The sequence below is a fragment of the Dysidea avara genome, chromosome 3, assembly GCF_963678975.1.
Source record: "Dysidea avara chromosome 3, odDysAvar1.4, whole genome shotgun sequence".
In the NCBI taxonomy this organism is placed as follows: Eukaryota; Metazoa; Porifera; class Demospongiae; order Dictyoceratida; family Dysideidae; genus Dysidea; species Dysidea avara.
In genome coordinates, this window is record NC_089274.1 from 23,811,363 (window position 1) to 23,871,146 (window position 59,784).

Sequence of the window (59,784 nt, forward strand, 5' to 3'; positions counted from 1 at the left end):
ATACTCTAATAGAGCAGTCACAAAACAGCTGTAACACAGCAATCAATATTACAGCATATTTACAACTTCTGCCTAACACTGGATTGCATAGTTTAAATCACTAGCTACTTACAGACTTTACAATATAAAAATACAGTACTTGTAGAAATGTGACTGTTCTGTTAGAGTCATTGACTGCTCTATTAGAGTATCTCGATCTACTTCACGCATTGACTAATTCAAGCGGAGAAACCACGCCTTTGCAATAGGAACTCTTGTGAAATGAAATAAGAATAGCAGAGAAATAGCAAGTATGTACAGAGACAATAGAGGGGCACGTAATTATGTCCTGTTGTAAATAAACGCTGTTAAAATTTATATTACTACTAAATAAGCGCACCAGAATAGGCTGTGATCTTTGAGAGGCTGTTGTCTCATTGCTTGCCTTTTCGTGTAGAAGGGATTTAGTGCTACTGAGACACAATTGGTGAGTCTAACTATACATGTATTTGTGTTGTAAAACTTAATTGTAAAAAGGTGATTAGCGCATACCGGCATGATAAAACATGTGTTTGTATTGTCGATGGATCGGTCCGGACTACGACCACAATCTGTCTAACGTACGAGCGATCAGCTAGGATTCAATGGATTAGTACCTCGATTGATATCTGCCAGTACGCCATTTTGTCTCTTACTTGTCACATGGTACAATCAATACATTACGTAATACTAAATTGGCCTAGGAAATGACGTATACTACAATATTACTCTACAAAGAGTTCTAAGTTCTTCACTAGTCCGTGACATCCTCCGGGGGGGCATTGAGTTCCTCACACCACACCTTAGTCTGAACTCTTGCTCGCCTAGCAGAATCTCTCTGTGGTCTGTCCACGCTATGTCCGGAGTCACCAATGTCAGCAGAATCTTCATCAAGATTGTCAGATTTGGTGGAGTCCTTCTTATCATGGTTGGAGACTGCAGCATTCGCTCTAACTTCTAACGGATATAGCCTTGTTATGGCCCGATTAGTTCTCCCATTTGCTGTACGTGTATTAGCAGCTCTCACCAAATTATCGTTTCCATAAATCAAACTCTCAATAATAGCCAGTTTCCAATAAATCCTCTTGCAGTCATCATGAACTAAAACTATGTCTCCCACTGCTATCTTCTGTTGGTTATTTCCAGAAGTCTTGTGGAACTCACGAAGAGAGGTGAGGTACTCATGCTTCCACCTTGAACGAAAGTGTTGCAGTAATGATGCCTGCTGTTTCACTCTTCTCTCAATACTTCTATCCTCTCCGAACGTTGGGTCTACAACTTCATCCTCCTCCACCCGCCTATAAGGAAGGGAAGTGATTCTTCGGCCGTAGAGGAGGTGAGCTGGGGTTATAGGTTCAGTGTCTGCAATGTCACTGGAAACATAGGTTAGAGGCCTATCATTCAGTGTTGCCTCAATCTCAGTAATTAGTGTCTGAAGCATGAGTAAGGATATGTGAGTTCGGCCTAACACTTTCTTCAATGACATCTTAGTAAGACCAACCAACCTCTCCCAAAAGCCTCCATACCATGGAGCACGTTTTGGAATAAATTTCCACATTACTCCTTGTCTACCCAGGGATTCCTTCAGCTCTTGAGATGCTAGCAATGATGTCAACTCTTCAGCAGCTGAGAGGTAAGTAGAACCATTATCCGAGATGATTATCTGTGGTAGAGACTTACGGCTCACAAATCTTCGAAATGCCAGAAGAAAGGTGTAGGTGGAGAGATCTGTGACGATTTCTAAATGAAGTGCCCTGGTTGTGGCACAAGTAAACAGACAGATATATACCTTTTGCTCACTGTGATTCTGTTGAATATATAGGGCTCCTGTAAAATCAACACCAGTCACAGTAAATGGTGTCACATCACAAGTGCGAACTGCTGGTAGCGGTGCCGGATCAGGTGCTGGGTAGGGTTTACCAATGTGTCGTTGACAGGTTGTGCAATGCCGCAAAAGTGTTCTAATGTATTGCCTGGCTGTTGGTATCCAGTATTCCTGTCTTATAGCAGTCAGAGTGCTGTCCACTCCAGCATGAAACTGTTTCTCATGAATGCTGTACACAAGCAGGGAAGTGAAAGGATGCTTGGGGGCAAGTAAATATGGGAACTTGGCTAATTGGTCCAGAGGAGCATTATGAATTCTACCTCCACAGCGGATGAGGCCATCATGATCTAGGTAGAGTCTGAGTTGCCTTACCAGTGGCAATCAGTTAATGGGTGGCTGTGAAGTAAGGTTAGCCAGTTCCTTCCAATAGACTTCTGATTGACAGGCTTTGATCCAGCACATCTTGGCATTATGTAGTTCATCGCTAGAGAGTGGTCCATGTTGTGTTTTGGACGATCGACATTTCAAGTTGGTAATGAACCTAGTGACATATGCGGTGACAGCAATAAGCTTACCAAGTCTGCTGTAGTTAGCTGGATTGATGATTTGATGAACCCCAGTCTGACATGGTGTTGAGGCTGTAGGGATAAAGTCCTCTGCTGTGGCTGCAGCTGCAAGTAGTGGAGTAATGGGTGATAAGGCCCACTTAGGCCATTCTGTTTCATTGCAAAGCCATGGTGGTCCATTCTTCCAGAGGGTGGATGATTGTAGTGAGTTAGCATTGATTCCTCTGGTTAGGAGGTCAGCAGGGTTTTCCTCAGTGGGACAATAATGCCATGTAGCATCTGACGTGAGCTGGTGAATCTCATTCACACAGTTGGATACGAAGGTATTCAGTTTTTTCCTTTGTTGTATCCAGTACAACATGATTTGGCTGTCCGACCAGAGGTAGAGTGGTGTTTTCTTAAGAGACAAGGAGGTGATAACAAATGCACTTAGTCTAGTAGCAACCACTGCAGCCATTAGCTCTAGTCTTGGTAAAGTCAGCTCCTTTAAAGGTGCAACTCTGGTCTTGGCCATGACAAAGGTTGTGTGACTTCCGGATCGGAGGTACGCAACTGCACCATAGGCTCTTTTACTTGCATCTGCAAAGATATGTAATTGATCTATGGTGATTGTGTCCTCAGCTACGATGTATCGTCTGAGAATTGGTAAATTGGTAGCTTGTCGTATCTCTGTTGCTATGAGGACCCATTGTTCTTGCAGAGCTTGTGGTAGTGGCTCATCCCAATTCACATTCTTCTGCCACAGTTGCTGTAATAAGAGCTTGGCCTGAATTGTCACTGGAGTTAGATAACCAAGAGGATCAAATATCTTTGAAAACTGCTGTAAGATTTGTCTTTTTGTGATAAGGGTATGGTGTTCAGGAAGGGCTGATTTTACAGCAAAGTGTAGGGTGTCGCATTTGGTATCCCATTGCAGGCCAAGAACATTGACGGTAGTATGGCTATCAGCAGTATTGTCTGTTGCTGCTAGTGAATTTAGTTGGTGGCAGTTTGACGCCCATGATCTAAGGTTGAAGTTGGCTTGTCCCATGATGTGCCTTGCTTCCTTGTAGTAGCGAATGGCTTCTTGTGAGCTGTGACAACCACTAAGGATGTTGTCCACATAGATGTTAGAAAGTATGTCAGTGGTTACAGGGGAGTCTATGTTTTGCAGGTGGCAACATAGTATGGCATGGAGCATAAAAGGTGAGCTGGTAGCACCGAAAAGGACAACCTTGAAACGAAATGTTTGAAGATCACTCTCAGGGTTGTTGATGTCTGATGGCCATAAGAAACGTGTATAATCTCTGTCCTCTTGGTGTAATTTGACATGTAGAAAGGCTTTCTCTATGTCAGTTGAAATGGCAACCTTGTGAAGTCTAAAACGCAAAAGAATTGAGCACAAGTCTTTCATGAATGGTGGACCAACTTCTAGGCAGTCATTGAGACTTGGTACATTCTGTGAGCTATGGCTACTGCAGTCATACACGATTCTAATGGGGGTTGTTGAGGAATCCTTTTTCACAGCATGGTGTGGAATGTAGTGACAGTTGGTTGTTGGAAATGGAGAGTTTACCTTCTCAATGAAACCTCTTGTTACTTGTTCACTGAGGATGTTGTTGTAAGTAGTAAGAAGTTGAGGAGTTCGTGATAGTTTGTTAACTAGAGAGCGTGTTCTCCTTTCACAGAGGGTATAATTTGTTGGTAAAGGTGGATGGTTGGGTTTCCATGGAAACTTAGCGGTGTAGGAACCATCTGGTAGACGTGAAACATTCAAGTTGATATATGACTGTATGACAGAGTCAGCATTGGAGTTGTCTGTCTTCGGTGATATACCAGTAGATTCAAGTGTCCAAAACTTCTGAAGGTCAAACTCTGTGGAATCTACATGTAGTATGTTAGTATGAAGAATAGCAGCTGGGGAATCAGACATGTGTGGCATGGGACCAGAGAGAAGGTATCCTATCTTTGATTTCACAGCTGTTGGTCCATTGCCTCTGATGATGTGGTTTTCAACGATGCTCCAGTAGTAGTCTGCACCTATCAAGAGTGAAATGTGGAATTGTCGATCAGTGGTTACTGGATGAGCAAGAGGAAGATTTCTTAGATAGGGCAGCTGAGATATATCACTTTCTACTATGTTTAGTATAGGAGAAGCGATGGTGGGTACAATCAGAACTGATAGTGGTAGTTGTTCTCCCGAGTTAGTGACAAGGTTAATCTGAGCAACATTTAGTGTGTTGATGGAAGGACTATGGGTTCCAAAGGTAGACAGAAAGATCTTGTCAGTTTTGTAGGGTTGGAGACCCATCTCATCCGCTAGTGACTGAAGTATAAATGAACGCTGTGAACCTTCATCAAATAACACATGGGCGGTTGCTTGGTGATTTGAGGTTGCGATAGTGGCCGTTGTAGTTTTGAGCAGGCACTTGCCATTTCCTGTAGGGAGGGAGTCAGTGTTCTCCTTGCTTCTGGAAATGGTTGTAAATGAGCTTGTTGGAGTCACCTGAGTGGGCATGTCTGAAGTAGTTGATGTAGTTGTGTTGCCCTGTGATACCGTTGCCTGGCTCTGAGGTGGTGGTGCAGTGGTAGTAGGTTTCTCCGTGCAGAGGCTGGTATGGTGCTTACGCCTACAGGTCTGGCAGCGGTGTTTAGATGTACATTGTGATATCTTATGACGAGCAAGACAGTTGAAGCATAGTTTCTGTTGTTTTACAAATTCTAAACGTTTTGCAGGGTCTAAAATGATATGGCAGGCAGAAGGATTATGACTTCCTGAGCAATACACACAACCTTTCTTCTTAAAGCCAGCACCTTGATGAGGTGAATGAGAATATTTAATGGTAGTGCTGAAGGAAGCAGTAGGAAACTGATGAGTAAGGTGACTACTAGTAGGGCCAGATTCAAAGATCCGAATTTCTGCTTGGATGGCAGCTTGTAAATCTTGTAGTGTCCATTCGGATGTTGGGTGGGCTCTTGCTAGGTTCTTCTTGGTTTCAGCTGGTAACTTATTGAGAATGATTGGTACGAGTAACGTTCCATAGGAATTTGTGTTTGTGCCCAGTGAAGATAAACTGCGTATATGGCTTTCTATGGTGTCGTGGAATTGTTGAAGGTTCCCAAAGAATTAGTGGGGCGTGGCATATCCAGCAAGGCTTGCATATGTGCATTTACAAGTTTGTCAGGCTGGCCAAATCGGGTTTGTAATAGTGTCACTGAGTGTTGGTAGTTAGAATTCGTGAGTGGAAAGCCAGCAATTGCTGTTGACGCGTCACCTTGTAGTTGAGCTCTTAAGTAGCTTAGTTTCTGCACGCCAGTTAGAGTGGGATTAGAGTGGACTGCTGCATCAAAACAATCCCAAAATGACTGCCATGCCAAAGGGTCACCATTAAACGTTGGTATGGTGAGTTTGGGAAGGCGGCTGACTGTATAACTGGGAGAAACTGCATGAGTAGGTGTGACATGCGTTGTAACAGCTGGTCGAGTGAAAGTAGGTGGGGACACTAGTGGTGCAGGTGAGTGTGTTGACTGTGTTGTATCACTGACTACTGGTAATGCACCACTCACCTCTGAACTAGTAGTTGAACTAGTAGCTGAGCTTGTAGCTGGAGGTATTCCACTAGTACTCACAACTGAATTTGTAACTGGGGGTGTGTCACTTGCAACTGAAGTCAAATCTCCTGGAGGGTGTGCAGGACTTTGTTCTGATGTAGTAAGAACATCTGTTGTTGTGACAACTGGTTGTACTGGTGGAGTAGCAGCTGGGATATTACTCAGTAAAAAGTTCAATTGTGCAATATGCTCGTGAAGGGTAGTCTGTAACTCTGCTGACTCAATAACATCTGATTCGAGCTCTGACTCTTCTTGAATAAGAGGTAGGATCTTAGTGTCTAATTCGGCAATAGTGTCCTGCTTTCTTTGCAACTGTTCCATGTAACTGGTGAGCGAGACAATTTCTTTAGCAGTAAGGGATGTCTCCGCTGCTTTCTCAAGTAGGTTACTCGTGGTAGCTATCACCTTCGTGAGGTGTGATCGATGACCGCCTCGGGAGAGACGAAGACGCTTGAGTTCATCCATCGAAGAGTACTCGTGCAACTAGATTGTGGAGAGATTGTACGACAATAATTGTTCTATACAGGTAACTTGCTTGCCTTATTGGGTACCGTTATCTTAAGAGTTTGCCACGGTACCACGACTTCTTAATGGCGGGTTACAATTGAGCAATAAGGCTAAGCAGATGATCACAGCACCAAAATGTCGATGGATCGGTCCGGACTACGACCACAATCTGTCTAACGTACGAGCGATCAGCTAGGATTCAATGGATTAGTACCTCGATTGATATCTGCCAGTACGCCATTTTGTCTCTTACTTGTCACATGGTACAATCAATACATTACGTAATACTAAATTGGCCTAGGAAATGACGTATACTACAATATTACTCTACAAAGAGTTCTAAGTTCTTCACTAGTCCGTGACATGTATCTCGGTTTGTACAGTAGAGTCTCTCACGATTATTAGAGATAGGGTGGTAACACCTGACGTCACAGTCGTTACATAATCACTTCCCTGGGGCAGAAAATGTACGCATACCATTGGGGCACGAGTTTACTTTGCCTGAGGTTTGTTGAGACTGTCTTTCTAAATGAAACCACGTTGTCAGGAACAAAGAAGAGAGTAGTATAACAAATATTTAAGTAGTGCAGGTTAGTTTGATCCGTGCTGGGCGAGTTATGGCTGATAATTGTGTGGGAAGCCGTTTTATCCTTTTAACCTGGGTAAAACCAACCTGACAACAAAATTGGGCAGAGTTTGTCTCTGTGCCCACTGTGAGCATTTATTATTGATTTATCAAGACACACGGTAGTGTGTCGTGCGGCCCAAGAAGCCGGCGCGCAACCCCGTGAGTATATTGACAGGAAGAAAGAAAACGCAATTTTCGCACCTCCATAGCTCTGTGCTGCCTTGATGAAACAAGACAAATTTTGCTGTGTACATTCCCTCCAACTTCAGTACTCCACATTCCAAATTTGAGCAAAATCGCTTCAGGCATTCCTGAGATATGCGACTTCAAAAATTGGCTTAGTTTCTTCGTTTTTTTTTCTTCTTCTTATTTTTCTTCCTCTTTTCGCACACTTACAAAAACTGCTATAAAACGCGAACGCGTTATCCGATTGCCTTGAAATTTGGCACACAGAAGGGGGGTATAAAGGCGCATCTCTGTACCAACTTTGGCTGGAATACCATAAACAGGCAAAGAGTTATGAGCGATTATGCACAAAAAATAACACCAATATGTTGTCACGCCTACAGGGTAAACCGCGTATGAGAAGAAGCTGAAAATCGGTGGGTGAATAGGTTAACTATTGAACCTCAAACCTTTTGTGGTTTGAAAGAAATCGAGCTAAAAACCAGGAAGATACAGCAAAAAAATCAACAGTGTGTAGTAATTATGCAATCGAGATTAGCTAATTTTTATTATTATTATTATTATTATTATACTTGCCACGCCTACCAGATAAACCACTTGGGGTAATGCTTTGAAAATCGCTGTACAGATGGAGTTATCATCTTAGAAAGGCTCTTCAATGGTGTAGAAAAATCAGACTTAAAGCCACGGAGTTATAACACGAAATCCAACTTGGTGTAGCAAGTGCGAGATCGAGATACTCTAATAGAGCAGTCATCCTAATAGAGCAGTCACCCTGAGCAGAATTCAAGAGATCAATTAGAAATAAGTAACCTGTATAGAGATCAGCTACAAACAAATCACCCTGTAGAGAGTTCAGCTACAAACAATTCACCCTGTTCAGACATCAGTTAGAAGAAGTTTTCTTGTAGAGAGTTCAGTTACAAACAAATCACCCTGTTGAAAGATCAGCTAGAAGATGTCACCTTATAGATAGTTCAGTTACAAAGAAACCACCATGTAGAGAATTCAGCTACAAACTAGTGACCCTGTAGATACATCAGCTAGAAGAAGTTACCTTGTAGAGAGTTCAGCTACAAAGAAACCATTCTGTAAAGAGTTAAGCTGCAAACAAATCACCTATACAGAATTCAGCTATAAACAAATCACCCAGTAGAGAGATCAGCTAGAAGAAGTTACCTTGTAGATAGCTCAGCTACAAACAAATCATCCTGTAGAGAGATCAGCTAGAAGAAGTTACCTTGTAGATAGTTCAGCTACAAACAATTCACCCTGTACAGAGCTCAGTTAAAAGAGGTTCCTTGTAGAGAGTTCAGCTACAGACAAATCACCATGTAGAGAAATCAGTTAGAAGAAGTTACCTTGTAGATCGTTCAGCTACAAACAATTCACCCTGTAAAGAGATCAGCTAGAAGAAGTTACCTTGTAGAGAGTTCAGCTACAAAGAAACCATCATGTAGAGAATTCAGCCGCAAACAAATCATGTATAGAGAGTTCAGCTACAAACAAATCTCCCTGTAGAGAGATCAGCTAGAAGAAGTTTCCTTGTAGAGAGTTCTGCTACAAACAAATCACCCTGTAGAAAGACCAGCTAGAAGAAATCACCTTGTAGAGAGTTCAGCTTCAAAGAAGCAATCATGTGAGAGTTCAGGTACAAACAAATTGTCCTGTAGAGAGATCAGCTAGAAGAAGTTACCTTGTAGAGAGTTCAGCTACAAAGAAACCATCATGTAGATAGTTCAGGTACAAACAAATCACCCTGTAGAAAGATCAGCTATAGAAGAAATCACCTTGTAGAGAGTTCAGCTACAAAGAAACTATCATGTAGAGAGTTCAACTACAAACAAATCACCCTGTAGAAAGATCAGCTATAGAAGAAATCACCTTGTAGAGAGTTCAGCTACAAAGAAACCATCATGTAGAGAGTTCAGCTACAAACAAATCAGCCTGTAGAGAGATCAGCTAGGAAAATACCTTGTAGAGAGTTCAGCTACAAAGAAACCATCATGTAGAGAGTTCAGCTGCAAACAAATCACCTGTAGAGAGTTAAGCTACAAACAAATCTCCCTGTAGAGAGATCAGCTAGAAGAAGTCACCGTGCAGGGAGTTCAGTTACAAAGAAATAAACCATGTAGAGAGTTCAGCTGCAAACAAATCACCTGTAGAGAGTTCAGCTAGAAACAAGTCACCCTGTAGAGAGATCAGCTAGAAACAAGTCACCTTGTAGAGAGTTCAGCTAGAAGAAGTCACATTGTAGAGCTACAAAGAAACTACCATGTAGAGTTCAGCTGCAAACAAATCACCCTGTAGAGAACTCAGTTCCAAACAAATTGCCCTGTAGAAAGATTAGCTAGAAGAAGTTACCTTATAGGGAGTTCAGCTATGAACAGATCACCCTGTAGAGAGTTCAGCTACAAACAAATCACCCTGTAGAGAGTTCAGCTACAAACAAATCACCCTGTAGAGAGTTCAGTTACAAAGACACCACCATGTTGAGAGTTCAGCTGCAAAAAAAATCAATCACTCTGTTGAGAGTTCAGCTAGAAGAAGTCACCTTGTAGAGAGTTAAGCTGCAAATAAATCACCATGTAGAGAATTCAGCTACAAACAAATCACCCTGTAGAAAGATCAGCTAGAAGAAGTTACCTTGTAGAGAGTTCAGCTGCAAACAAATCACCTGTACAGAATTCAACTACGAACAAATCACCCTGTAGAGAGATCAGCTAGAAGAAGTTACCTTGTAGATAGTTCAGCTACAAACAAATCTCCCTGTAGAGAGATCAGCCAGAAGAAATTACCTTGTAGAGAGTTCAGCTACAAAGAAACCACTATGTAGAGAGTTCAGCTGCAAAGAAATCACCCTGTAGAAAATTCTGCCAGAAACAAATTGCCCTGTAGAAAGATCAGTTAGAAGAAGTTACCTTTTAGAGAGTTCAGCTACAAAGAAACCATTCTGTAAAGAGCTCAGCTGCAAATAAATCACCTATACAAAATTCAGCTACAAACACATCACCCTTTAGAGAGATCAGCTAGAAGAAGTTACCTTGTAGATCGTTCAGCTACAAACAATTCACCCTGTAGAGAGAGCAATTAGAAGAAGTCACCTTGTAGAGTGTTCAGTTACAAAGAAACCACCATGGAGATTTCTGTAATCAATATGATATTATGTGACCGGATTTGCGAAAAGTGGTCTTCAAAACACACATCCAATTCCGTAACCGTTGGAGACCATAACTCAGTGTTCAAGTAACATATTAACCTGAAAATTTCACCATGTATTCAGCTATAGTGGTGCTCATCACTGTCCAAAATTCAAGGCAATAGCTCTTTCCAATCTGAAGTTATCAATTGTCAAAGTTGGCAAATTGGATGTGTGTGGAAGACCCCTTTTCGCAAATCCGGTCACATATGTATTATACAGTATATATAATTTGTACATTTACTGATAAAATATTTAAAGTACATCTACTTCATCTTTTCTTCTTCCTGTAGTAAAGAAAAAAACATAGGTTAAAAAAGTCCCAAAGCTGGCCATAGGCCAGCTTTGGGGTATACAAATACAAAAAGAAATGAAATCTAATCCAAAACAGCCAAGCTGTAAAAAAAGTGTGCGGCCCTCAGAAAGGCTATGGTGAAAAAAGATGTGAAATCCAAGGTGGCGGCCAAGAAATGGCTGTGATGGTAGGTTAATGGTAAAAATTTTAATAATGACAATTTAGGTAAATTTTGTGAAGCGGCACAAAAATTCACCTGAATTGTCGTTATTAAAATTTTTACCATTAACCTACCATCACAGCCATTTCTTGGCCGCCACCTTGGATTTCACATCTTTTTTCACCATAGCCTTTCTGAGGGCCGCACACTTTTTTTACAGCTTGGCTGTTTTGGATTAGATATTATTATCAAAGCTACTAGCTACCTTTTAAACCAACCTGATGCCCAAGTGATGTTTTTCATCATGTTTCTCATCTATGTCCTGAGTAAGTTTCATGCCGAATGGAGCACCAGAAGCCAAGTTGCAGCCTCTTGAAGGTGCTCCGCCATTGAATTTGCCCCACTTTTTGCCCCGCGGAAGTTGCGGTTACACATTTTAACATAATTTTGTGACGTAAAAGTTATCGCTCTATTGGACCACGGTAAACATTTTACTGCTATATTTAGAGGTTGTAGTATTTGTATATCTTGGTATCTTAATTAATAATCCTCCATGATCACTAATCACTAATAGTACAGTGAAAACTGGTCATTATTCAGGTACAGACAAAATTTTCTGACCTAGCTTATTAAGGAGGTGGCTGCATTTTGCGGCCTTAAAATGGTAAGAAGCATGCTGTTCTAACTGGCTATAGAGATGGATTTAGTGTGAACAATGTATGAGACAGTGAGTACCGGCAGCAAAGGGGTAGCCAATCTGTTAGAGCACCAAAGGCACTGCTTCAGACATAGGCAGTTGGCTGTCAGCCCAACGTGTAAAAATTTTCACTTTTGGTCCTTATAAGTGAAAGTGATGAAGTCATTATCCATAGGATATTATATTATATTTTTCAGAGTATCCCTTCAGTTCTACTATATAGTAGCCAAGCATAAGATGAACATAACACCGCATTCCAGTGGTTTAGTGGTGACCACAACACTACCTGAGTTAAACTGGTGAGATTTGAGACTACCAGAAGCCCTGGAATGCCTTGAACACATGAAATACCAAATATCTAATGCCTGGCTTTCATCCACAGTGGACCTGTCTTGGTGGCCACTTGTACAGAAGGGGAACAACTGCCACACAGTCTTGCGAGCGAAACAGTTGCCATACCCCTTAATTATCAGTTTTTAAAAATTTGAGCAAAATTTTGCATGTAAGCGAGTGCGATGTTGTGCTTTGGCAGTGCCATGTATATGATAGCCATATCAGATACTGCCTAGCAGTGACACATCATGAGTATTTAAGTCATAATGCGTTACTTTATCATCCATCTAAATACTATCCCTGAATGTGTCATTTTGTGTACGGAGCAATCTGCCACAAGAAGTGACCTGAGTAAGGTTTCAGCGTATTATTGTTAACCATTAATATTGTTCACCATTGTTAACCATATGTATAGTGAAACCTCACTTAGTGTCCACCTCTTCAATAAGACCACCTCATTATATTGGCCACCTATAGAAGGTTCAAAATATAGATGAACAGTAGTTTATGACCTCATTAATAAGGCCACCTTGTTATTCAGGCCAAATTTTTTTTGGTCCCAGAGCTGGCCCTATAAATGAGGTTTCACTGTATTTACGTGCATTTTTATTTTTTGTAACTTTTCTTCAGGTTTACTGATGGGCACTATGAAGCATTGTTGACTGGTCCGTACATAATGTGGTAACTTGAAATGCTAAAACGGTATGTAGCATGTCTTGTATGCACATGTTGTAATGTGTTGTAATGTGTTGTAATGTGTTGTAATGTGTCCACACATCTTAGAAATAATTATAACTGTATTCTCTATAAATACTCAGTTCCATTGTGCCACTGGGTCATAAGTGGGTTGAGTATGGATCATCCAGGACATTTGGGTCACATTTTGTCCTGGCCAAGTGGATCTCATCCACTGACAGAATATACAAGATCAGATCACTGCATAAATTACGGTGGAACTTGTTTATTGCCACCTTCACTCAATAAACAGGTAGAAGTGTATAAATTCTCAATTTGGAATTGGCTTTTCAAGAGAGGTTGTATTTCTATACTGGTGGCCCATTAAGACAGGTTGTACTGATGGAGTGTACATACTAGAGATGCAACAATATCCTCCACTTAGTGTCGTTTGATAGTGATACAATGGAGACCATGTATTGTTGTAAACTATACTATTATATTGCAACTCTAGCACATATTTATAATAGGAATGTTTGTTACTGTTTAGACATACTGGAGCCACACCCACTCATCTGGATTCTACAAATGGAGTCATACCAATTTGTGACTGCACTTATTACTCGTTACTCCCACTGTGTTTGGATGAATATACATGCCATCGTGTGAGACTTGCTACCATGGCGGGCCACTGGAGAAGATTTTCATAGCAGTTATATCACAGTCATTGTTGTACAATTCTTACATTATTGTTGTGAAAACTATTTGGTATTCATGTCAGTGGCGGATCTAGAGGGGTTTCTGGGGTTTCGACAGAAACCCCCTTCTAAATTTAGCTCAGTGGCAGTTTAAATATATAAACATTGTTGCACTGACAATTTGTCATAGCAAACAACTATATACCATTGTATTTCAGTAGCATGCATGCAGTTGCACTTAACTGACACCATTTATAGCTATTAAACCCTCGGCAACACTTCACTTTTCATCTCTCACTGCATTAAAAACGATCAAGATACTCTAATAGAGCAGTCAAGTAACTACTCTAATAGAGCAATCAAAGCTACAGCTTGTAGTCACCATCTTTGCCCTATAGTTAGCTATATAACATTTATTTAAAGCATTGAATTTATTGCAATTGGTAACTAAAAATAGCCTAAAATCCAATCTCAGAACTTCTAAAGTCTCAAAATGTTCCGGAGAAATGCCTTATTCAGCTACACCAACTTTCAGAAACCCCCTTTTAAAAATCCTAGATCCGCCACTGCATGTGTCCTCTGTATGTTGTAATTTCATGTGTAGCTAATTTTGTGTGGGGGTGCTATAAAATGCATGGTGACAATTGTAAATTTTTCAGGTGGTTTTGCACACTTCCTTCAGCTACACTGATGTACGGTCATACATACATAGGCATATAATGACAAATATTGTCTTTATGCTTAAAGACAAGATTTTATGCCAATCATTTCTTTAACCCTAAAGAAAAGATTTTACGCCAAGCTTGCCATTAAGTACTTAATGACAAGCTTTTACGCCACTGTCACTGGCATAAAATGCATTGTGAAAGTACCTTTACAGGGAAGTGCACTATAAAGGGAAGATTTTACGCCAAGCAATTAAAAACAAAGAATTTATGTGACTATCCTTACTAATCACGTGATGCCTACCTAATATTACATAACTGTACCTGTAAGTATCCGTATTCTACCGTTTCATCATGCTTTCACTGTTCGCTACAAATGTGCTGCCGAGAGGCGGGCGCCGCCATACATCAATGAATAATGATTTGTATTAGTAGCCTTTCTTTAACTGCTTCCTCCAGATAGCACTTTCGTTCTATTGTAATAAAAAGAGTTTAGTAGCTGAGGCGATCTTTAAATAGAACAAACAATTGTGCGCATGCGTCATTTTTGGCGCAATGCTTCACGCTGTGTGCGAAGAAGCTGGAGTAAAAAAAAAACCCGATATACCAATGGCGGATCCAGGATGGGGCATTTGGGGCAAATGCCCCCCTCCCTTCAAGAAATTGCATACAAGATCGAGATACTCTAATAGAGCAGTCAATTGCTCTAATAAAGCAGTCACAATGTTCATGAGGCAGTGCAGCTTACTTATGAAGCTATAAATAGGATTTTATTTTACATAACATACGTGATATAATATATTTGGTAAAGGATAACTAGCTATCATTTCTGTGACCTTTTTTTTTTTTTTTTTTTTTGCTCTTCAACTTTTTTCAGCAAGGTTCCCCCCCTCTTTCCAGACTCTGGATCCGCCCCTGTATACAAGGTGCTTTTTAGTGATTACACAGTTGTCTAAAAGCTAATTTGTATTATAAACTTCGTAAACCTGGGTAAAGAAACAATAGCTGTAGCAGAGACAGTGAATTGGTGTACTCCAGTGACTGCTGTGAGACCAGATGCAACCAGTGTAATTTTCTGTGGCATAAACACCCAAAGCGAGTCTCACACAGTTTCAATTTCCAGTTAAGTATTTAGCTCCTTGCTGGTGTGGTGCATCCTTTGGTAATGAACTCCAATAGAAGACTAGTCTTTGCAACGATGAAACATTAGACACCTTTGCAGATTCTAGTGTTTTAATGGTAAGCTACTAATATTACTGTAGCAACTGTTCTTTGCTAGGTCTACGGTTGTAATGATACCACATTTTATGGTCAATTTGATGTGTGATATTTATTGCCGATACTACTGAGCTGTAACTGAAATTTTAACAGCTTGTAAACAATTAATTACACAGCCACCTTTAGCAGCTGTTGTTTACAAAATATTGTTGGTCTAGACTTCGTGATATTGGTACCGATACAGGTGTAGTATGGGTATAGCTCAATTTTTTGGCAAAATATATAAATATATTGCTATTAAAAAGCTATCACTATTTACCTACTTGTAACAGGATTGATTTGAGTTATTAGACAAAGGCATGCATAGAATGCTTTGATAATTGCAAAGTATGCTGGGCTTTCATTTAGTTTCTTACTGAATGAACACCTATAGCCACAAACATGACAAACAAATTGCATTCTTTCAGCTATAAACACAGGCTATTGTCTAGATTACTAAGACATGCATTGTTAGGATTCTTCAGTGGATAGACACCCCTCAGGAATGATGTAATAATCACCTCAGCTCCGCCTTGGTGATTATTACATTATTCCTTCAGGGTTGTTTATCCACTGAAGAATCCTACAACACATGGCAGGTACAAGTACAAATTAATTTCATTGTCAGTTAGTTATAATCTCATGTAGAAAACTATAGGTTGTTTGTAGATTGTGGTATGTTAAGTATCTACATGGATCAGTCCCATTGTGGTAATGATATACTGCTAATATGAACTGGAGTTGTTTACTGTTACCATTCATAGTGTGGACCATAGAACAGCATTCAAAAAAACAATATGATGCTTAGTGATGCACTGATAAGAGATTTTGTCAATTAGCCGATATTGAAATTCACATATATAGTGGCCGATACTGATGACCGATCCGATATTTATGTTTACTAAAATTCCATTTATATTAGGTAAAATTGTGATTTTAAAACACATATTGTTAAGAAAACAGTATTATCCGGGTCTGTAAAATTAATTGGCTAAGTAATCAGCTAAAAGTATAATGTAGAAATGTGGCCGATACATGGATGTCTGAGTATTCACCAATTAATCAGTGCATCACTAATGATGCTTCATTCTTTTGCCTGATGCAAAACTCTGCACATGTACCAGCATGTGATAGGACAGGTATGAGACTACATACAGTTTGCACCTGTGTGGTAAATTGTAATAGGGATATGTACATTACATGGCTTAGCTATATAGCTACATAGAGTTCTACTGTTCAGTTTACTTAAGTACAGTGAAATCTTGTTAATAGGGCCAGCTTTGGGACCCACAATAAGTGGCCCTATTCGTGAGGTGGACTTATTAATGAAAACCTCATTAATCCAGCCATAAACAAGTGGCCTTTATTATCAAGGTTTTCAACGAATCAACACCTGGCTATAGTTGCTGTAACAGCTATATACATATACTACAAGTTTCATCATTAGGATTATTCATTACTTGAGGCACAATGGTGGCTAAAAGCATGAAGCACATTTCTAAACTATTGTCATAGATTTGGCAGATACTCAGGAGCAGCAACTTTTGTAGTGATATGTTGATTGTCTGTTCAGCTGGCCCCTTTATTAAGGGAATATTGTGTTAGCTTTATCAGTTTGATCCTGCAGTATGTGGCCACTGGCCTTATTGATGAGGTGGCCCTCTTAACAAAAATTAAATCAATGGATTTTCTGGACCTGGCCACTATAACAAGTTGGCCTTATAGAGGACAATCCATACTTGACTTCTTGCCAGTTACAATGTGGTCAAGGATTAGGTTATCGTCCTGGTTCAGTTGATATTTCTGGCAGTAGTTATGATCACATTGATCACCACAGGAAGAAAATTTTATGAGACACATGTGTCTTATCAACTGTTGTTGGTGAAATGGGAAAGATTGCTGACAAAGTGGATCATAAAGATGCTGCTAGTGAAGGGTCAAGTACATTGTCAGAGGCATATAAGAAGCTTGGAAGGCCTTATATGAGGGGTTGTGCAATTTCTTCATCAATCACCTACCAGTTTATAATGAGCCCATTGATGTGCAAACTATTGGCAGAAGCTGACTTCCTTGAAACTGACACAACGTATAATGAAAACACAGAGCTTACTTACCTTTTCAATGCCACTGTGTTTGACTATACAACAATAAAATGGGCAGTTGTGGCCTGCAAGAGAGGTAACAAGGAATCATCTGAATTTTATTGTTTAGCTTTCAAGTTAATGTTTGATACATGTCATCAGGAGCATTCCCATTTTAAGGTTGGTGGAACTCTTAAAGGTATCATAATTGACTGGAGTGATACTGAATCCAAAGGATTGCGGGAAGTGATTGGTGCAGAAACTGCTGAACTGGTACTGAAAGGCTGTAGTGTTCATTGGACAAGATATTACCAGAAAGTAGCAGAAAGGGTGTACTGCAGTGTTTCAAAGGGAAACAGAAGAGCAGCGGTTGAAGCCTTCTGCTTAATTGCAAAGAATATAATGATTGTAGCAGAAAAGCAGCATGTACTACAATTGTTTGATGTGTTGCATGACACAGGAATCATCAATTGAACAGCTTCGCATACCACTCTCTGAAGAGCAAATCACAATGTTTCTGGCTGTGATTGGTCAGGTGCCAAGCATTGGGTGGAATGGTGGACAAGAGAAAGCCATTTACAAATGTTGAGCAAACCATTTACGAAGATGACTCCAGGTGTATGGAATAAAGCACCAAGAAGCACCAATGGTGTAGAAAGAGCCAATTCCTTAGCTAAGGATGGTGACAGCAGAAAAAAACCTTTGTTTTGTGCAATGCAGTCTTTGTATGAAGAAGATAAGATTTTTGCTCAGTAGTATATTGCAGTTGACAGTGGATCGAAAATAACCTATCGATCAGAAGCATCTGAGGAACAGCGAATGAAGGCTGCAGTCAAAGAAAGGCACGACAATGTGGCAGTACGGATAGTGCAGCAAGTTTGGGACCACCAGATAAGAAACAGCATTTTGACAACAGCCAGCAGCAGAAAAGAACTAAGAAGGGTCAAAGTAAACCAGGTAGAAAATTTGGTAATTGATAATGGAGGGAGGCATGAAGAGAAAGTTCGATACCATGATGGTGTATGGTACAGAGGATGGCTGTCAACTGTTAACCTTATCACAGGAAAATGGGTAGTCCGATTTTATGATGATGACGAGACGACAGAAGTTAATTTCCCTGACAAAGATGTGTGACTTGTCAATCAGAAGTAACTTGTGATTTTTGAACAGGATGGTTTACTTCCATCACTTTGTTAATGATTGATTAGTAGTTTATCACCAAAGCAGTATGCTAACATTTGTATGCATTGTTAACCAAAAGTTGCCTCTTTTACTCGAGATACTCTAATAGAGCAGTCAAATCGAGATACTCTAGTAGAGCAGTCACAGTAGTCTTTTGAGGAGTGGTATAGCAAGCTATGTATCTAGTTATAAATATAGTTGGTGAGGGCATCTATTGTCAGTAGGTGATGACTTTTTTTTTTTTTTTGGTATTCAACATACAGCTAGGCTGAAGTTGCAATTCCAAAATGGAACCCCCCTTTTTAAAAGTCTGGATCCGCCCCTGGTGCATAAACAATTGTTAGGAAATAGCATTCATTGACTCTTTATTATTGTATATGTTTCAGCAGATATACATAAATCCATTGTTTCAGCTTGATGTGTCATATATGTTTTCTACACTATTTATACATCTTTGGCATCATTTTGAAATTACGTAAAAGCAGTTATTATGTTTACTTGTTTTTTTTGCTGTTTTGTTTGTGTACTATTTCCCTGTTAAGCAATTAGCTATGTTTCTGACTTCCTTTTATTTACAGGCCTGCATAATAGCCTTATCACATGTCCCTAGTAGGATAGTACCTACTATGTAATTTACTTTATTTATATGGCTTTTCAAAATGACAGGATGGAACCAAAAGGCATAGCCTGTACAAGGATGCTTTCCTACATGCAAGTAAAAAACAAGGTAGTGTAAGCAATCAATTTTCAACACTCTTATTTCTGCAAACACTACCTTTGCTTAAAACATTCCTCAGACACAAATTTGGCAAACATATTCCACTTGATATTGTACAGGTTTTGCTGTACCCTAAGTTTGATGTCAATGGCCCCTCCCTTGACCAGTACCAGCTGAAAAAGTGAGGAGGCAAAATAATCAGTTACCATCACCATGACTCAATTGTGACTGGGCCTGCAAAAACAGGGCATGTGGGTACAAACTACATCTGATCACTGTACCAGTTGTATCTCACTACTGGAAAGGAATATTCGTATTCTGTAACTTGCATCATAAAACTTATTAAATGCTTACTAAGCGCTAAAAATTGCATTGTCATAGCACAATGGTACAGATACAAAGTTATGAGTGATCAAAGGTTGAAAAAGTAGGCAAAAATCATGTGCTCACATGCCCTATTTTCGCAGGCCCAGTAACAATTATTGGAGCTCACATATATTTGTGTTTCACAAATCAGAAGATTATCTGACCACTGGCTAAAATTCTGAAGCCATCAAAAATTTGATAAAATTCCCATGTAACTATGAGTTCCTTTAATTTTCTGCATGTAAACTTGTGTAACACAAGAGTTATGAATTATTTTTGTATAAATGCACACAAATTGTTTGATAGTTCAATACACAATGGTCATTTAATAGTTTTACAGCAACTAACAGTGAAACCAGTTCCCTGCCAATGCTAAATCCTCTGCTTTATTCTTGATATCCTGGATGCTTTTATAGATAGTGCTACATAGTGTGATGAAAGGCTTGCTCGAAGTCCAATGTAGCACACTATTCATCTTATCAATTTACTAGATGGTAGTACATTATTCTGGTCTATATTCTCACTAACCTCTGCTTTCAGTACAACTGCTATATCCACTTAAATCACAAGTTAGTCTCAACGTTCAACCATCAAGTTTGACAGTAGCTGTGCTGTGTTTTATTTTCAGTGAATGCTGGAGTTAATGTTTGCCTTGGCTTGTTTCCTTTATTGTTTGGTGATCAACATTGAAGCAGAAACAGATATTAGACTGCCACAGACTTTAAAGTGAAGTACCATTGAAAGTGCAAGGTTCCAAATCCATAATAACGAAAATACATTAACTGTCAATTTTCTTTATCATGAAACGTAATTAGTAGAAATAGTATAATAGCCTTTAACACACCCTAATTTCTAATTGGGTCAGTCATAGCAAAGATATTCATTTAGAAATGTAAACATGAATCAAAACTCTGTGTGGTAACCATCACTTTTGGAGGGGGGGGGGGGGGGGGGGGGGGTTGATACAAATTGCTAAAATGTGATGGATTTGTGAAAGGGAGTCTTCCATACACATCCAATTTACGAACTTTGGCAATTCATAACTACAGATTGGCACTTGGACAGCAGTGAGCACCAACATAGGTTGATGCATGGATGAAAAAAATTCAGGTTTGTATTTGTCTTGAACACTAAGCTAAGATCATATAATCAGATGTGTGTGAAAGACCCCTTTTTGCAATCTGGTCATAAATATTGTCAATCATGCCATTTTATACCATGGAATTTTGCCGTTTCCCATTCAATGATTGAAATGTGCATTCCAGTAATTGAGTCAATCCAATAATTGACTACTTATGCTACAAGGATGAAAGATACAGAAAAGAATCCTAGACCCAGTGGTGACTTGCTAAGCAACATGCAATTCTAGGCATGCACCAAGGGAGCCACAACAGCTGGGATCGAGATCTTGCCTGCATTCAACCACTACTTACTTCTCACCAATTGAATAGGAATTTCAGTGTTGGAAACTCTAATAAAAGCACACATTTGTATTCCTAGAGCTATGGTCTTGATCACAATAATTGTAGAACTGTGTTTTCAAGACAACTATTCAGTACACACTCTTTCCATGCATTAAAACTATCTCCAATCTATGGCATGACAGTTGCAATGATCACATGATCTGCTGCAAAAATTATTCTAATAAAAGCACATGCATTCCTATTCTACACACTGTTATCATCCACTGATTTATCTCCTGTGGCATAAGAAAGCAAGGAAAGGGACATAAAGCATATAATGAAACTGCAGTGAAAGCATGATGAAACGGTAGAATACGGATACCTACAGGTACAGTTATGTAATATTAGGCAGGCATCATGTGATTAGTAAGGATAGTCATGTGAATTCTTTGTTTTAAACTGCTTGACGTAAAATTTTCCCTTTATAGTATACTTCCCTGTAAAGGTACTTTCACAATGCATTTTATGCCAATGACAGTGGCGTAAAAGCTTGTCATTAAGTACTTAATGACAAGCTTGGCGTAAAATCTTGCCTTTAGGTAGGGTCCGCAACGTAAAATTTCGACCTCCAAGAATCAACTACCAAACCACCCACAAATGCTAGGCTAGGTATCACTTAGAAAATGCCAGATTGGCGTTATTTTTCATTAACGTCTTGTCGTGCAAATCGGCGAATATGCTTACAAATTACGAGATTTTTACTATATCTTCAAGGAAATGTCTTTTAAAGCTACAATACGCACTCTCAACCTTTCTTACTAACTGTACTCTAAACTAAAACCATCAGTGGCTGCATTGTCTGGAGCAATTTCCAGCCGCAGTATCGCGAAAATGAAATTTCGGACTCGAAAAAATTTCGATGCCACTGGAACACACAGTAGCAATGCCAAAGTAACCCTCCAGGTCAAACTAGTCTGGCATGGGTCTAACTACTATCACACCAAATATCATCGAATTCCCAAAATTGTTTGCCAATCTGGCTGGCTCGACGGCTGGTCAAAAATTCGTCAAAAATGCCAATTTTATTCACTGACGGTGAATTTTTGCTATCCAGATGTGACTACTAGTTTACTTCTCAAAAGCTTGCTAGACCCATAGCCAGTAGCTTTCATTCATAGGGTTGGTCTGGCAGCTCTTCTAGCGACCTCAAAAAATCACCAAATGCCAATATCCACGAATTTTGCCGATATCGACCAATTTACAATGCGTTAAAGAAATCTTGCACACCAAACGTGATGCTTTGTCTCTCTAAAGTCATGCTACATCCTTGTTTAGTTATATTCATCGATAGGGTGGCACTGGCAGCTCTCTCATTGAGGCCAAAATCCATCAAAAATGCCCATCTCACCATTTGTCATCAGTTTTAGGAAGTTTTACATCTCAAACATGTTGGTTTACCTCTCTACATCCTTGCTGGACGATTCAATCACCTTCGTCTGTGTAGGCGGCTTTCATCAGTCTCTTGAAAAACGTCAGAACACGCCAATTTCGCGCAACCATCAATACCAGTTAATGCTTATTTTTGTTTGATTGGTTCCACGCAAGAATGACAGGAAAAACCAGCAGAAATGTAACAGGGCGCAAATGGAGTTAGTCTAGCTCTAAATATTGTACTCTACATGTTTATAAAAATGAGTACCAAACTGAAAATTCCGATTATCAAAAACCCACAATCGAAATTTCCATTCGTGTAGAGTTCCGAAGGGTGGATATTTAAAACTAGACTAACTACAGTTGGGTTATGTAATATTTCTGCTGGGTTTTCGTGGAATCAATGAAAACAAAATAAGCAGTAAGTGGTGTTGATGGTTGTGCCCAATTGGCGTGCTCTGACATTTTTCATGAGAGACTGAAGAAAGGGTGCATACACAGACGGAGGTGATTGAAAACGTCCAGTAAAGATGTAGAGGCAAACCAGCATATTTGACTAGTAAAAATTTCCTAAAACTGTTGACAAATGGTGAGATGGGCATTTTGATGAATTTTAGCCTCAATAAGAGAGCTTCCAGTGCCACCCTATGGACAAATATAACTAAACAATGATGTAGCATGACTTTAGAGAGACAAAGCATCACGTTTTGGTGTGCAAGATTTCTTTAACGCATTGTAAATTGGTCGATATCGGCAAAAATTCGTGGATATCGGCATTTGATGGTTTTTTGAGGTCGCTAGAAGAGCTGCCAGAACCAACCCTATGAATGAAAGCTACTGGCTGTGGGTCTAGCAAGCTTTTGAGAAGTAAACTAGCACATCTGGGATAGCAAAAGTTCCCGTCAGTGAATAAAATTGGCATTTTTTGACGAATTGTTGACAGCCGTCGAGCCCAGCCAGATGGCAAAACAATTTTGGAATTCGATGATATTTGGTGTGTGGTAGTAGTTGGACCCATGCCAGACCAGTTTGACATGGGAGGGTTACTTTGGCATTGCTACTGTGTGTTCCCAGTGGCATCGAAACTTTTTTTTCGAGTCCGAAATTTCATTTTCGCGATACTTGCGGCTGGAAATTGCTCCAGACAATGCAGCCACTGATGGTTTTAGTTTAGAGTACAGTTAGTAAGAAAGGTTGAGAGTGCGTATTGTAGCTTTAAAAGACATTTCCTTGAAGATATAGCAAAAAATCTCATAATTTGTAAGCATATTCGCCGATTTGCACGACAAGACGTTAATGAAAAATAATGCCAATCTGGCATTTTCTAAGTGGTACCTAACCTAGCATTTGTGGGTCGTTTGGTAGTTGATTCTTGGAGGTCGAAATTTCACGTTGCGGACCCTACTTTAGGGTTAAAGACAATTTTTTGTCATTATACGCCAACGTCTGCACAACCCTGATGTACTAATTACTTACAGCTTGTGTCAGCAACTGGTAACCGCAGTTGTGCTCTGTGCCATTCTTTAAGCCGCGCCCTTAGAGAGCAAATTACGTGGGGGCGACTAATTTCAAAATCGAACGATGGTATGCAGCACCATAGATTATAGACTATAATCTATGGCAGCACACTTCTCTTTGTGGCTACATGTACTGATTAACTACGCACAGCGCCAGTTCATCAATAACCAGTGACCGCAGTTGTGCTCTACGTCATTCTTTAAATTCCGAGTTAAATTCTTAGAGAGCAAATTACGTGGGGGCGACTAAATTCAAATTTCAAACTAGCCATGAACTAAGTTATTAATTAAGGTTGTTTTGTAGTTAAGGTAGCTAGCTAGTTTTGTAGTTAAAGTACTTAGTTTGGTAGTTAGGCCCCTATTTGGTGATTATTAGTTTCTCATCCACCGCCCGCATCCTTCTTAAGCTACCGCATGGTAAGCCATTATTTACTCTGTGCATGCTCAGAAGAACACGTGATACCAAACTGTTATAATTGTTTGTTGATGAACGCTACAATGCGCTAAATGTCGCCAGGAGAACTGTTGTTTCCTTAGCAAATTTGCTGCAGTGCCACTTGCAATCGTGTTTTATCGACTTCATCAAAGCAGGCTTTCAGTTGACTGTCGAAAAACAGTTGGCGATCACGAAAAGTAGTGAAGGAAATGTTTGTAGTAAGAAAGAAAGAATATTTGGACAAGGTCTGTACATCAGTGTGTTAATATTATAAAATAATGGCATAATGGTAATACCCTCCAGGGGCAGATCCAGAGTTTCGAAAGGAGGGGGGCACCTTTCTGAAAAACAGTTGAAGACCAAAAAAACTTGCTGAAAACCAGTTGAAGACCAAAAAAAAAAAAAAAAAAAGGTCACAACAATAATAGCTAGTTATCCTTACCTACTATATCACGTCTGTTATGTAAAATAAAATCCTATTTGTAGCTTCATAGGTAAGCTACACTGCCTCATGAACATTGTGACTGCTTTATTAGAGTAATTGACTGCTCTATTAGAGTATATCGATCTTGTATGCAATTTCTTGAAGGGGAGGGGGGGGGGCATTTGCCCCAAATGCCCCATCCTGGATCCGCCACTGCCCTCCCGCCCGCATCATAATAATTAGAAAGGCTGGATGAGAAACTAATAATCACCAAATAGGGGCCTTAAGCTAGTTAGAATTTTGTATAGCAACTAGCCATTCTCGAAAACATGTTTCAATCTCAACGAAATTTTTAGAACAGTTTAAAGGCACATTGCCCTACATGCCAAGCGAGTATTGCGGAAAACAACAATATAGGGCTTGTATTTGGCCTCTAGGTCGACTGAGGACGACTGAAACTTCGTTTGGTGCTGAAATTACGACTGTAGGGTAATGCGAGGGGTAATGATGTCTGATGAAATCAATGATGTGAATCTTGTAGCGATCGAGATAGTAGAGTAAGCCACCGATGTTCGGCCACCAGGAATTTTCGGACTCACGTACGCAGAAACTATGCAACGTATTCCCTTGCATTTTGCATTGCTATTACCTTAGACCCTCACCATTTAGCCCACCAAGTTTCGTAGGATTTCTTCAAGGACTGTGTGTTATTATTATTATTATTATTAAGTTTAATATGCAAAACCTCCATTAAGGAGTATGACGCATATATCTTATATCTTACAAAATTATTCAAGAGTTTCTGATCAAGTTCATCACAGTACTTGCTTGAGACACTGCATCGCTAAAATCTGTTCTGTAGCTACAGATGTATTTTGATCTTGATATTATATGGCTTGATATGATGGAGTTGGTCTAAATTAGGAAGCTTCTCTTAGAACTATTTTACCATTCTTAATCCGATACAATTTATCCTGCTTGTTGAGCTCACTTAGCCTGGCACGTAGTTGTTTGTTCCGTATTTGCTCTTGTGGGGTTAAGTCAGGTGTTATAAATACTTTAGTGACATGAGTCGGGTGCTCCTTCTTACGCAAGTTCAACCTGTTGTGGAGAATTTTAAACTTTTCCTCTCTTGTTGACAAAGTAACTTTCGTGAGTCTGGGCCTTCCAGTCTGTTTACCAATCCGTGTTACATTACTGATGTGAGCATTAACTCCAATGTATTTATTAATCAAGGATGTGACATTCTGAGTATCTTCGTTCTTCCGAATACTGGCTTCCGCTGATGTGGATTCTGGAAGGTTGTGCACAATCAAATTCAGTTTCCGTTTCTCCCGTTCCTTTTCTTCAGATATGATCGCTGCAGTCATTGATGCTATTGATTCAACAGTTACCTCCTTGCTATGGATCACTTGTTCAGATGGCTCAGTGTTTTCTACTACCATAGCGGTATCAGGCCCTTGTTCACTGTAACTAACTAAATTATTTACTTTCTCTGTCAAGTCCTCAAATCTGTTTAATAGATCCATTTGCACAGAGTTCAGCTTAGTTTCTATTACATCACAAACTTCCTTAGTGTTGTCATAAGCCATTAGGGCGTTGGGCAATTTGTAAAAACAATGAGAACAGAAAAATACAATATTGTTTGGTAAATCAGAAAGAGCGCCATATTGCCCAACACTTAAATTAATGCAAACTCTGTGCTGCCACTTTCTACACCAAACGCACTCAAACGCATCACCAGTTATTAACTTGTTACAGGTGATACACGTGTCGCTCTCCTCTTTATCCAATGAGAACGCTGGTGAAGTCGAATTTCCACTAGACGGCTTGACTCCCCTGATTTTTGGCATGGTAAATAGTTTCTCTATATGTTACAATGAACAACAATACTTGTACGCCTGTAGAACCAAGAGAAAGGGCGTTTCAGCGGAGACAAATATTCAGTACTCCAACTCTTGTGTCTCACGTGTTTGGCGAGCCAATAAGCATGTGTCCGAATCGCATGACGTTTTGGCCAAAAGTATGGATTTTCGGACTGTAGCTCGCAAAGCACAATAAATGCACGGATTTGAATGAAATTTGGCATGCAGCTAGGGTAATCACTCAAGGTTCAGCCCACCAAGTTTCAGTTTATAAATCGATTCTACTATATGCCTCAGTAATTATTAAATCTGTAAGTGAATGTAGGCGTATCAAATATTGGACATTTATTGCCGCGAAAACTACAACTGCTGATTAAATTTTTGAGCAAATTCAGATGATTTCAGCTTATACACACTATAAAGAGCAAACAAATCACACCTGATTGTTATTTGAGAGCTCACATGCCTTGTGACAGTCTGCAACTGCTCAGCTGACAAACTAGCTATATGCACAGAGAGCCACAAACACCTGCTGCATAGCCATAACAAACTGTAAAATCTTTATTGGGAATATTCTCACATGAGAAATGATACAACATGCAAGAATTGTGAAGAGATTTTTACTGTATCTAAGTGACTGTTCTATTAGGGTAGTTCATTTTGTCTGACTGTTTTAGGGTATATCTTGTCTTTATACTTACAATATAATCAGATAATGCTAATAAATGTCATGTAAGAAGCCATACATTGTTTAACCGCCAATACATAGCTATACCAAGAGTTCATAATAATCCCTCCCTATGTATATTTCAGCGTTGAAACCGGGTCGGGTCATCCGGGTCAACCGGGTCACATTTTCTCCGGATCATCCGGGTCTGACCCGGTTTACAAATTATCCGGGTCTGACCCGGATTGGATCACGTGAGAAACGAAATTGATCGTTTGACGACGTGGAACCTATAAACGCTAGTCGCGTAGCTCTTTCGTGAGCCACGCCCACTTATCGCGTTACAAACATACGCTCAGCCACGCCCATTCATTAGTAAGTACAGTCTGTAGCATGAAACTGTGTCCGTTTCTGTCTGCAAGCTTACGTGGGGCCACGCCCACTAATCGATTAATGTATGAGTTGTATATAGTCTAGGTCTAGTCTTGCAGCAGGATAAGTACTTTTGTGAGCCACACCCATTTTAATATATTGGGAAATTGCAATACTAAGTATGTACGAAGCCACACTCAATTGCTGTCTGTAAACTCACAGTAGCTACGTGGAACCAAACCCACTGACTGATGTTAAATTATAAACTTACCGGCTTAGTTATCACATAACTACTCGTTTACTCAACACGAATCGAACGCTCAAAACGTAGTCTCGCCGCCTGAGTCGCTCGAGAATACCCGAAACATAGCTCTTATCGCGCGCCTCGGTTTAATTTAATCCGGGTCAATCCGGGTCACATCCGGGTCAAATCCGGGTCTGACCCGGATTGCTATCCGGGTCAGTGGGTCATCCGGGTCAGCAGTAGTGACCCGGTTTCAACGCTGATATATTTATGAACACTTGGCTATACCTATAGTGTGAAGAAGTTTCCTGAAAATGTAACCCTTGAAACTAAGTATATAAGAAGTTCACACTCTGAATTAGCTCTTCTCTTTTCTAAGTAAAATGGAATTGCTTTTAATCTTATAAGTTTTGTTAGATATCAAGGCAAAATAATTTGATACCACCTCCCAGTCCTGAATCCTACTGATATGAAGGAACCATTTCATGCCCTTTATACTATAACTTTCATGAAGCCATGTGCAACCTTTATTTTAAAGTGATTGAATGATTTTAAGCATTTTTACCCTGTTAAAGATCTAATTATGCATCGCTATACATATAGCCAATATTGTGTAAATTTTTGCATTGAATTGCTATTGTGTAAATCTTTTGTAAGTGCACGTGTATATTTGTGCCTCCCTGAAGGAAAAATCATTATTGGAAAGTGAGAGTCATTTGTCATTCAAGTAACCAATAAAGCTGCTTTCATCATGCAATAATATATGCATGATGTAATTATAACAAAGCTGCACTGTAAGGCTTTCCTTGTGTAATAAGTGTGACAAGCATAAATGACTGCACAATTTGTTTAATGGACACATAGTGGAGGAAAAAGATAAATATTGTATAAATTGACTCTCTCATGAAAGCTTGGAAATTGAACCATCCCTAGCATGTTGCCATTTTCAATCTTCCATTGCGTATATCCTGCAAAGATTAATTGTGTAGGACAGTGGCTGCAATCAGGTGCTTACTTTTGATGAAGATTTGTATACATAGCTATCAATAATCTCTGCTATGATCCAAGAGCTGGAAACTCATGATAATACATTATAGTAAGTGGATCAATTTAGAGTCTATGTAATTGTTTTCCTAAAATCGTATACATCATCCATGCAATTTTACATGCCTGTACATGTAATTTCCCTTATTAAAAGTATACTGTTATAATATGAAACACTATTATTATGCTATGCAATTACTCAAGGTTTACTGGCTGTCATCATACAGAGTTCCAGTATGTTGATCACTCTTCAATCCTTACAATGGTAAAGCCATCCATGGTCTAACTGAACTCCTTCCAATAATAACTTAATCAATGACCTCGAGTGCATGACCATGCATATCAAACACATACATCATCCCCAGAGCTATCGTGGAACTACTTACTGAGGGATGTAGTTCAACACTAGCAACAATCTACATTGCATGCTCTTCAAGCTATACACTTCACATTACATCTCAATCAAATTTTGTAGCTAAATAGTTGGTGTGAATGTATTCATTGCATTTCTGCACTTGTATACATATGCAAACTTATCCTATTTAAAATAAATGGATAAGGAAAACCAAAATCAGAATAGTTGAATACATGTGGGTAGCAATAGAGCTATACGTATGTTATGGCAATGCATCTCTTCACTGTGTTATTGTCAAGCTATATTTATTTTATGAGATCTAATCTTGCAATTGCAAAGTGTCTATAAAATCTGGAAAATGCCACAGATTTTATAGGTGTTGGACTGAAGAAAGGCATATACCAAATTACTTAGATGTACATCTATTGTAGTTGCCTGATTTTATAAGGAAGAGTGGCATGTATAAATTCATCAGTCAGGGCATGCTATACCCACGCAGTTTTAAGTGGCTTCAGTACCCCTTTTAAGTTTATTTTAAGTTATTATAGCTACTTGCAAGGAGCAAGACAATATCAAGAATTCTGGTTCCAAAATCAAGGATCTAACATAAACAGAACACACTACAAATTTTATTTTAGTTGCAAGCAATGGTTTCTCACATGATATATAGTATCAGTTTTATTTAGTGGCTTCCCATAATTTGAATAAAACACAAGATACTCAGGGGCGGATCCAGGGGGGGGGGGCTTTGGGGGCTGAAGCCCCCCCCCCCCCCTTCTTATTTAGGCTTTACTTGATCAATATGCTGAGTATTATAATGAAATTTTGTCTTAGCATAATTATATGATCACTAATAATACAAGTACTCATAAAACCACCTTATAAACATCTTTCCAAGGTATTATCAGTGGATTTATACTAAAGTTTGTGTAACAAGGACCCGGATCAGCATTGGAGGTGTACAAGATCGAGATACTCTAATAGAGCAGTCAGCTAACTACTCTAATAGAACGTTCACTGGAAGCATATAGTTGGTTCTGTTATGGAATTTTTCCAAATCTGCCTGCACCTATACATACAATGAAGTGCATTGGTCTGTTTAAAGGGCTTCATTCATCTACTTAATATGTATGGCAATACTTAATTCAGGTACACAATTTCCATTGAAAATGCTCTCAGATTCAATCTTGTATTGTTCAAATTTCTAAATTTTCCACTTTCAACATTATTATTCTAACATGCACCTATTCAGTGTTGAGCAATTGTGAGAGGGGTGCATCATGTACTTGGTTGTCTATACCTACCCAAACGTTTCCATTAGCAAAATACTTCAGAGAGCTATACCTATAATCTAAAGGCAGTATATAAACTATCTACAGGCAGAAAATATTATGAATTTTATGTGGAAATGTCTCTAAATTGCAGTATTTTAGCATCTATTTTTCAAAAATTTCCTGAGGGGGCATGCCCCCAGACCCCCCTAGTTCCAGCATGCATGCTTTGCATGCTGGGAAGAGTGCTTCGCACATCTCTACCCAAGAGATTAGTACCTTGAGTTAGCCCCCCCCTTTTATAAATCCTAGATCCGCCCCTGATACTCTAATAAGGCAGTCAGGCAAAATGAACTCTCTAATAGAACAGTCACTTAGATACAGTAAAAATCTCTTCACAATTCTTGCATGCTGTATTATTTCTCATGAGAATATTCCAATAAAGATTTTACCGTTTGCTGTGGCTATGCAGCAGGTGTTTGTGGTTCTCTGTGCATAGCTAAGTTTGTCAGCTGAGCAGTTGCAGACTGTCACAAGATATATGAGCTCTCAAATAACAATCAGTGTTGATTTGTTTGCTCTTTATAGTGTGTAAAAGCTGAAACCATCTGAATTTGCTCAAAAATTTAATCAGCAGTTGTAGTTTTTCGCGGCAATAAATGTCCGATATTTGATACGCCTACATGCGCTTATAGATTTAATAATTACTGAGGCATAGAATCGATTTATAAGCTGAAACTTGGTGGGCTGAACCTTGAGTGATTACCCTAGCTGCATGCCAAATTTCATCCAAATCCGTGCATTTATTGTGGTTTGCAAGCTACAGTCCGAAAATCCATACTTTTGGCCAAAACGTCATGCGATTCGGACACATGCTTATTGGCTCGCCAAACACACAGTCCTTGAAGAAATCCTACGAAACTTGGTGGGCTAAATGGTTTTATTTTTTATTTTTTTTTTCCCGGGGTGCCTGCACCCCTTACCACCACCCCCAGCACCAGATGGTAAAAGTGCTGGACAAAAAAACTGTAAACTCAAAAAATCAATGAGATGGCAACACTTGGCCTTCCGAAATAGCAAGGTCAAGTGCTCCAATAGTCACAGGGCTGCCACGGTGTGACCTTGCTCCACGCAAGCAGGTCACTGCTGACCTGAGCAAAGAGAAGCTGGTGGAACATCTAATCCATGATACAACACTGCTGTAAGATTGGCCCCGTTGAGTAGATAGCATAGAAGCTAGACGCTTATAAGCAACTGTAGCTGCACTACCCATTCCTCCAAAAGTGGAGAAAACCAATGGAGTGAATGAGCCCATTTCAACATCTCTTATTCTCTGTTCATACATCCTTTGTTTATCTCTTTCAAACCTTTTGTACAAGGAAGAAACCTCTGTGTTTCGATAACTGGGAGCAGTTGGATTGAAGATTCTAACATCAAAGAAAGCCTTCTGATGACGACTTCCCCAAAAACCATGTGCACTTACATCTAAACGTGCCTCATCCTCCACATTAGCTGTGGCATAGTGAAAGGACTCGCCAGACAAGGGTTGCAGCACTGGTTCAATGGCCACGTTATGACATACTTCAGACAGAGCAGCAGCGGTGAAGTCCCTAAGTTCATTATGACGTAGAGTAGGGAAACCACCTGTAGCACAATTCATTGCATGATCAACAGTAAAGCCATGACCACAGACACACTTAGCAGGTAGACTATTGGGCAACCAACCATATCGTAGACACAGTGCATCCCTAAATGCACCTTTATGGAATGCAAAACCATATTCTTCAATAGGAAGCACTGATAACCATGATGAGGCACCTTTCTCACTAGATAAAGAAACAATACGACATAAACTAGCTGGCAACTGTGGTGTGAGTTCCGATTCCTTACAAACCAGCTGCCGATGTCTCAAAGCTATAACATCAACCTTAGCTTGACGCTGGGCACTAACCACTGACATCCTAAAGCAAGTCTGTTGTTCAATGATCTCCTTGGTTAAAGATGAGGTAACTTGAATGGAAGAATCAAATTCAAAGTTAGCATTAGCAGAAGGGTTACACAGACCCAGGCCTCCCATTCGTGCTGGAAGAGAAAACAACTCTCGCTCTAAATCACTGACAAATTTTCCAGTAACAGCAGGAATAAATTCTGTAAAAATAGTTGTTTCAAGAGGTTGAAGATAGTCAGAAATTCTGGGCAGCGTTCGTAAAAAATATGTCCACTTACTAATAAGACCATGCGTGAAAGCATAATAAGCAGCATGAGACTGAGCCTTTGCAATCACACTTAACTTCTGCACACAAGACACCCAATACTCAACCTTCTCATTCACATAATGCTGGATAAAGGTAGGAGATCCTATAGCAGCACCAAGGTGACGCTTACCCTCCACTGTGATACCCACACCACATCCATCAAAAAGATTCTTAGCTAAATCTAGATGTTCTGCTTTCACAATCAGCCATGATTTAGATGGTTTTACATTGTAGCCAAATGCAGGACCCAAAGACACAAGGGCAGACCACCACTTGCGCAACCCAGTCAAAGAGCCAGCAGCAGTAGCATTGTCAGCAAACCAGGCCTGTCTTATTTCACAATCACGTATTGCATCAATTAAAGGGACAACACTAATGGCGTACATTGCCATTGCTAATGGATCACCTTGTGTTGTGCCCTCAGAAGAAAATAAATGTTTACCATCGATAAACAGAGGAACTTTAGCCCTGTAGGTGTTAATTAATATAACAGCTAAGGATGGACACAGTATAGATATGTTACGGAGGGCAACTTGACGGTTTAAACTATTAAAAGCGTTACTTGCATCAACTAGCAATACGGCTTCTGTATTCTCCTCAGCAAACAAAGACCGCATTGCATGTATTGCAGCTTCACAGCCTGCATCCTGACCAGCACAGAGTTGAAGAGGGCCAGCTGCTTCAAGTATGTCCATTTTAACAGTAGCCAAAACAGCCTTGCCAATAATTCTTCTAACGACCTCACCTACACCAATTGGCCTCACATCTGGACATTTATCAAGAGCAATAAGTCGACGCGCAACAAAGACAGTAAGGCCAACAGGATCCACCATATCAGTACATAGACGTCTGGCAACCAGGGCAAGACTAGCACACAGATCATCTGAAGCTTGTTGAAAAGAAGTGCACAGTCGACGCCAACAAAAGGCATCCACACCTGATGGACCTGCTGCACCCTTGGTACGGAGAGCAGCACAACGAATGGACACACCATTCAAGGAATCAAACACAACTGGATGAAAAGAGGAAGTGGCTGCAGATGGAGAGAGCAGTGCTTCCTCACAGACAGGTTGGCTACAAGGATGCTTGGCTTTAAGTTCATCTAAAACAGTCCAAGATGGTGTGTCAGGAGATGCAGGATCGCTCAGGCGCAAAGGCGCTCCAGGATGGTCCATGGTATCCAATAAAGCCAGAGCAGCACGAACATTCCCACGAAGCATGTGGGACACAAACAGACGAGTTAAACGTTCACTGTGATCAACATTTGACAAAGTGGCCATTAAACGATGCTGAACAGTTCGGCCCTCGCACAATAATTCATCAATATTTCCTTGTTTCCACAGAAGCAGACGACGTTGTAAACAGTTTATAACGTCCCTGGAAGAAGTTGTGCGATGGGGCTTCTGAAGTAACAAGGTACAAAAAAGCATTGCTGCTTTGAGTGCAATACACTCCAGGGATGTCTTCTCCCCATAAGAACGAAACAGGCGTGACAATTCCAGCACAAACTCTTTACCAATTTTCCCAAATGGGACAACAAACAAGTTTCTTTTCCAATGAACAACTTCATCATAAGCAGCAGTAACTCGATCTACAAAATCAGAACCTTCAATGGTGTCATTCCACAAAAAGGAAGGAGGAGATAGTCCGATGAATGATGGTAACTCTGGAACACCCACATGTAAAATAGTTGAATTATTGATGGTAACAATAATTCAACTACAATGAATGATGGTAACCCTAGCTGCATGCCAAATTTCATCCAAATCTGTGCATTTATTGCGCTTTGCAAGCTACAGTCCGAAAATCCATACTTTTGGCCAAAACATCATGCGATTCGGACACATGCTTATTGGCTCGCCAAACACACAGTCCTTGAAGAAATCCTACGAAACTTGGTGGGCTAAATGGTGAGGGTCTAAGGTAATAGCAATGCAAAATGCAAGGGAATACGTTGCATAGTTTCTGCGTACGAGTGTCTGAAAATTCCTGGTGGCCGAACATCGGTGGCTTACTCTACTGAAGCAATAACAGGGCAATCAATGTTCGGAATGCACAAAGGAACGCAATGCATGCACCTGCGGTTGCGTCTAACCGCATGCGAAAAAAAAACGAAACACTGATCCGGCCCCTTTCACATGTTTTATTTATCATTTATTTATTAATGCTTTACAGCACAAGTGCTGAAGGTCTGTAGGACACCTGGTCCTACAGCCTGCTCAAAGACTTTAGCTACTTAAGGTGTGTTTGAAAAGTTGGAGAAAGGAGAAAAAATCCATGACTGGACCTAGGTAGCCTCGAACCTGCAGCCATCCGATTTACGCTCGAACACTTACAGGAGTCTACCAGGTGGTCAGGATGTTTTTTCCTTGTTAATTTTCATGTAACTATATCCATAGGAATTCTAGAGAGTAACTCATTATCTCAAAGTACCCCAAGTAGAACCAAATAGACACTAGTTTATTTATTAATGTTTTACAGCACAAGTGCTGAAGGTCTGTAGGACACCTGGTCCTACAGCCTGCTCAAAGACTTTAGCTACTTAAGGTGTGTTTGAAAAGTTGGAGAAAGGAGAAAAAATCCATGACTGAACATGTTTCATGTCGGCACGAAACAGTCGGCATGGATTTGCTTCACTGCTTGTGTGGTAGTTACTAGTGACACGATGAGTTTAACTCTAGAGTTTCAGAGCGATAGCGTAAAAGACGGGTGAGTTATAGACAAACCAAATTTGACAACGTTCGTTCCTGTAAAATCCTCACGGTAGTGGTCGCGTCATTTATTGTCTGCAGCACGTGTTTCTGCTTTACTGGCCGCGCGACTCACTACCATGAGTCTTGATAACTGACCAGTGTATGTTCAGTTTTTCTTGTTATTCAGACAATTTTGGTTAAATCTGCAATAACAGGTATTTTGTGCGAAAGCAAAAATTACCCTCTAGTATGGCAAGTCATGTAGCATGCAAGAATTGATTATTGTAGTCCACAGAGGCACAGATGTAATACAGATTGTTGGCCTTTTAAACAGGTGACTAGGGGTTACTTTGCAGGCTAATATAACAGCAAGAGTGAATAATAATATCACAGTGAAACTCTTCCAGATTGTAGGCACCCTGTTTTTGGAGGACATCTGTCTAGGTCCTATATCAACAGCTGTAGTATAGTGAAACCGCACTTAGCAACCACCTCATTACACTTTGTTACGGTTGTACCATCTACGAAGCCCAGATCTATTTTCCATAATATCTCATTGATTTAATTTTTGTTAATGTGGCCACCTTGTTAGTAACACCAGCAGCTACTTTCTGTAGGACCAAACTTATGAAATTAAAGCGGCCAGTAATTGAGCAGGCATTTAACCCAAGATTAAATAACAGAAAGCCAAAATGACTAAAATTGTATTTTTACACGTACTACAGTTAATTAATAAAGGAAAATCATGCTTGTCATGATACATAGTTGACTATGAGTGACTATTCTTCTATTACAATTCTCAAACTTTTGAGAACCCTGCATACTCAATGTCCAATAAATTTAGCTATCAAAGCTGCACTTATTATTCTCTCAATGCTTAATTCAGCTTATTTATTCCACTTGCAGTCATTTCTGACTTATGCCTATACTGTATGTTTCGTCTCTACCCAGCAGTAGTGTACTAGCCATTATGATAGTGTAAATCACAGTGCTAAAGGCCACCTCATTAATAGGACCACTTATTTAGGGTCCCAAAAGTGTCCCCATTTAAAGAGGTTTCACTGTAACTCTTAACTGAAGTAAATGTTTTTACAAATGACAAAACAAATTGCTGATCTTAAAGGGGTTTCATTATATACAAATAGCTAATTTTGTAAATGTAAATAACAGCCTGTATGCTGTTTCTTGTACAGGAGCAGTGATAATATGAGTCAAGCATGCTTAGAACTTTTAATGACCTAGTGCATGAATAGTATATGTATGCCTTAACCAGTGGAACCTCTCTGTAACGGACAGTTTGAGACCAACTTTACCGATAGCTACAAATGTTTCATTACAAGGTTAAATTTATAGTGTAGAGTGCTTTAAGAGAGGTTCCACAGTACTTATGATGTGATAAATCCATTTAGCGCTTCCACTTCCTTCAGATGTATACTGAGGGTCAATACTGCTCATCCAGTTGACCCACCAACCCAAACAGAAATTTTAAAATCAGGTGGGCATCAAGAACTATAATTGTAGTCATTTTGGCACAATGTCCACGAATTCCAAGCTTTTTTCTACATTCATAGCATCATTATATAGGATATTACCAACAGATGAATTGTCTGCAAGAGAAATAAACAAGTAGCTACAAGTACCCAAGTGTTTTCACACGTATAGTCAATGGTTGATAAGTGGGTGTGGCTCAATGCAAGTCTAACCCAAGCAGCTGCAACAACCCATAAGTGGCCATTGCACCTTCGCTTGATGTCATTCAGACTACCATAAGTGGACATGATACTATGTAGACAGTAGCCTACAATGTGGGTGTAGCTCACATTAAGCTTGACAAGGTGACCTCCAAGTAAAATATCTATAGATATGAAAAGTAAGTGTACTTTGAAATTTCAAATGACAAAATTAACAGTATCTGAGAACTGATGCCAATTGTGCATAGCTATGGTAAACCTCATAACTTTCTTTTCTATCTCCCACATTGCTTTTGGTTGGACAACAGAGTATATACGTTGATACCATAAAGCATCCACTATAGCTGTCACAACAATGGACTATAATTAATAGAAGTGAATGTAAATAAATTCTTTATAGCCGTCAGACACACACTACCAAGTGAATAGGACAAGATGTCAAGTACAGTCAGGAAAGTAACTAAAATACTTCTGCTGATACAAGTTCGTTAAACAGGTTTACCATAATGTTAAGCACTTGTAGCAAATAACTTGCTCTACATCTACTACCAGCCTTTAGGTGTGGATTTTTATATTTTATATTCAGTCTCAGTACTAGCTTTATATCTTACTGTTGGTAGTAAGTAAAAGTTACTCTCAATTACACACTACTCATTCACCACTGGATAATACAATAATCAAAGCTGTAGGGATTGGAAATACTCTGTATCGGCCTTGTTTAGGACTATCAAAAATTATGATCTTGCAATAGACTAGCATATTAGATACATAGGCAAGGTGGAACAGTGCGCAATGAGGTGGGCATAAGTACACAGCAAAAGTACAATTGGATGCACTCGAGTAATAAGAATAAACCATCTGCTATATAATTATAACAATAGACCATAGCCCATCAACAAACAGTCGTGCTTTCCAATACATCACAACATGCCAGTGTCATTTTAATATACATTAAAAGTACTTTAATCATGTCTTATGTTGTTGTCTTTACCCACAAGTGCTCAAGTATTGAATATACCCTGTCTCAAATTCATCACAGTCATCTCAGCTGCATGTGATCATGGACTCACTCCGTTTAGTTGTTGAAAGCCAGTCGCTTGCGATCTTGAAGTGAATCCACCTACAAATTAAGAACACCACACTCAATGCACATGTGATCACAGATCATCACACAAAGTGATGACCACATCTTTACATACATGTAGTAACAATAAAGTAATACCTATAACACAATAAACATAAAATCAGCCACCATCTCTGTAGGGCTGAGTGGCACTGAAATGCTGAGAAATGTTACTTCCTATTGTGACAGTGCTATATGACTGAAATAGATATCAGTCTGTAAGAATTTGAAGTTAGTTTTTACAACAATAACACATAATTCATGCCTTCATATTCCTTTCTGACAAGTAACAAGACAACATGCAATCGAAAGCACAGCTGCTTGTTCAGTATGGTATAGTCACTACAGTGGCGGATCTAGGAATTTATAAAGGGGGTTTCCAGTTTAGAAGGTGGAGATATATATTGACATGAGATACGCAAACGTTTGCACTACATCGTCTGGTTTGGTAAGGTGAGACCAAAAAAAAAAAAAAAAAAAAAAAAAAAAAAAAAAAAAAAAGGTCACAGCCTAGTAATAGTACATAAAATATATTAAAAACTTCCTACACACTACTTTAGTAGCTACTGTGACTGCTCTAATTACAGTATCTCGATCGAGACGCACGCCGCGATAATTAAAACATTTAATTGTTACGCAATCATTTTTCAAAGGGGGTTTCCGTGGAAACCAATGAAACCCCCCTGGATCCGCCACTGCACTACACCATAACTCCTGTAGAACCACCTGCAACCAGTATTAAAATTTAATCAAGCGATCAAGAGGTTAGCTTGTACTGAATTAAGCAATCAAGAAGTCCTCAAAAGAGCACAAAACAATATGCTTTATACTAGTAAGTCAAGCGATCGAGGTTCCATAAATATTCGGATGAGATCAAACATCTTGATCTCGGTCACAGAAGGTTTTACAGGACCATATTATAATATATTCCTTGTTCAGTTATCTAGATCGAATTCATGATCCCTGTTGACTATGATGGCTCAGCTGAGAGAACCGGCCATCACTATTTAAATTCAATAAGACAGACAGTAGATTAATCCTCAGTCCCCTTCATTTAGCAAACACAAGCTGCTTCATACTCACATGCCAATCAGTTTCACCAATAGCTGTGAATTAGATACTGCCGGGTAGCTCTGTGCTGCGAGGTATTCTCAGATTAAATGCGAGACGTCATGATCATTGACAATCAGTTGGGGCATAGATCCTTTAGGCCACTTAACTTAATTTTATGTTTCAGATCCTCCGTCCACATTGATCAGTCAATGTGTGCTGACTCATGTGACTGCTACTGCTGCTGTTGATTGTTGCTGTTTACCACTGCTGCTGTTAGTCTCGCGTAGCCAGATCACTACTTTTCTTTTGTGTGGGCGTCGGGAAAAGGTACTACTTTTCCCGACGCCCACACAAAAGAAAAGTAGTGGTCTGGCTATGCGAGGCTATCACGGCTGCTGTTGCTTGCAATTGTTGTGCTGCCATACCTACTAGTTGCTTGCTACTGCTTACCAAATATAGATAATATTTTATTGAATGATTAGCTAACTGATATATTTTAAGATTCTATCATCTTGCTTACAATCAGGTGGGTTCAAGTCAGTCTGGAAACCCCCTTGACATTAAGATTTCTAAAGTCTCAGCAGAAATCTAACACTAAGTTTTGCAGCACAAAAGTGAGTGAGTGATAGCATGCAGTACATACAACAATTTATAGTAACATGAAACTTGTTAGTTCACAGATCAGACATGAGCCCTTTTGAACTGAACAAAATGAGATAGCTACTCCAATAGAGCTGTCATGCACGTATATCTCTATTAGGGCAGTTCATATAAATATCAATGTGAGAAGGACTTAAGCTTTATATTGCTGTATCAAGAGTCCATAATAAGAGGACTCTTGGTTGTATAGAGTGTAGTGAATTTCAGGGTTTTTCATTGAGTACGGAATATTTCTAGACTAGACATTGTAGCATTATAAAATTAATGTGCCAGGGAGTGATGTAAATAGACTTCCCCTGTATTTATATCATGTACTTGGGTGTACAAGACACATGATCCTTGATACAATTCAGTTTTACAATTATTTTTGTCAGTGGATTCATGTCTGTATATGTGTAGACCCATTAGCTAAATAGCTGTATCCCATACAAATAACCTTACAGCAATCTGCTGAGTTTTGGACCATTACAAATATTCAAGATCTTTCAGCAGCTGTGCTCTCAGGCCCTTGTTATTAAAAACTTACACAGCAATGCTGTTTGAAATCCCCTGGCTATGGCACTGTACATTATGAATGAGAAACTGGTGCAGCTTATTTAAACTTGCATGGTGCAACTTAATTAGACTTACAGTTAATAAACTGAATAGAGGCATATAAGCATTCTGAATCCACAGTATCAAGAGTTAATAATAGTGAGAGACAGTATGCATGATGATTTGACAATTTATGCTCATCTGTAATAAAATCAAATCTGCACACAGTATAAGTAATTTCATCAGATAGTATTTCTTTACACATATACAACTAGAAAATGATGACACATTAGAAGAAATCTGATGAGTAATGTGTCCAGATTCATTTGCTTTTATTATATGAATAATTTTATTGCTTGTTAGTTAAGGTTGAACACTCCATTAGGGTAGTTTGCCCTTCAAATAGAATATGCTGAATATCCTAGTCATGTTGCATCAATACTCAGCAAACTATTATTATTATATGTTTGGATTAGACTACCAGGTGATCCTTAGTGGAAACACTTTAAGATTCCACTATATAGTTGCTTCCGTACTTCAATCGAGCAGTCATGGTTAGTTACATTGTATTAAGCATTAACTTCAAAGTTTCAAAGTACGATTGTCACATGAAAAATGATAATTCACTACAGCAGATTGTATAGCAACAGTAACAGTGATGATATCATCATCAGCCTCATCTCCAGCCATGATAGGTTAACTGATAGACCACCACTTAGCTAAAGCATAAAAACAACAAGTCATCTCAGCATATCAGTGTTGTATGTTTACCTTACCTCTGCTGTTACCATATCAAAAGTGATATAATCACTTGCATCCACATTAGTGGATGATTGTGCGGCAAGTGTAAATCTTACACTTAATCCAACTGGAGCATTTCTGACGACAGATATTTGAACTGTTATTTCAGCACTTGAGTTGGTGGTCACACGTGGTGTTTGTGGTGTCAGTGCATATTGAAAGAATTCCTCTTCAGTGGCTGATGCATCTGTATACACAGCTAATCTGAAGGTATCATCTGCTCCAGTATTCAATAGCACCACTTTAACTGTAGCATTTGATCCTCTTCTGAGTATGACAAATCCAGTGTCATTTATGCCTGAAATAATACAGCATTGTATTTGTGTGCCAGACTAAACATCAGTATCTATGCCCACATAGAATTTCAAAATGAAAAATTACTGTTCCTGTTCTTGCTCTTAATAGAAAAAACAATTAAAACCTTAGTGAGCAAGCTATAGTAGGTAAATGTAAGTATACCACTTATAAAATTCATGTGTGGATCATAAAAATAAAAGGCGATGGAACAAACAAGGTCATTTACATCTGCAGCTATACTAGTGGAGTACTTCGGTTATGGCTGTTATGAGTGAAGTAGTGATTTAATGACCACTAATATAGCTGCAGGTGTAGATGATCTCGCTTGTTTCATCGCTTTTTATTTCTACAATGCCTATTCAAATGTAAAATTTATAATTTTTACACACACATTTATTTGTTTACTTTTTTGTAACATGATTTATGATTGGTGAACCAGTGCATACCGCATCAAAGGCACCAGACACATTGTATTAGTAATCACACGAGTGAACATGCATCCTGATTAAATGCAAAGTGGCCATTTCGTTACGTTTTCTACCCGTTATACAAGTTTACAAACAAACAACAGTACAAGAAGTGCCTCTGCAATCAATCCATGCAGTTACCATGGAAATTATGACTGAAGGTGTGCAGCAATGTAGCCATCCTGCTTCTGTTTCATCTCTGTTCCACCTGTTACACAGCATTACAAATGGAGTGCCTCTGAAATCAATCCAGTTGCACTACATGCTGAAGTCACCACGCGTCACCGCACATCAACACTTATGCAGTAGTGGAGAAAGAAATGGGACACAAAGGAGGACAAAGGTAAGTCCATGATGTATGTATTGTAGCTGCTGGGGTTGGTGAAAAGACATGTCTCAGGATGAAACAGTGAAGAAATCAAACCTGTAGTGGTTGAGTTATGCTTGGCTGAAGGCATCAGTCAGTCGGTCAGTCAGTCGGTTGGTCAGTCAGTCAGTTGGTCAGTCAGTCAGTCAGTTGGTCAGTCAGTCAGTCAGTCAATCAGTTGGTCGGTTGGTTAGTCAGTCACTCAGGCAGTTAGTCAGATAGTACAAAATTCAGATAAATAAGATTAAAAAAAAATTCCATAGAAACTTGCTGAAAGGTCACTCTGAAGGCATTTTTTGGTTTGATTCTGCCTTAACCAAGCTGTTATGAAAGAAAAACAAGTCCTCCAGACTTGATAAGCTCCTGAATACATTTACTGCTGGCTTCTGAAGTCAGCACAGCTGGGGTTTCACTAATGAATTCTTATGGTCACCAGAAATTAAAAAATTAGACCATGGCTTGTTTGATTGATTGGATTGGTTAAGCCTTACAGCACTTATAAGCTCCAGCATGTACTTCAACATGTGTGCTAAGCTCCTGGTGCTATGGATCAGACAATGAAGCCACAAGTGAAGAAAGAAGAGCGATATACTTGAGGAAGCAAACTAAATCTTGTATCTTGTTAATCATGGTCCAAGGAATAAAGTAATCCATAACTGATCAATTATTATTCTGAAAATGAGTTAAGATATGGGGTTTGAATTAAATGGTGTGCTGGTGATTCCTTATTTAAGTTAAAAAAGTTTGGTAGAGTTGGTGTACCATTATTTAGTTGTAGACTGCTAACTTTCACTTTTTGATTGTATGGGTTTTGAGTCTAGTTTTTTGGAGCACTTGTTCAAAACTACATGGCAGTTGTTTGATTGATGCAGTGGCAGATTTAGGGGGGTTTCAGGTTTCCACAGAAACCCCCTTTGAAAAATGATTACGTAACAATCGACTATGTAAATTAATTATTGTGGCGTGCGCATATAAAAAGCAACAACGTGATGTGCATGCTCAACACTCCGTAAATATAGACTTAGTAATATTTTATTTTTCACACTAAAATTGTTGCCAAATGCAGTCTCAGAGCATCAAAATTTCTAAAATTTCCTGGGGGGCATGCCCCCAGACCCCCCTAGCACAGGTGACTATGCTTCTTCACACACTCATGCATAGGCGGCAGAAGAGGGGGTGCTGCAACTATTTACTGGGGTGCTGAGCATCCCCAACTCAAAGCTGTATTGTGCAATAGTCGTTACTTGAACTTCCAGAAACTTGTCAATCACGATCGAAATACTCTAATACAGCAGTCACCCTAATACAACTCAAGCATGTATTAAAATAAAATTAATAGTACTAGCATTTGAGTAACAGCTAAAACCACCAAAAATGCCTCCAAATTCAATCTCCTGATACCTAATTTTCAAAATTTTCCCTGGGGGGGCATCCTCCCCCCCCCCCCCCCCCCCGAATTAGCATGCTTCGCACACCTACCAGTACACCATAAATTTTAGCCATGCAACTGTAGCATCCTTCCACTTCCTATGCAGTGCATATGTCCACCTTCTAAACTGGAAACCCCCTTTATAAATTACTAGATCCGCCACTGTGATGGATAACTAGCCTTGACCAGTTTCTTGTATTGATTTGAGTGTAGGGAGCCCAAGTTTGATCTCAAACTTCAGGTGTCAGTGATCTCTAGTCATCCATTTTTACTCTCACAAAAATATCTCATTGACTGCAATCTACCCAGTATCCACCCAACTCTGTACTTACAAGAATTTAATATCACATTAAAATAACATTATTTGCAGCCATTTTTGGCCACCACCTTTATTTTCACTACTTTTTTAAACCCAAGTGTTTTGAAAGCCGCACCCTTTTTTACAGCTTGGCTGACTTTTGTGTGAATATATTATGAACTCTTGCTTATGTGCATATCAGACAATTCAGTGTATTTTAATGTCATTCAGCTGCAGTATGAAAATGTACTGTTTGTTCAATTAGAATTTTAAAAATAAAACTGATTCTAAAAAAACCTGTTAATTTTAGCAACTTTTATATGCTCACCTGTATAGCACATATATCATATACGGGGTGGGTGGGTGGGAGGGTGCGGAGGGGAGGGGTGGTGGGCCGCCCACGCACAAGAAATGGTTGACAGTGAAAAAACAGTCTATAAGTATCATACAACTGTTTAAATATATACGTTCTTTGATATTGTATATGCATTAGTTTGCCAGTGATAGGTATAAACGGCGAAAAGAATGTAATGAATTGTCCGCCCACGCCCAATTTGCGCCTTCGTTAAAATGGCCTTGCTCAAAGACGATTAAATGTCTATGACAGTTTTCTGTATAAATACTTTGGTTTGTTTATCATGCTGTAATATTGTGCTGCTGTGTTATGCTATAATAATATTAATGCTTATATTATTTAATGATGTTTGTTTCTATTACTTTAGTGCACGGTGGGAGGTGGAAGCGTCCATGATGACGATTGGGCAATGTGCAAATAAGGTGAGTGTATGCTTTGTAAAAAGAAGCCCACGTAGCTGTGCAGGGCTCATCTTCTGTACAGCTCATCTTCTGTATAGTCTTTCATTATTTTATTTTTCCCGAGGGGTAGCCAACTCCCACGCAAAACACAGAAATGGTGTACCAGATGGATTGCCAATGCCCACGCAAAGCACCCAAATGGTGTGTACGAGACTCCCAATCTTTATGTATTTTTAAAAGCATTTAGTGAGATTGCTAACTAGTAACTACCTGTACAGTTGTTGATCTACATCTTGTTCTAGTTATTCATGATCGATCATTGTCTACTTTCTCCATTATTTTTATGGATTTAGGATTTGGTTTCTAATATATTTGTGTATTTCTGATTGGATTTCTCACATAGCATACAAGAGTCCCAAGGCATTGGCTACCCCTCGCTTTTTACCAAAAGCCAGTTCATCTCTAGTTGACAAAGATAGTGTGACCATCTAATTATGATATTATTTCAATCTAAATTAAATTCTTGATCACAGATACACATTTCCCTTGTTGCTATATGTGGCGCACCACAAAATTAACCAATGTAAACAACCATTACCATACCTTGTAGTGTTTTATTTTTATGTGAATATGCATTGAAGTGTGTGTGTAGTGTGTGTTTGTGTGTGTGTGTGTGTGTGTGTGTGTGTGTGTGTGTGTGTGTGTGTAGTGTGTGTGTGTGTAGTGTGTGCGTGATAAAGATTTTTTAAATTCACTAATTTAAATGTGACTGTTTTTTCCACAGGTTTATATGTTGGAGAACTGCATGCAAACAACTAACTTGAAATTTTTATAATGACCATTTTAAAAAAATATTTATTTGATTACATGTACAAAATACAAAGATGTATCACGTGATCAAAACAGTTATTAGCATGATGTACAAGGACTATTGACCATTGAAAAGTTGATGAATTAAACATTCAAGAACGGAATGCTTCTCCATTGCAACTCGCCCACGCAATATAGCGCGCGCGTCACTAATAATCAGTGCTCAGCCGGGGTATGCGACTATTGGATTGAGATGGTGATTTTTATAAAATTATTTGTACCTTGTAAAACGTTCATCACGAATGGTATAGCTAGCTGAAGTATTCAAGAAAGGATAGCTCTAGCCTGGTATAACCTGGAATCGTTAAAAAGTTCGCGCCTGGATTGTTGGGGTGAGCAAATATTTTCATTGCCAATGGTTCTATGTGTAATGTTAAACCCCCTACTTTGTACCATGAAGAAGGCCGTATTAAGCTGTTACATTTTACGTGAAAGTAGATGTCATGCTGGCCATTCCTGCTAGAACCTGGAAAAGGTTAAAAAGTTATCTGGCGCTCCATAACAGAGCCTTGAAAACCTGCTTCCAGTGTAGACGCGTGTATCTTGTCAATAAAAATTTTTTTATTAAAAGTCGCTTAATTGTTTGATATGGTACTGCTGACAAAAGCCTAACATTGCCTAATTCAATGGCACTAAATTAACTATAGGCTTCTGATTAATTCATTTATCCAATTGTCTAAGGTTACATCCTTTCTGAGAACATGAATGTTCTACTCTATCAACTACATACTGCAGAAATTCACAAATACCTACCAAATGTTAAACTGATAGTAGTCGGTTCCACTGATATAGCACTCACATAAGAGAAATTAAACCCATTATCATCAATTCCCACAATTTGTATCTGGAATTCCTCCACTGGTGGCACAAATAAACTGATATAGCTGTCATTACTTGTTCTTGTAAGGTTATCTGTTGATTGAATTACACCTTGACTGTTAACAAAGTTAAGACCATTGATAGACACAGATGAGTTGCTTCCCATCACAGTCAACATGGCAGAGGTCAGTATTCCTACAATTTAGTACACAGTAGATAATAGAGATAAAACAGATTCAGATATCTTACCTGCTAATGGTTTTAAATCATTGATCTCATCCATACCACTGGGGTTAGTATAAATTAGTTCACTAGTGAACATTAGTTCACTGTTTCCCATAACATGAACACTGTATGATCCTTGGGAGGTGAGGGTGATCGTCCACTGACCAGACAAGGAAGCATCAGTGATATTAACAACAGCAATGTATGTTGCAACAGACTCCAGAGAAATTGAGTACTGCATCAAAGTTGATGCATCAATTCCTGAATTAGTCACATCTAACATCTTAATAATATAACATTGTTCACTTACCCCATGGAGTAGTCACAGACACACCAATGTTTCGCCCATTAATAAGAATCAACACTTGTATTGTGTAGCTGTCAACTGGAAAACTGAAAATAATATCGGTAACTGTACCACCTGACTGACGGAAAACTGTAGCAGTGCTCTGTATGGTTGAGAATGTGATAAAAGTTGACAATTCAGAAATGTCAGTCATTAGAACTGGAAGAATTTGACCACCTGAAAATGTCACTAATTCTTGATCAGTTTGTCGCTTATGACGCAGTTTATTTCTACGCAATGAACGTTTTCTCTCATTTGACAAAGTCTGAATAAAGAATACTTTCAAATTCTTTTCAGCAATTATAGCTTCAGCTTCAGTAAGACCCTCCTCGTCTGATGCAGTGGAATCAGTGTACACAAAGATTGATGAATCTTGTTCACTGGCCTCAGCAGCACGTAAAACAGCGCTGACAATAGGAACATTACCATCTCCACTACTCTGTATATTTAGTCCACCAATATTGGCTGAAAGTTGACTGATATTACCAGTTTTGAATGTGCTTCCTGGACCTGTAATGAACAGCGTGGGAAAAACTGAAAAATAGAATTTTGCATTTCCACAAAGTTCATTTATGCCTTTTGTTGTACCTTGTCATAACTTGTATGGTATGGTCATTCTAAATTAAAAATCCTTCACATATCAGCTAACTACAATGGTTTCACAACTACATTTGCTCCAAACATAAAGTGACTTATCGCTAGCATAAATGCATAGCTATAGCTAGCATAATTATCATTGATTGTACACAATTACCACCATCAGGATGGTATACTACATTGCTATTGATGCATGCTTCTGATACAACCACACGAAACCGATCAATGGCTAGAAATAAGATAAAGCATCTAGAAACAGAAAAACAAGTAATCTGACAACTAAAGGTTCACCCATGTGTAGATCTGAGAGGGGGGAGGGAGGCTTTGCTTCTCTGGATTATAAGAACAACATTCCACACCAAAGACAGACTAGGAGCTCACACTCTATTAAAATACAGAAAGCAAAAGGGTCTAGCTTGTAGAAATTGCACACTGTGACATTCACCTGCAGCTGGCTATATACTATTGCACATTTTGATGATACTTCCAGGCATGTGCCTATAGCTAACCTGTGGTCAGCTGTGGGTGCACACCTGCAACTGTTTCCCAAAATGCATGTGTACGTCTGCATGCATGTATGTTTTTTTTTGTTAGCTTAATTGTTCATAGATAACAGACACATAATGGATTGGAAACACATTATAATCTATGGTCATGGCCACATGATGACATTTATGGGGTATGTATTAGTAATACTTTTTCCTAAAATGTGGATATCTTATTCACTTGATTGATATTACATTTGTACTTTTGAAGGTATAAACATTTTGTTATTATAGCACTTAGCCCTAGACTTGCTTTTATAAAGCCTCACTAAAGCTTCTATCATGTAGTCATTCTTTCACTCTTTACCTACTGAAGTAATTGCCATACAGAGCTAAAAATATTACTGTGCACTCATTATGTGGCAAAGCTGTTTAGCATGTCTACAGCTTTGTGTGTAATATAGCTACCCTGTACACCAACAAGTTGATGTTGTGCCACCTCTAAAACCGGGTGCCCAGTAAATACTATCCATTAACACACAGCATTTATTTTTCGCCTTGTTTTGTAATGATAAATATAGTACATTAAACGTATTTTGTAATTCACCAATTATTTCATAATTCATCAATTACGTTGCTATGTATCGCTTAGGAAGCCAATCTATTTCGGAAAACTAATTTTCTAGGTAAACACATTTAATTGCAAGCAGTTGTAGTAAAGGGGATGAAATACCATATAGAGGGAAATTTTGTCAGGGGGAAACTTTGGGCGAATTTCTTGATTTGCTACAAAATTTAACCTGCTAATTACTCGTAGCACCTGAAATTAGCATATTTATAGCGATAGATTGAACTTGAATTCACCAAAGTTTATTTTGCCAAATGCAATTTAGCCTGCTATTCACCAAAGTTTACCCCCACCAAAATTTCCCTCTATACAGTAATGGATTATTACCTACTACCTGGTAGAGTGAAACAATCTGGGATAACATGCTCAAATAGAACACATGAGTTGCATTCTTAGTACCTGCTGCGGTGGTGGGTAGAATCTACTCACGATACAAACAGATAATTTTCCTGCCTGTGTTCTGGGGGTGTTTGCGCTAAGACAATGAAAACATTAGCAGGTTCAGGGAAGGAATGAATCCGTAAAGAAAGCTTAGGAGGATGGATAGTGGCAGATGGGTAACTCAAGGAAGGCCATGTCTGCCCAAAGTACTAATACGTGAACGGTGAGAACAGCATGCAGTGCACTTTTTGGCTTCTTGTATGGCTTTACTGGGGTGCCTGAAGTCAACCACAAAACCATAAACTTTCAGAAGCCTCTATGATGACCTATCAATTATGACATCATTTTCCATCATTTTGTGCAGAGAGTACAACTAAAACGAGAGCTCCTTTGTAAGGTAGGCAGTTTGTGGTGAAGTTTTCAAATGATTTAGCCATTAGCAAGTGCTGTATTGCTTTTCAATCCATGTAAACCTATTTTCAAGTGTGCTTTCTCTTCAGTAATTGATGTTTTCTTTGTGCTATTGTTTCTGGTAGGGGTATTACTGTTCTAGTCTTGGTTAATTAAGAAGGCAAGCACCCCGCAGAAGCCATACACTTAATTACAAGCTCAAAGGAGAATAGCAGAATAGCAGAATGAATGAACACTAGAAAAATCTTTTCATCCCCTATGCCATATACATAACAGGGGTCCCAATGACATTGCTATAAATATTACCTGAATCACTCAAGGGTACAAGAATATATCTAATTTGTATCTCTTCTTCAATAGTATCTGTATACTGCTGTACATTGGTAGCTATGTCTGGTAAAGACGCTTGGATCTCTGTCAATATGGTATTATCTGTTCTTCCGGTAGTATCTATTACAATAGCAAGGTCAATGATTCTCCTGGCCTGTGTTATTTCTAGTCCCAAAAATTCTCCAAACAATGCATCATTGCCTACGTCATTACGAATGTCAGTAAGGATAAAATTTGAGTGTTGTTGTGCAACGGTGGCCGCTACTCTGTGCAGAAAATAATGTGGAGAAAATTTGCTATGGGTGGAATCCTTATTAATACCACCCGTAGCAGATGAATCAGATGTGCCATCTATTAGTCCTCCATGACTGCACTTTATTGGTGGCTTAGGTATGGGATTATTTTGAGCATCTCTTCCGCCATCGGCATATCCACTTGTAAGAACTTGCTGAGACTGTAATGAGCTTTCAAGGTTATCATCACAATCATAGCATGATGTGGTTTCAATAAAAGGAAGCAACATCAACAAGTCCCCTAAGATAGCATCTCCAGTCCTAGTACAATTTTGGCACGTCAGCCTGTTTGGGCCTGCAACATTTTGTATCCTCCTTCCTCTTTGTCCAAGCACAGCATAATGAGATGGTATGTTTTCCCCATCATACAGGTTCTCAATCCAGTTACTGTGACTGTAAAAATCCTGTAGTGTGTGAAGTAAGCGTCCTGCATATCGTCTGGCGGAGTCGAATCTGCCTTGTAATATGTCACGTGCTATTATTTCACGAAACTCAATGAGACGTCGCTGTCCATCCGCGAATTGTTCAGCATCAAAGTGAGCTGCCGCCATTCCTAATTCGTCAGAGTCGACCCTTGTGTTGGAGTCCTTCACCGAATCTATTGCTCGTTCAAGCTGAGATGCTCTCCGGGCTCGCGAACTCACACTCGCTGACGAGCCATAGTAGGCGTTCACAAGACGAAAGGCATTCAGGTCAGAGCTTGAAAGAAGCTGTTTGATATCCTGGGTGCTATCTACGTTGTTGGGATTAGGATTTTGTAACAAAACGTCGGCAGCTACTTGTAACATTGCGTTACCCGTCATGGCGGGGTGGCTAACCGAGGGTCCATCGTCTTCAAAGAACCTATCTAGGATAAACAATCGAAATTCGGTTGGTATAAACCCTCTAACCAAGCTGGTACTCCAGACTACCAACAAGATCACTTTTAACAACATCTCTCAGCTAGTCCTAGCTATAGATGCAACCCAAGGTGCTAGCAATCATAAAGAATTTTTATTGCGTTCTTGTATTTATATTGACATGCCATGTAACTTGCTATGCTACATGACTTAATTAAAAGCATGCAATTAGACGTGCATCAGTGTCATCATATTAGCTAATTACCTTTCAAGTGGGCAAAAATACTATTAAAGTAATTTTTGTGGTAAGGCCAATGAAACTTGATTAGCAGTTTCGCGTCATCGCCCGCATGCTTTTGATACACCCACATGGAATTTTATTATTGGTATTTTTCAGATCGAAATACTCTAATAGAACAGTCACTTTTACTCTAATAGAGCAATCTCTAATGGAAAAATCACTTGTCCGGCTAGTAACGTACTTTAGCTATTTAATGCAAGAGTAATCAGTGTAGATCTTTTTTGGCAGAAATCTTCGTGTGTTGTGCTTTTGGAAAAATAATGAATAAGGCCAGCATTTATTAATTCCTTGTTTCCCGTCACCCGCCCGCATACCACTTTACTTTCCGTATTGGTAATTAGTATTTAGAAATACGAAATATTTCCGTGTTCTTACGGTGATTTCTGCTATATGTTCGAGAATATTCTTTGCCACGTGGCTATGTTGTTTAGTAAGACTATTATTGTTAAAAAAAAAAAAAAATTGTTTACACAAGAAACTGTACAAATGTACATAAGCGTGCAAGTTACAATTGTATTAGGAAGGGTGATAGTTCCGTGGACTATTGTGGATTTCCACGAAGAAAACGTGACATTCAGTGAGTTCTTTTCTTGTATAAAGTACTGCAATACCATATTGAAGTCATAGGCGGCGGAAAGGGGGGGGCTAGGGGGCTAAAGCCCCCCCTCAGAATGATATCACAACGAAATTATCTTTCTTGGAGTGGGGCTGAAAACCGTGATAAAGAGATACTCTAATAGAGCAGTCACTCTAATAGAGCAGTCACTCTAATAAAGTAGTCAGTGTGTAGCGAGCTATGTAAGGATTTTTATGTAGTTTATCAGCTAGAAATGGTAGCTGGTGAGGTGGAAAGCTCTTGTCAGTTGCAATTGGTTGTGACCTTTTTTTTTTTTTTTTTTTTTTTTTGGTCTCACCAAACTATAGAAATAATCTGGGTTAGCCCAGCCCCCCCTCATATTAACTACTTCCTCCGCCGCTGATTGAAGTAACAGGAATTAAAGGGAGCGAGGTTACTAAAAACGTTTGTAGGGAACAAGATAGACGCTATGATAGTGTCTGGAATTGACCAGTGTGTTATACCAGTTTGCTCACAATTTGGTATTTACGTTAGGTTTGCTGTAGACTTAATATCGCCCAGCACCTCAGAAGAAATGATCACAGTGTCAGTTTAATATTCTTGTGGATTTGAACTGATATGTTGCTACTGTACAAAAGAGGTCATGTCAGAAGACGTTGTTAATCTTCCAATGTGTGCAGACTGTAAGGAAGAAGGGAAAACACCCATCAAGAGACCCCAAAAATATATATATATATTTGGCGAGAGACCTGGTTGTTACCTTCCAGGACCCGCATATTTCGGCACTTATATTTTGGCTTTTAAACCTAGCTTCTTTGTTTAGGTAATCATTAAATCGCAGTTTTCTTCCTGCTTTACCTCTAGGGAGAGTATTTTTGGGCTGTTTTGGGTCTGAGTGTGCACTATTTCGAACCATGACTGAAGAAAACTCACTTCAGGCGAGTATGGAAGATGAAATGGAAGGAGATATATCACCGCGTCATAAAAGAGGCCGTCCAAACGATTCTCCTGATCCTAAGGACCAGTTGTTGAGTAAGGATGTAGATATTTGTGGACATTGCCGCAAAAAATGCTCGCCTTCTAGCGAAGCATTACAATGTGATTCGTGTTCTGTGTGGGTTCATGCCAATTGTGAAGGTTTTACTAAAAAGCAGTATGGATCAATTAACCAGCTGACCAAGTCGATAGAGAATGTAATGTTTTATTGCCGGCTAAATAACTGTGTCACTTGCTCACAACAGTTCATTTTTAATAATGTCGAAGCGATCCTTGCCTCTGGAAGTAATGGAGATACTTTGCAATCCTTAGTGAAAGAACAAGACGAAATTCGCAGTGCTCTATCTCAGCTGTCATCTAAGGTGAATGATCTTTGCTCTATGAATCAAAATCTTGGAAGTGAGATCAAGGCAACTGCAGAATCAATTAACCGAGCTCCAGCAACTCCTAACATGGCTAATTCACCACCTGTAATGGCAATGAACCCCAGTGCAATTGTTGACAAATATCTTGACCGTGAAAGGAGGAGAGTTAATCTCATCGTGTATAATCTTGAGGAACCAACAGTGCAGTCAGTTGCTGAGAGATCTAAGTTGGACTACGAAAAGCTTGCTCACCTATTTCAATCTGAATTTCACATTGGGGATGTTGAGGTAACTAAGTGTATTAGATTAGGCAAATTAAGCCAGACCAGAGTTAGACCTGTGCTGATTACAGTTCCCAGTGTCAATGCTAGAAGCGCTATTTTAAGGAATGCTAGTTCTCTTCGCAAATCTGAGAATTTTAAAAATGTTTACATTTCACCAGATATGATTGTTAAAGAACGTGAGGAGGCTAAGCAATTGAGAGCAGAATTGCTAAGACGTAGATCTCAGGGAGAACGTAACCTTGTGATTCGACGAGGCAAGATTATTACAAACATCCGTAATCCACCACCAGCTTCAAACACCAATAATCCACCACCTAATTCCACATCTAATTGACTAGACTCTCTCAAGACAGGTACTGGTAAGAAGTTAACTGTGTTTTATACAAATGCTGACCAAGCATTAAATAAGAAAGATGACCTTTTAGTGATGATAAGTGTTGAGAAACCTGATATTATAATTCTTACTGAGGTGATTCCAAAAGCACAATCTAATTCTATACCCTTGTCTCAGTTGGCAATTCCTGGATACAATTTTTATGTAAATTTTGACTATAATGCATCTGACTTAGGTAAATCAGGTAAAAGAGGTATCATAGTGTATTTTTCTATTGCTTTTAGTACTAAACAGATTATATTTTCGAACAGTCTATTTGAGGAATATCTTTTGGCAGAGCTTATTTTACCCGATAACATTTCCCTTACTCTTGGGGGTATATACAGAAGTCCTAATGCTAGTAAAGCTGAAAGTACCAAATTGCTTAGTGACTTTATTCAGAAAGTGTGTGATAGACAGCCATCACATCTGTTATTAGTGGGAGACTTTAATTATAATGATATCAGTTGCGAGACATTAACTGTTAATGATTCAAGCTCTGCTCCCCAGTCTTCTGAGGAGTTCCTAGAAGTATTATCTACTTGTGCATTATGTCAGCATGTCTCTGAGCCCACTAGTTTCAAACATGGAGTGTCACCATCATTGTTGGACTTGGTAATAACTAATGAAGAAGGTATGATTTCCAATTTGAATTATCTACCCCCTTTAGGCAAAAGTGACCATTTATGTTTACAGTTTAGCTTTAATTTAGTAACACCTGATGCAAACTTGGATTATATTAAATGTAATCTTAATGCTGGTGATTATGACATGCTTCGGTCTGAAGTAACAAATATTAATTGTGAAGATATGATGAATATGACAATGGATGCAGCTTGGCAGTACTTTTTTACTAAATTTGATGTAGCTATTAAACGTTCTGTTCCACTAACTAGTTCTAAGCCTAAATTTAAGAATGTTTACACAAATAAAGATGTTATACGATTAAGTAAAAAGAAAAGGTCACTTTGGAATGAGTATTGTACTCTCAGCACTTTGGATTACAATAGATTTGCTAAAGTACGTAATGATCTTCGTAGTTTGACTCGAAGGCTGAAGTCTGATTATGAAGAAAACCTTGTTTCAAACATCAAAACAAATCCAAAAGTATTTTGGAAATAATTTATGTCAATTCTAAAATGAAGACTAGATTACCTGTGGATACTTTAAGGACTAGTGATAATGGAGAAGCTGTTTCAAATCTAGATAAAGCTAATGTTCTTAATGAGTATTTTGCAAGTGTTTTTACCCAGGAAGAGTTAAGAAATATGCCTTCTTTACCTGATGTATTTAATGATGTACCAATGGCTGATATTCAGATCTCTGATGACGATATTTATGACAAGCTATGTCACTTAGATGCTAATAAATCACCCGGTCCAGATGGTTGGCATCCCCGGTTTTTCAAAGAAGCAGCTCTTGAATTGTCAAAACCTTTAGCGGTATTGTTTCAGAAATCCTTGGACACAGGTATAGTTTCTAATGATTGGAAACTAGCAGACGTGGCTCCAGTGTTTAAGAAGGGTGACCGTAAACTCCCATCTAATTACAGACCGATTAGTTTGACTCCACTGATTTGCAAGGTATTGGAATCAGTGATCAGAGATAAAATGTTTGACTATCTATTTAGGAATAATCTATTAGCTAATGAACAGCATGGTTTTATGCCAAGACGCTCCTGTGTTACACAACTTTTAACTGCACTACATTACTGGACTGAATCTCTTGAGAAAGGCGTCCCTGTTGATGTACTGTATTTGGACTTCAGTAAGGCCTTTGACTCTGTCCCACATGAAAGATTACTTTTAAAACTTGAAGCTTATGGCATACAGGGCAAAGTTCTGCAGTAGATTAGATCTTTTCTCTCTCAAAGGAAACAGGCTGTTGTGATTAATGGTGTTAAATCACCTACAAGTAATGTGATCAGTGGTGTGCCTCAAGGATCTGTGATTGGCCCTCTTTTGTTTTCAATTTATGTCAATGATCTTCCCAGTGTAGTATCATCCCAAGTGTTGTTGTTTGCTGATGATGTTAAGTTGTTTTGCCCAATTGTAAACCAGCAGAGTAACTTTCAATTGGAACAAGATCTCTTATTACTAAAAGAGTGGTCAATGAAGTGGTTGCTGAATTTCAACATTGTTAAGACATTTGTTATGCATCTGGGTAACTCTAACCCATGTCATACATATTATATGGATGGACAACCCCTACAGGTAGTATCAGAACATCAAGACTTAGGAATAATAGTGGATTCTAGCTTAAAGTTCCATAGCCAAGCAACTTCTGCTATAAGTAAAGCCAGTCGTGTATTGGGATTAATCAAAAAATCATTTAACACTCTAAATAGGAAGACCCTTCCAATACTCTACAAGGCTCTGGTAAGACCTCACCTTGAATATGCTAATGTTGTATGGGGACCCAATTATATTGGAGATTGTGACAGGATGGAGAGAGTGCAAAGAAGAGCCACTAAATGTGTTCAGGATCTGTCCAGTTTGGAGTATGATGAACGTCTGGTTACCCTCAAGCTTCCTACATTGTCATATCGAAGGCATCGTGCTGACATGATTATGCTATATAATATCTTACAAGGGAATGTTAATCTTCAACCTGAATTATTTTTCCACCTGAATTTGTCAAGTGCCACAAGGGGACATGACTTCAAACTTTTTAAACCTCATGCCCAAAAGAATGTTCGAAGTAAATTCTTTTCAGTAAGAACCATCAATTCATGGAATAATTTACCCAATTATGTAGTGTCGTCTAATTCTACTGACAACTTTAAAATTTTGATTTATAACTTTTATTCTTAATGTAATTGTTTATTGTAATGAGCAGGACTCACAGGCATAATGCCTTTTTCTCTGTATTTAATAATAATAATAAAAAAGACTAAGGAACATACTTAAACTTGAGGAGAGAATTCTGTAGTTTATTGTGTGTAAGTAAAAAGGTGTGTTATAGAGATGTATTTAAAACTGGCTGTAAATTATTACTTTTCAGTGTATTGTATTGTAGATACACTAACTTGTGTTTTACCGCAGTTTTTTTATAAGTATCATTTTCTAAGGTTTGACAGTAGTTGTTAATTAAAAGTACAAAATAATAAAATTTTAGTTATTAATGATAATAACCACCCGCCCTCACTGGTTGATTGGTTTCATGGTGACAGGAAACAAGGAATCTTATTATGTTGGCCTAAGCGAATACTGGCGGAGTATCATTTTCGCATTGTACCTCCACAAAGTCACAGACAGTTGCTGGAGAAACATAATTAATTAGCAGGTGCATGCACGGCAGACTGGAGGTGGACCGTTTATGTTCAGCCCGGACCATTTATGCAGTGGCATGGGTGGTCCAGGGGAACCATTTGTGACAGCATAAATGGTCCACCCGGACCATTGGTGCGTTGACAGTCCCCACCCCCATTGTAGGGGATTTGACAACACCTCAAGGATGACTAAGCGCATGTTTCATGCATGCGACTAGTAATAAACCTGCCCTGTAGCTAGTAAAAATATAGCAAGTGCAATTTTATTGTTTAGAAATGCAACTACCGAGAATTAGTCAGTGAATTGGACAACTGTCAATTGCCCCAGGGGTGGGGACAAGAAGCAATGTCAAATCCCCACCTGGGATGTGGGGATGCCCGGGGGTGGGGCATGAAATTGACAAGTGCATTATTCATTTATATATGACAGTATTTATTGCTCCCAGGCTTGGCTGTAGAAAGTATAATTAAATTGTCGTATTGATTCTATCGATCAATTTGTACACTAACATTGTCATACCTGTTCATTCATTATTTATGACATAATCTTGACCGCATTTTGTAATAGTACTTGGTTGTATAATTATTTATTTATAATCTACAAAACTCAGAATTGAGTATGACGTACATGTAAAAATTAAAAACAAGTGAATTACTAAGTACCAATAGTAACACTAGTTTCAGCAGCACCACTAGTACCAGCAGTACCATCCTGGGCTTGGCTAGCTACACATACTGATGTATTGTGTACTTATTTATAAATATATTTCACTCTATATTTCGTGACTTATATGAAGAACTAAATAATTCTGCCTATGTAACAGAATTACATCCAAGATAAAACTTTCAGTATGCATGTGATGTGTTATGATCCGCTCACATAATGACTTACAACAGGATCTTAACACTTAGGAACAATGGGCAGCTGACTGGAAAATGTTGTTCATCTTACAAAAATGTGAATTTTTAGACAAGAAACACCCAATATTAACTCAATATACACTGCAAGGTAAAACTATAAAGGAAGTAACATATGCTAAGTATTTAAGGTGCTACTATATATCCTGATCTGAGCACATTAAACAAAATAAAAAAGGCCATTATAGTATATCAAATAATTCTTGCAACGTAACTTGAACAAGTGTCCTCTCCAAATCAAAAGTAACTGTTACAAAGCTCTGATTAAACCTATCTTAGAATACTCAGCCACAGTCTGGTCGCCCCCACATGCACCAAGAGATATCGAAAACATTCAAAGATGAGCAGCACAGTTTGAATCTAACAACTATTCTAGAAATTCCAGCATCACTGAAATGCTGTCTAAGCCCAAAGTTATATCTCACCAAATTGATATAAATGCTGATGATTTTAACCCTAACATTTATCACACCAGAGGCCATGACAAAAGATTTTTAACCCTGATGACTAGAATTGACTGTTATAAATTTTACTTTTTTCCCTCTGCAATTAACATTTGGAATTCCTTACCCCAACACGTGATTGATTTAACAGAGATTGACCAATTCAAGTACAGCCTAGCTGGACTAGTAGCTGCAGTGTTTAATAATTTATTGATGTGTATAGTCTCGTATAGTAAATGTGACCAGATTTGCGAAAAGGTACCTTTTTCACACATTTTACATACCAGCAAACAAAATGATGTAACATTTGATTCCTTACATTGATTAACTTGCACTTAGTATCAAATTGCAGCCAGATACCATAGCTACACTCATAAAAAATGTCAGGCAATGGTATGGTATGATTAAATTGTTATGATGCTTCAAAGTTCAAAAAATGGGTCACATTTTGTGTGTGAAAAAGGTACCTTTTTGCAAATCCGGTCACAAATACTGTATAATTAAATTTTTCTTTGTCTGTTTTGTAATTGACGGTAGTAATTGCACCCCTTTTTGTGCATTGTATACTATTTTTGAGGTCTGCACATCAATAATACTGTAATGATAATAACTTTTACAGCTCCTGGAATACATGCCAATGACCATTTTGTGAGAACAGAGCATAGCAACCGAGATAACAATGCAACTAATGTATATGATACGGCTTCCTTCTGTTATTAATATAGTATCTATGGACTAAGATTAACTAATAACTATATGAATACAATCAAGTCACATGCCTATCACCTATACATTATGTAAATCATGATCACATAAGTACTTAACGTTACTCTACATGCGGTGTTGTGTTTGAGTTCTGTGGTTAGCTATGGCCTACAAGATGACAGTGTATATGCTACTTTGGCAAGGTATTAATGCACAACAGACATTGT

The 59,784-nt window shown here is 38.9% G+C and overlaps 3 protein-coding genes and 2 long non-coding RNA genes across 5 annotated transcripts; 3 read left to right on the top strand and 2 right to left on the bottom strand.

Annotated features, from left to right (window-relative positions):
• Positions 1-311: 311 nt before the first annotated feature.
• On the top strand, positions 312-14,042 carry LOC136251850 (uncharacterized). The gene is made up of 3 exons (XR_010699226.1): positions 312-466; positions 12,636-12,707; positions 13,231-14,042. It is a non-coding gene; the product is annotated as an uncharacterized lncRNA (long non-coding RNA).
• Positions 14,043-31,718: 17,676 nt separating this feature from the next.
• Positions 31,719-35,244, bottom strand: LOC136248425 (uncharacterized). Its single transcript, XM_066040207.1, has 2 exons — positions 35,235-35,244; positions 31,719-34,597 (listed from the first exon to the last, which is right to left on the bottom strand). The coding sequence occupies exons 1-2, from the start codon at positions 35,242-35,244 to the stop codon at positions 31,719-31,721; spliced, it is 2,889 nt and encodes a 962-aa protein (XP_065896279.1).
• Positions 35,245-41,280: 6,036 nt separating this feature from the next.
• On the bottom strand, positions 41,281-51,420 carry LOC136248426 (von Willebrand factor A domain-containing protein 7-like). Its single transcript, XM_066040208.1, has 6 exons — positions 50,169-51,420; positions 47,325-47,870; positions 47,039-47,275; positions 46,724-46,984; positions 41,462-41,784; positions 41,281-41,404 (listed from the first exon to the last, which is right to left on the bottom strand). Exons 1-6 carry the CDS (start codon positions 51,418-51,420, stop codon positions 41,312-41,314), a joined length of 2,712 nt encoding a protein of 903 aa, XP_065896280.1. The 3' UTR covers positions 41,281-41,311.
• LOC136251851 (uncharacterized) lies at positions 44,770-46,175 on the top strand. Its single transcript, XR_010699227.1, has 3 exons — positions 44,770-44,971; positions 45,067-45,121; positions 45,885-46,175. It is a non-coding gene; the product is annotated as an uncharacterized lncRNA (long non-coding RNA).
• A 2,854-nt stretch (positions 51,421-54,274) lies between the features above and the next one.
• Positions 54,275-55,342, top strand: LOC136248427 (uncharacterized). Its single transcript, XM_066040209.1, has one exon. The coding sequence runs from the start codon at positions 54,275-54,277 to the stop codon at positions 55,340-55,342; it is 1,068 nt and encodes a 355-aa protein (XP_065896281.1).
• Positions 55,343-59,784: the final 4,442 nt, after the last annotated feature.

Excerpts from the sequence above, each read along its gene's own strand:
- LOC136248427 (XM_066040209.1), top strand. The coding sequence starts at position 54,275 with ATGATAAGTGTTGAGAAACCTGATATTATAATTCTTACTGAGGTGATT.
- LOC136248426 (XM_066040208.1), bottom strand. The coding sequence starts at position 51,420 with ATGTTGTTAAAAGTGATCTTGTTGGTAGTCTGGAGTACCAGCTTGGTT. Across the intron at positions 46,985-47,038 it reads TGATTTAAAACCATTAGCAG|GAATACTGACCTCTGCCATG; the intron begins GTAAGATATCTG and ends ACTAAATTGTAG. Across the intron at positions 41,785-46,723 it reads TACTATCAGTTTAACATTTG|GCATAAATGACACTGGATTT; the intron begins GTAGGTATTTGT and ends GTATTATTTCAG.